Source organism: Lynx rufus, unplaced genomic scaffold (assembly GCF_022079265.1).
Source record: "Lynx rufus isolate CCGP_SWC_20201006 ecotype Redwood Valley unplaced genomic scaffold, mLynRuf1.p SCAF_6, whole genome shotgun sequence".
Taxonomy (NCBI): Eukaryota; Metazoa; Chordata; class Mammalia; order Carnivora; family Felidae; genus Lynx; species Lynx rufus.
Window position 1 is genome coordinate 20,497,134 of NW_025814878.1, and position 72,089 is coordinate 20,569,222.

At 43.2% G+C, this 72,089-nt stretch overlaps 2 protein-coding genes across 4 annotated transcripts; both read right to left on the bottom strand.

Moving 5' to 3' along the window:
• Positions 1-881: 881 nt before the first annotated feature.
• Positions 882-52,120, bottom strand: HECA (hdc homolog, cell cycle regulator). Of its 3 annotated transcripts, XM_047101717.1 has the most exons (5): positions 15,013-16,650; positions 13,847-14,887; positions 11,189-11,311; positions 7,653-7,807; positions 882-4,504 (listed from the first exon to the last, which is right to left on the bottom strand). In XM_047101717.1, the coding sequence occupies exons 2-5, from the start codon at positions 14,772-14,774 to the stop codon at positions 4,340-4,342; spliced, it is 1,371 nt and encodes a 456-aa protein (XP_046957673.1). In that variant the 5' UTR covers positions 14,775-14,887; positions 15,013-16,650; the 3' UTR covers positions 882-4,339. The 3 variants fall into 3 exon arrangements, with proteins under 3 accessions (XP_046957673.1, XP_046957670.1, XP_046957672.1); XM_047101714.1 differs by lacking the exons at positions 11,189-11,311; positions 15,013-16,650 and adding an exon at positions 51,702-52,120 and having other exon boundaries at positions 7,653-7,828; XM_047101716.1 differs by lacking the exons at positions 11,189-11,311; positions 15,013-16,650 and adding an exon at positions 51,702-52,119.
• Positions 38,420-39,034, bottom strand: LOC124528233 (60S ribosomal protein L11). The gene has a single exon (XM_047101718.1). It carries the CDS (start codon positions 39,005-39,007, stop codon positions 38,471-38,473), a length of 537 nt encoding a protein of 178 aa, XP_046957674.1. The 5' UTR covers positions 39,008-39,034; the 3' UTR covers positions 38,420-38,470.
• Positions 52,121-72,089: the final 19,969 nt, after the last annotated feature.

The window sequence follows — 72,089 nt, forward strand, 5'->3', positions numbered from 1 at the left end:
TTTAATGCTTTACTAGAGAAACAGCCTGAATAATTAGCAATCTGATTGCTAAAATTAAGTAAAAACAATATAAGATTTAAAGAAATGGCAACCACTACAAACAAGATTCTTCTTCCATTAACCTTAATTCTAATCAGTCACTGTTTAGCTGTTTCTTTCTACCACGGTGAGAACCGTATTTTTCTTACAATTGCTAAGGAATTTTGTTGACATAAATTACACCAGTAGAAACCACAATATCCTTGGGCCTTGGGCCCTTATGTAAAATTTATGCCTATGATGTCTGTAGTAAATAAATGGTAAGACAGGCCTTTGAATCCACCGGCAGACTGGACACAGTTTCCTCACCCACATTTCCACATCTTATCCCGTGTTCTAACGTTTTTGAGGATTCCAACCCATTGGCTGAAAATATTTGAAATGAAAGGGACAATGAGATTTAAAACATAAAAGACACCTGACCACAGTGCATAAACTCAGCAATAAGTTTAATTACGACTCAGTTTTCATTTCTTTACAATAAAGAAGCACATGATCAAGTCTTTTCATTATGAAAATTGGTATAGGCCTGGGAACCAAAGAAAAATCTGCAGAATAAGATTATCTACCTATTCAGTAGAATTCCCTCTAACCAGAACAAGAACTGTGGACTATCCATACGGAACCAACCTTGTGATTTTACTGCAGAGGTCAGCTACATGCGACACACTGCCATCACACAGCTTTCTAAGTTTGAAGTTTTCATCAGCCGCAGCAGTGATTGTGGGATGGCTACCTGAGCAGTGATCAAAATCCCAGGTCTTCCCTATGATCTCTTCTGATCAAACAACCCCAAGCTCAAAAACCTTGAATCCCAAATAAAGTGACACACCGAAGAGAGATACAGTGTTAGTTTCTGAAATTTTATTATTTTTAATACATACATGTCACAAACAGAAACCTTCAAACACCACACACAATTCCATAACCAAATGTTTCAGGTTTATCAACATTCTTTAACTATTTACACTTTCTTCCCCCAACAAAAGTGCAATCCAAGACATCTTGACAAGAAATGTTTACTGACAAGAATATATTTGTGAGCTGGTTTTAATGATGCCCATCCGTTATTTTTTCTTTCCATTACCTGGAATAATAACAAAGTCAACAGGACACAGAGATGAGCTGGGTTAGGCAGCATCCTATTAAAGGAACGAAAACACTGAACAGGAGCACTTATTCCTCAAGTCCTCCCCAAACCTCCAACTAAAAATGCTCAAGAGCTGCAACCAGCAGACCAAAGAGGAGAGCTGAGTGGAGGTCCTGATCCGGGCACAGCACAACAGACTGTACATTAAGCGTCAGTCTTACAGGACAAAACAGAAGACTGCAGCAAGTTAGGTCTCACGGTCTGAGAAGTTACATGTCAGCCTACCCGTTAGTTTTAGTATTTCAACACCGAATAATATTCTTTCCTGATGAGGTCATCTCCCCCCAAACAGATACGAAAATACTTTTTATTCTGAAAATAAGCTTCTTTTGCAAACACTGGAAAGTAAAGACCGGGGAGAGCTCTTTCTTAAGAGTGGAATAATTCATCCCACTCTGCAATTTCATGGCCAATGTCTATCTTTTAATCAAGCAGCTGATAAACTCAGTATATCTATCACTTGCTTCAGATGCAACCAGAAGGGAGTGGAGAACTGAGTCAGCCTGAAGAGGAAGTAATAAAACCATCAGAAAGAGTTTCTCACTAGAATGAAGCAGGTAACATTTTATTTGTTCCAGGTACAGAATGCTTAAAACTAAATGAATAAAAAAAAGAGTTAGAACAGATGAAAACTCACTTTGAAATTACTAATCACTTACAAGTGGTTCATTTTATTGAACACTACTTATCAGAAAAAAAGAAAATGGATCTCTGGTGTGACTAATGTCCTTTAATATCCGAACCACAACAAAAATGGTCATTTTTGACCTATTCCAATTTCCACCAGAGCAAAGTACTTTGACAAAGTGTGGCAAAAATACCAAGGTCAGCACATTTCCAAAATAAGATTTATTCTCCACATTGTTGCATACTCAATTATATTTTATTCTCAAATAAGCCAGATTCTCTACTTTAGAGGAGAACGTGATGCCTTAAAGGCAAAAGATACTCTCAGATGATACCTGTGCCTTGACTTTTAACATAACTGCAGCATCCACAGAATCCTAACTTTGTCATCCAAATAAAGGCCAAAAGCAAATTTTATCCAATTACAGGGAAAACTCCTCATCTTACTTTTCAGAGAGTAGAAAACAAATATAAGGAGAAAATACTGAATGCATCAGACACTACACTCACGGTAGTTTTAGACTACTAGGAGCTTGTGAATGTGTCAGTGTGTCAATTTTAAGATCCAGAACAACAATATAAGCAGGTTTCTCTACAAAATTTTAGGTGGATTAAAAAACAGCATTATAGACATTTATTTTACTATATGTTTTAAGTTCAGAACTGAAATCCAAATGCTACTCTTAGGATAAGAGAAACCAATTTTTATACTTGGGTACATGAGAGAACCAAGGGGGAACCAGTTAATTCACAATTACAGCTTTGTGTATTAAAGACAAATTTGCAAGGGCTATGTCCTATAGACCTTTTAAGTCGCATCAAATACTGTCAGACCAATATCGATTTGCCACTTCTTAAAGGCATTGGGCATTTCCCCCTACTGTGAAATTTTTCAGATCATCAAACACCAAACCAGATGCAGTAAACCAAATTACAATCATCCAAACTGAAAGATAAGAATATTAGTCAATATGCTGGTTCTTTAATGTTGTTATCTCAAACAAAACATCAAATATTTCATACAATAGAATGGAGACTTGCTTGCAATAATAGCTAAATGCTTCTGAGAGGAAAAACAGCTGTCTTTCTGAGAGGGAAAAAAAAAAAAAAAAGGTATAAACCAAATGAATAACACAAAATGCTCACATAACCCCAAATTTGGCTGCCCATGAAATGACTGTATTTTCAGCATTCTATTAGCCTACATGTGTAATACTTGAAATTATCAAATCATTTTTGAGGGATCATATTCCAATTACAATTCTATACAGGTATGAGGTGCCCGTCTATTTAAACCATCAAGCTCCCATTAACACACGTCCGTATTTTGGAAAGCCCAATGCTCTGACTAATCGAGTTACACAAATTACCATCTTTTTTCACTAACAGTGAAGTATCACAGAGAGCTTCAGAATGATCTCTTCTCAAACATACTGTTACAACAGGTAATGTTTTGAAAAATGAAACACATTTAAAAAGAAATATTAAAATTCTTTTCCTCATATCCTCAAAAGCAATTTTTTCCTTTCCTTCCTAGGGTCAAACCTATGATTTGGGAAACTCAGCATTAAATGGGTAAAATGTGGCCGTAACAGTTTTGTGGAAGGTAAGGCATGGTAACGGTGGCTCTGAAATTCACCAGTTAGGGTCCACGGCTGTGAGATTACCCCTAAGAAGGATCTGACATCAGATGACACCTCAACAGTGCAACCTACATAAATCGACACCCACCCAAATCATGTTATTCATGGATTCTCCTTCAGGGCTCATCTGACCAACCTCAAAGACACAATTCAAATGACAGGGTTCTTTCTGCCTGATCTTGCCCCCTCCCTAGAGTCACTGTGTATCACTTCCAAATTCACTTAGCATATTCTCTGTGACAGGTCACTTACCCACAAATATTTGCAACACCATTAGTTTTCACAGGTCTTATAATTCGGATATAATTTTCAGGAGGACAACTGCTAAGTCACAACAGTGACAGAAACAGCACTCGGGTCTACTTGCAAATAATGTGGTCAGTGCGCAGTGCAGAACACTAAACCAAGACAGACTAATCCACTATCAGCTCCCCAGGCACAGACTCACGTTCACACATCACGTGTTTTTCCCAAGGCCCCGGGAAGATCTCAGAAGTGGGTCTTGAGACGGTTAACAAGATCGGAACAGGAGTTTCCTTCCAACACCTACCATGCTTTTAGTTTATAACCACATAATCCCTTTGCTAATTTCACCCTATCCTCCCCACCACCTTCAAAGCTGCATGAGAGACGCTTAGTGATGGTGAACCGCTAGCCCAGACTCACAGGATTATCCGTTTGGGCTCCGGTCGTGACCACAGACTAACACTGAGGAGTCAAGAGAGGGCAAGGGGCCAACCCCATGTCAGTGGCACATGTACACAAAGGAACTCTCCTTTAAATTAGAAAAGAAAGTAATGTCACAGAATGTCTCCCTATAAAAGATATGTAATAAAGAAGTAAGGTCAATAAAATAGCTACTACTAAAGCAAAGCTTTCATCAATAAGCTTCGAGAACTTTGAAGGAGGAAAATGGCTTCACGAAATGGTAGTCCAGGTTCCCACAATGCGGACACTGCTGGACATTGCTGTACTCGGAGAAGTACTGCATCCCGATCCGTACGTCTATCACAGGCTTCCCGCAGTGCTTACAGTTCAGGCGGGCCTGGGGGGGAAACACAGACGCGTGAGCCACGATGCCCTTCTGTCTCACAGCACAGTCAATGTCACCCACACCGCGATACAACACTGCTAGGCCAGAGAAACGGATCGAGAGTTTAGCAAAGCGTCCCTTTCATTGCCAAAAGCAGGTTATGCAAAGCCTAAGACGCATGCTCAACTGCTCATCGTCAGTCCGACGCACTGACTCTTAACATTTCTCCCTGGATGTGCACACCGCTAGCATTTCCACCTACTGGTACGAAGCCAGCTCCAAACCTGTACTGCCGAACGTCTGCACTAAAGTTCCCGTAACAACAGGAAACCCCCTCCCCTGGATTGTACCGAGTGGCTGAAGCCAACTTCCCTCATTCAAAGCCTCATGAAGCTTCTGGGAACATGCTGAGTTTAGGTTAAAACTTCATATCATTTCTTTCTGCTCCTTACTGCCCTTGTTTCCTTTGATGTAAAAATAAAATGCCCCCTAAAATACTCAAGGAAAATTAACGATCCAGGAAGAAGTGCTATGTTTATCCTGAGGCTTCTGGGAAACCACCGCACAGCAGATCTTCATTCGTGCCTGGGCCTCTGACAGCACAAGACTAGAGTCTTTCAGCAAAAGGTCCAAGAACTTAAGTGAATAACCAGAAATGATAAATACAACAGACTCTCAATTTAGAGTCATTCTAAAAATGTAATAAAAAGTATGATCTCATTTTGCGCTCAACACACTCCTGTGAGGCGTGTGAATTTTAGATGAAGAAACTGAGGCACACAGTGAGAGAGCAACATGGCTAAGACCACAAAGTTAGGAAGCAGAAAGGCTGGGAACTGAACAAAGTAGCTTACTCCAGAGCCCACATGTTTAGTCGTGACATGGACGACTTTTCTGGAGTCTAAGATCAATTCTCTTTTAGCTGATTAATCTCTCTGAACAACAAAAGTGAAATTCTGGGCAAACCTCTCTCTTTAATCATTCTCTTTAATCTGCTGTTCCTTTCAAATAACTAACCATCGCTTATTTTTGGCTCAAAGCCTTATTAGAAGACTTTCCTTGATTCCTTAATACAGTCTAACACTTGTACCATCCCGGTGAATAAACAGTTGACCCTTGAACAACCCAGGTTGAACTACATGGGTCCTCTTATAAATAAGCAGATTTGTTTAAATAAATACAATACAGTATTATAAATGTATTTTCTCTCCCTTATTATTTTCTTTATAATATTATCTTTTCTCTACCTTATTCAATGTAAGAATACAGTATACAATACATATGATATACAAAATATGTGTTAATCAGCTACTTATTTATGTTATCGGTAAGGCTTCTGGTCAGTAGGAGACTATTAGTAGTTAAGCATTTGGGGAGTCAAAAGTTGTAAGTGGATTTTCGACTGCACAGGGGATCAGTGCCCTTAACCCCTATGTTGTTCAAGAGTGAACTGTAATTAATTGATATTTTTTTAAAGCCAAAGAGTAATCAAACATGTTTTCCATTTTACTAGGAGGCCATAAAATAAAAGTCTGAGCTTACAGTTTTAAGGAAGAAATACATAGTGGGTACCAATATTGGGTATGGCAGGATGCCATTCTGCTTTCCTCCCTAAAGATAAGGAAATAATCCCATTGCCTTTCAAGCGTCTAGTAGAAAGAACACCAGACTGGCTGTGACACATTTGTAAAGACCTGGGCAAAAAGGTCTATTCTGTGTATGGAAAACAAGGAGGCTAAACTAGATCTCCCAGGTCCTTCCCGGCACCAACATTCTATGAGGCACAGGCCCCAAATTCTTTTATTTCCTTATTTCTTTAAAAGAGAACCCTCTCTCATGTGTGTAAAGAGAGAGAAGCCGCCGCCTCCTGTTTCTCTCATCTCAAAAGCTGCCATCACGGCACGATGGATATTACAAAACGCTACAGTGCAGAACTCAAAGGCTAATGAGATCTCATTTCCAACGCTAATGGAATTTTAAAATGGAAATGTGGTCAATGTATCAGAATAGCATAAAAGTGGTCAGTCCTATCCGGAATCAAATGACAGGCTACGGATGGCCATCTAGGTCTCTCACGGCCGTGCTTCTCTTCTGAGAGCACTAGTAGAGACAAAATATAGCTGAAAAACCCACTCCGCCAACCTTTTAATTCAACCGACACAGGTTATCACAAGATACTCTCTTTATAAAATCAAACCATAATGCTAAAGATACAAAACTATGTAGTAACCAATAAAGTGTGTACTAGTTATTGACATTGAAAGCCAGACTTGGCCAAAGAGCCAAGGAAAATTCTCTCCTACCCATGAATATCAAGGAATTCTAAAACGAGGCTTTCTTTTCTCCAAGCACTTGGAAACAAACCAAGATACTTCCAAGAAATTTCTTTTGTCTGCTGTGTTTCCATGTACTTATTAATATGTTTTCAGAGGCTACCACTTCCCTTTTTCCTGGTGGCAGCTAAGTTTTGGAAAATGCTTCCTCTTACCAGTGCTTTATGGATTACATATCTTTCATGTTGACCTCCCAACACTGTACAAAGCAGGCAGTTCCTGGGTAACTTTACTATCCCATAGGAAGAAAGCAAAAGAAAATCCTCTCTATTAAAGAAGGGGCTTGAACCCATGAACTATGAGACCATGACCTGAGCTGAAGTCAGACAACTGAACTGACTGAGCCACCCAGGCACCCCTAAGTAATAGCTTTTTTTTTCTTACTAGAACCTAAGTATACGTTAATCATACAAACATAAGAAAATACAGCAAAAGAAAACTTAGGGAACCACTTAGCATCCCACCATCCAGAAACAACCTCTGGTTAACAGGCCAGCAGCTCCTTTTTTACAAATGGAAGCATACTTCCATACATATTATGCTATTTTATAAAGTACCTTTGTGACTTGAAATACTAAAACTCTTTCTTATGAATTAGACATTACTCTACATACCCCTTTGAGTGGCTGCCGAGTATTCCAGCAACAACTCCCTCACACTGGTGAATCAGCCATCATCCCTGGACTCTGGGGAAGTCTTAGAATTGTTCACTTATCTTCCTCCTCCTCTCCCAAGCTAACTACAGCACTGCCTCTAACTCCTCTACACCGACTACAGAAAAGAAGCTGGAGATCATCCACAGCTCGCTCTGTGGGGCCAATACCAACCTGACAGCACGGAGAGGCGGCCAGGATGTCGTAGGTGTACATGGTGCCCAGCTGGTGCCAGCTGCCGTCCCACCGCGACTTACACTTGATGCAGATGATCTTGTGAACCCCTTCCAGGCAGTCCACGCACACCGCGTACAGGTGCATGAGTCTCCCTGTGCACAGAAGACATAATGCTGAGAGTGGCCGTTAGAAGGGATAAAAAAAAGTGGGTTACCCATCAATTATAAACAAACATGTTATCATTCAAATAAAATAAGCAAAATAGGTCCTATTTATCACATATCCCCAAGATGTCCTTTTAGAATAATGATGAATACTAACTATTATCAATGGGACATATATTTGAAGTTCAGTTTTAATAAATATTGGCTCAATTCACTTTTCCAAAAAGAACTGACAGGTTTCCAATATGGACATCCAAACTCAAATGATCAAGCCACAAATGCTAAAAACTAGCCAGTGATGACAGAGGGCTTTCTGCTCGGAAGTCTGTGCGTGGCGTGGGGACTGAACCACAACACTAGTCTGCAGTCAAGGGCTTTCATCCACCGACAGGTCCCATCATAAAAAAAGGCAAAAGTCTGTCTTGATATACTGGTGGCCCAGAATTCTACCACAGCCACGATTACTACGTTAACTGTCTTTGTCTCCAAAACTGCTCAGCCATCACCATATTTAATTTAGGAACCAGAATTATAGCTTACTTGTAAGTGGTTATTTAAAAGGAGTTCAATGCTTTGTTATTTACTGGGCTCTTCAAAGACACAACTCCATTCTTCCATCACCTATTAACATCTAGTGCTTGAGAAAGAAGTCACCCTTGTTTACACAGAAGGGTTAGTTAGGATTCAAATCATTGGGAAAGACTGGGAATGTCCAGGATCAGCCCAGACAATGTGTAAGAGCAACACTGTTGCTCTCACAGGGAGCTCTGCTGTGCTGAAAGCTATGGTAAGAAGAACACGTCCCCCTCCAGCATGTGCTGCTCCCTGCCATCCGCCCACCCATGGCTCTTCACCTTTCAGAGGTTAGGGCCAGCCTGCTCCTTACCTGTTGGGGAGTCGGGGGTAATACAGTACTTACAGAGACACTTTTCATTGCATTTGCTTACAAGGCTCTCTCTTCCTCCGTGAGGGTAGGAACACGTCTACATGCACACACACACACACACACACACACACACACACACACACACACACACACTGTTCTCAGGACTATCTAATTTTCACCTTTCTCCACCCATTCCCTGATAGGTTCCCTTCAGACATGGTCCTGGGCTCTGCCATATACTCTTCCTTTACTTTCTCTTTTCTCCCTATTCAAGAGTTCTTCTAATCTTAAAATCTGAACCACCACTGTTATAAAAGAAGCTCCCCAAATGCTTATTTCTCAAGGTGCTTGCTACATAGACCTCTCCAGCGAAGAGTCCCAACACCCCTTCAAACCCAAAACACACCAATGTCCTCATCGTCTTTCCCCTAAGACAAGTCCCCTTCCCAACATTCTCCACTCCCGTCCATGACAGCATCATTTATCTGATCTAGAGCCAAAGTGAGCTAACAGGGATGCATTCTCATCCTCTATAGGCAAGCTGTCCCCCAAGCTCCAATTTTTCCTTTAAAATAATCTCCTGTAGATATATATTCCTACCTTTCAGTTCCCACTGTTAGCACCCAACAGTCTCTCATCTCCTGCCATCTAGACCAGAGATAGAAGTTCTATCTCCCTTAAAAAAAAAAAAAAAAAAAAGAAGTTCCACCTCCCTATAGATAGGTTCCACCCCTTTTGAACAATTTTTTCCCCAACCAATCATTTACTCTTAAAAAAAACAACTCTTGGGGCACCTGGGTGGCTCAGTTGGTTGAGCGTCTGACTTTGGCTCAAGTCATGATCTCACAGTTCGTGAGTTTGGGCCCCGCGTCGGGCTCTGTGCTGACAACTCAGAGCCTGGAGCCTGCTTCGCATTCTGTGTCTCCCTCTCTCTCTGCTCCTCCCCCGCTCGTGCTGTCTGTCTGTCTGTCTCTCTCTCTCTCTCAAAAAATAAACAAACATTAACAAAAATGTTTTTTTTAAACTCTTCAGTTCTTAAAGAACACAGCAAAGCTCTTGTTATGGCTCAAAAGGACACCCACAACCTATTGTCCACCTGACCTACTCACTGTCCACTGCAGAACCTCTACCCTAACCAACCTGTTCTCTCCAGTTCTGTCTCCCGACTTTTTAACCACCATTCCTTTGCTTGTTGCTCCCTGTCCTTATCAGCAAAGACCTTATGTGAGCAGACCCTCTGCTTATCAAAATCCAGCCCACCTTCTGACATCTGCCTTCATGCTGCCTCCTGTGACTGCGCAGGCCAAAGTGGCCCCTTCCGTACTGTAGGCAACTACAGGATGCCTAACGTACATCATATCCAGGTGTTATTAACTCCACAGGTGGTACTAGTGTCTTCAGTCTGGTAAAAGTTAATTACATTTTTATAAAAACATCTTACATCCTGGGGGCACCTGGGTGGCTCAGCTGGTTGGGCGTCCAACTTCAGCTCAGGTCATGAACTCACAGTTTGGCAGCTCGAGCCCTGCATCGGGCTCTGGTGGTGCGGGGCCTGCTTGGGATTCTCTCTCCCTCTCTTTGCCCCTTCCCCACCTGCACATACTCTCTCTCTCCTCTCTCTCTCTCTCTCTCAAAATAAATAAATAAACTTAAAAAAAAAAAAACATCGCATCCTAAGATTATAAATTGGTGAAAAGCAAGAACTGATAGTACCCAGCACATGTATGAAATTCATAAAACGGACTCGCTGATGAATGTGTTAAGCGAAAAGAACCCATCACAAATAGAAGAACACTCCTCTCATGTACACCAAACGCCTGTACTCTCATTCATCTTCAGAAAGAGTATTTCCAGCCTTAAAACGAAGTGAAAGTAGTTTCCACCTACTTCCCTCTAAAATTATCCCCGACCAGTATAAAGAATGAGAAACAAAACACAAACTCCATTTTCCAGGAAACTACGAGATAGATACCTGCAAACCTGAACCAAAATAAGAGCTCAGAAGCTGGATGAAGGCATTTTAAATGGTTTAGCTCTGGAAGCAGCCAGCATGCACAGGGGGGACTGGGATGAGGTGCTGAGAGGAAAACAGTGTGGGATAGACAAGTAGCCATTCTGTGCAACTTTTTCCACCAAATCAGCCCCCAAACCTCGGCTAGCCTTACAACTTATTTTGAAGAACACAACGTGACGGAAGTGATGAGACTCAGTTCCACACTTACGCCTCTGGAGAGAGACTGCAGCCCCCACGCTCACCCCCGCTGAATGCAGGAAAGAGCCCAGCCCAGCCCTACCGGAAGACAGAAGACTACACAGAACAAGGAGGAGGGTAGAGCCATTCAGTCCGGCTGAGGCTCCCCAGGCCAGCCAGTCTGCCAACTGTCAGACCCGTGTCAGGGGCCATCCTAATCAACCTCCCCACAGAACGGTGACAAATCAGAAATCATCACTGTTTTAAAACACTCAGTGTGGGAGTAATTTGCCTTTAACAAAGGTTAAAAGACATTCGGGATGAGGGGAAGCTCTGGAAAAGGAAGGGGGTGGGGCTCCCCCTGCAACTTCACTTCCTCTTCCTCGGATGAGAAAGTTAGGACAAGAAACTGCATCTGTGAAACAAGAACAAGATGCTATTAAAAAGAGCTCTTGGAAATTATAATTCATATTTACATAACAGAAAATCTTAAACTCAGTAAAAATACTGGAATATAAAGTCCAAGAAATCTTCCAGAAGGCAAGATAAAGAGATAAACAATAGGCTCAATGTGTATATAATAGAACAAAAAAAAGGGATCAATTTTAAGAGATCCAATATCTGACTAACAGTTGCACAGGTTTTTTTTTTCCCCCTTAAATGAAAGAAAAAATCTTCAGAGAAATAAATTAGAAGAAAATTCCCCCAAACTAAAGACTGTAAGTTTACACAGTCAAATGTTTCACAACGAACTGGGGGGGTGGGGGGGGTGGGGGGGGACAAGTGACGGTGAAACTTCAGAACACTAGGGATAAAGAGGAAATCTTAAAACCTTCAGGGGATAGAAGGGGAGAACAAAGGGACAGGAATAAGACTACTATTTGACTTCTCAACAGTGACACTGGAAGACAGGAGACAGTGAAGAAATGCCTTCAAAATCCTAAGGGGAGAATATTTATAACTTGGAAGACTTATACCCAGTCAGACAGCAATCAAGTATGAAGATAGAATCAAGATCTTATCAGACTTTCAAAGTCAGAAAATACCTATTCCCATGCTTCCTTTCTCAGAAAGCTCCTGGGGATGTTCCTTAACAAACTGGGGGAATAAACCAAGAAAAAAGAAAACACGGGATCTAGGAAACAGAAGATTAAAAAAAAAGTAAAAAGAAAGAAAAGCAATTAAAGAATTCCTGGAAGGGCAGCTATGTAGTACAGCCAGTAATGAGTGCACCAGGACAGACAGGAGCAGGGAGACGAAAGGCTCCGTGAAGGAGATTTCTGCAAAAAGAAATTTATAAAATGTATGATACGTATGTGCAAATGTTTCTGAAAACTTTGTGAGACCTGCTGGAAAGTGAGAACAACCAGCCATTGTTTCCAAAAAGATGAAGCCAATGAAACTGTGAAGCAACTATTAACTTGAAGAAAAACAAAAGATGTCTTAGAATATACTGTACTCTACACAGGAAATGCACCTACACTACTTACTCAACATTAAATATTTACATAATCTTAACAGTAAAAACATTAAGGATTTAACCAAGAATTGTAATAGATTATCCTGATAGAAAGCGGAAGATTTAAGAAAGCAGAGTCATCCACCTCAAAAGTAAGCCAACAGACAGTATCCAAAATTGGACATGAAGATAGCAGTTTCTAAATGATGATGGGAAAAACCTGAGAATCAGTTACAGTTGAAACGTGCTCGTCTCTGGGAACCGAAACAGCAGGCATTGATGGGAAGAAGGCAGGTGGGGCTACATCGTTTCTACTACAGGCTTTGTTAGCACACTTTTTTTGAAATTTATTTTTGTTTGTTAAGTTTGTTTATTTATTTTGAGAGAAAGAGCATGCACAGGAGGGGCAGAGAGAGTGGGGGGGAAAGGGAGAGAATCCCAAGCAGGCTCTGCACTGTCATAGGCGCCCCATTTTTTAGCATGCTTTTAAAGTTACAAATGTGTTACACATCATGTATCTCACTTTTATAGAAATTCAGTAATTTAGGGCGCCTGGGTGGCTCAATGGGGTAAGCGGCTGATCTTGATTTTGGCTCAGGTCATGATCTCACAGCTGTGAGATCAAGCCCCACGTTGGGCTCCATGCTGCCGGTGTGGAGCCTACTTGGGATTTACTCCCTCTCTCTGTCTCTGTCTCTGTCTCTCTCTCTCTCTTTCCCCCTCTCTTTGCTCCTCCCCACCTCACACATCTATGTGCATGCACTCTCTCTCAAAATAAATAAATAAAAACCTTTTTAAAAAATTCAATAATTTTACATGAATGGACAGGTTTCTCCCTGATACTGACCAACCCCCATCACTTAAGTGATGGCCGAACTATCCCTACATCCTTGAACAGTCATCCACAGCACTAAGTTCCCCCCACTCCACCACCAGGGTGATGTCTCAGCTTTCAATAACCCTCCACTTTCCTTTTGCTGCTATCAAGAAAGACTCACCTTCCATAAACTTCAAGATTGTTTCAACTAATCTAAAAACGCGTTGGTCCTCTCTGACCCCCACTTTCCCTTACCCCATCGTGTTTACAAGGATCAAACCGAATACACAACGTGCTGGGCACATTAACAAAGGTTTGAAAGGCAACTGTCTTACACCAAGTGACATAATTATGCAATTCCTACTCTCAATTCCCTCCCAGTTACAGAAAACTATACACCAGGAATCCTCTGTTCAAAATCACAGCAGAACCAAATACAAATTACCCCCCGGGGACAACAATACTTGGTACGGTGACGTCGGAGTAAAGGAAGAAAACCAGCCCCACTGCCACCACCTCAATGGGCAAAGCTGAAATACTCAAGCATTACCTAGCACCTGACTAAGACGAAAAGCAGCAACAGTTAAAATTAAGCCAGAACAGAGCCATCCCATCGTGTTAGCTTTTCAGCTTGTAACAAACCGAAAGCAGGCAAGGTGAATGAACACCTGTACCTTGAAGATGACACGGAACATCATATTCGATCTCATCGTGTCTCGACGGGCTCAAGAACAGAGTTCCGTCCACCAGCGGGAACTGTTCGAACACCGGGAGCGCCCGGTGGCACAGAGCACAGTTCACGACATTCCTGTGGCTGGCGCTGAGGGCCGCGAGAATGAACTTGCGCAGATCCTCGCCCTGGCCCATCTGGGCATCGTCTTCCATCCGCACGTGGAAAGTGTTCAACTTATGCCGGGGGATGTGAGTGAGCAGTTCGGACAAGTCCAGCCGCCGCAGGAACTGCACGGGCGCGTCGAAGTGGCCCCCCCTGTGCACGGATAACCCAGCCGGACTATACTCGAAGTGGGTGTTTCGGAACACGTGGCCCCCGGCCATGGCCTTCTTGTGAGGCTCCAGATGGATGGCATTCTTCAAGAATTCCCCGAGGTACCTGGAGGAGCGGGGGCCGCTGAAGTGGGCAGGGGAGAGGATGGAGTAGCCGGTGGGCGGGGACTGGCCAGGGGAGCCGCAGGGAGAGCGGGCCCCGTAGGCTGCGGCGCCGACTGCCTTCTCCTGGGAGTTCTGCCGGTCCATGGAGTGCCGCCGCGGGAGGTCATGGCTCAGGCCTTTCTGGGGCTTGTTCGGCGGCCTGCACTTTTTTGCTTCCTCCCCTGCTTCGCCGGGGGGCCTCCCCGTGTTCTTCTCCGACACGGACTTCTTCTTTTTCTCATCCTGCATCCGCTTCACCTGGTACCAGTCTGTGTCCTTCTTTAAGTGGCCCTGCCCGCAGCGGCAGGAGCAGAAGCGGAAGGCCAGGTCGTAGCCCTTCTTTGTCCACATGTTTTGGCGGCACTGCTTCTCGTTCCAGCTGCGGGCCCGGCCGATGCAGTTGAACTGGACGAGGATGCTGCTCTCCCACTCGTAGAAACACTGCAGGTGCATCCAGGTGCTGGAGGGGCAGTGCTCGTTGTTGCACACCACCTTCTGGTAGTCGTCCTTGTCCAGGTCCACCGGCCTGCCAAAGCTGCAGATCAGGGGCGTGGCACAAGGGGCTTCTGGGAAGAAACAGAGACAGAGAGAGACAGAGAGAGAGAGGAGGGGAGAGAGAGAGAGAGGTTCAGCACGCAGGAGCTGGAATCCCAGCTGGCACCTGGTCAGAGAGCAAAGCTACCATCCCCACCTTAGCCCATTCATGCCAACAGTGCAATTTTCTGGTGTCAAGATTTCCTCCGCTGGAATAACACCAGACAGGATTAGACAACACGTACTACTCTCTTCTGGTGTTTTGCTGGGCCGAGGGAATTTATTTTCAGATGTTTGTTATCTGCTGAAAAACACACCAGTAAGCTTCAGAAAGTCCAAATCCTTCACAGTGCAATTAGCCGTATGTCAATACTTACAACGGTATAGTGTAGTACGAGGTTTTCCTAAGATGTGAGTGTAATGACAGGCAGTTCCAAGGTTCTTTTAAAAAAGGAATCACTCTAATGAACTAGGAAATCATATGATGAAGCCACTTAGCCAACTAGTTCAGGTGATAGCTCCTAAAGGGCCCGCAAAGCCCTTTTTCACAAACTTTAGGTTATCCTGAATATCACAGAAAAGCTAGAAAACAGAATTACCTCTCCCCAATTCTCTCCTAGAATGGTCTGATACCTAAGGGGAGAATGTCTGGTCAAACTAATTGTTGGTCTACACAGAATTACACCACCAGGTCATGAAGGAGAAAACCGGAACTCTCCTCAAGCTATCAGGACAGAAAGCAGGAACACCGAGATATTTCTGCCCTATTTAACCACATACCCCACGGGCATCCAAAAGGCCAATCGGGTCCCCCTAAAAGGAGGGAAAACTTGGTGACACAGAGTAGGATCTATTTCTTAACAAGTAAATAGGATTTACAGTGACGAATTCCACTGGATTCTGGTTACTTCAACACCCTTAATATTTTCAAAAGGCCCTTTTGGAAAGCAGTAATACTCCTAGTCGGGAACCGCTGGGCTTGATCAGGAAGGTTCTACATGCCAAGCTTAGTTTAGACTTTATCTTTTTGTAGCTGAGAACGGTCAGTCAGAGTTCTGTTCTAGAAAGCTTACCCTGATGGCAGTGTGGGACATGAGTCCCTGGTGGCAGTGTGGGACATGAGTGAGAGCCTGACCTACAGCAGCAGCACAGTAAGATGGCACCTGCTGCTGGGATGAGCAAACTCTGATGGACAGCGAGCACAAGAGGGGCAGGTTTGGACAAAGACAACTTGAGGCTGGCCTGATTCTGGATCTGCTGAATTGGAAGCCTGTGTGCCACCGAGGTGGAGAAAGACAAGCCCAGAGCTCAAGTGACCTGGGGCCCGAATACAGATGTGCAGCTACACACCCAGAGGTGGAGGTTAAATCCCTGGACTGAGGAGTTAGCCCAAGAGGAATGTGAGGAGAGGAAATGAATCCTGAGAGGCAACATTAAAAGGCAGGAGAAGAGTCCTCCACAGAGCCTAGTAAGGAATGAACTGAGGATTCACTGAAAGACAAGTCAGGAGAGAATTCTATCATGGCAGCTGGAAAGTTACAAGAACAGAGGACTAAGAAATCCCCCAGAGATCACTGTTTCTCAACCTCTGCACTACTGACATTTTGGACTGGGTACTTCTTTGTTGTGGGCAGTGTCCTGTGCACTATAAGACATTTAGCAGCATTTCTGCTAGGTGCCAGGAACACCACCCTCCTCAACTGTGACGCCCCAAAATGTCTCCAGACACTGCCAGCTATCCCCTGGGTGGGCAGAGGGAAAAAAAACTGCCCCTCGTTGGAAACTACTGGGTAACTTAAAGACTGAAAAGTCCTCACCAGAATGGTCAGTAAGCCAGTCAGTGACATCTTAGCAAGAACAGTTCCAGTGGGATGACAGGGGACAGATCAGAGGTGGATGGTGAAGAGTAGATGGTGAGGTAAAATAGTAGTAGTACAGATGACCTTCCAGAAAACTCTTCCCAGAAGTACAACTGTAGAAGAAAGGGAAAAGAATGGGAAGAGGCCAGTAAGAGTAGGGACCTACACATGTATATCTACTCAGGGAACAAATGCCAAAAATTCAGGATAGCTTTAACAGTAGGAGAGGCAATGAGCTCTGCAACTGCATCACTCAAAGCCCTTCCCGACCTCACCCCCACCCACTGGATCACAAATACAGCACTCCACCAGCACAGGTGATGGCACCCATACAGCCTATGGCACTCGTGTGTTACAATCTTCCCCTTCAGCGTGGAACTCCGGGCATCGGTCAAAGGCCCTACCCAACTTGTCTACCTCCATTCCTTTGATCACTGTGGTTCCCCCATCTACCGCCTAGGAGCCCACAATCCTTAATCTTCATTTGTCCAAATCCTACCGGCCTAGCGTAGCAATTCACAGCATGGACTCTCAACCAGACTGCCCGAGCTAGAATCCCAGCAGTACCACTGCTGAGCTGCGTGCTCCCGGACAAGTCACTTCTGTCTTAATTTCCTGTACGGAATGCAGGTAACAGCTGAATGTACTTTATATGGTTGTTGTAAGGACAAAATATACCAACACACGAGTGGCACTTAGAGCAGGGCCTGGCACATAGAAAACCTTCTCCCTTTCCTCCCATCCTTCAAGGCCCACCTCTAGACACTGATTTCACCAGAACCACCCCCTCCCGACCACAGTCTGGTCTGAACCTTACTTGAGTCCCCACTGTGGTCCCACCAGGTGATAACTTCAGACAGGATGCCTCTTACCTCTGTGTTCCTGGCACCACTGGGCCTAGGCCTTGCACACATCCTGTGCTAATGAAGCTGCATTAAAATGACACTGGCAAAAGAAACCCAACCCGACAAGCAGAGAAGGAAGAGAGCAAGCCGAAATCCTACACAGAGAGAAAGGCCTAGTACTGAAGCACACTGAGATGAAGTAGAAAAATGGTCTGTAAACTGGGCAAAATTAACTGCAGTCCCCTGGGCTGTGACCTTTAGTGTCCTTTAAAATGTTAATTAGTCAATTAAACAAAGTTCAGTTGCTTTTATCTATCCTTCAGAGAAACAGCTTTGGAGAGAATGCCTCTGAAATGTAATAGCAGTAGCCAAAGTGATATTAACCCAGGACGAAAGAAATCAAAGAATGGCCTAACTATACCTTGGCATTCACAACATCCAAAGTTTTAAATCTTAAATGCCGAGACTGGCTTGATATTTCTCTTTAAAGTATTTCCACATTAAAGAAGGTAGATTAAGAGGAGAAAAGTCCTATTTACATCTTTGTCGAAAAGCCGCAGCAAATACATCATGGAAGCAATTTTGAGCCCTGCGTACGAACCGGGTCTATGGAGCTGGGAGAAGCAGCAACTCACGCGGAGCGCTCCGGCAGAAAGGTGTGTGTGGATCAGAGAAGGCCAGACAGCTCCCCTCTTCCCCGTCACTGCCCCACCCCGACCGCAGCCGAGCTCGCCCACAATCTCCCCTCCGCGGCTCTGCCACGAAGAGACCCCGCTCCAACCTGCCAGCGCGCTCGTTTACATCTCAGCCACTCCGATTTGGCCTTTGTGGCTGGGCCTCCAAAACAAAGACAAGGGCTTGAGACCAAACATTACACACCGCCAGCCCCACGGCAAGGCTCCAGGGACCAGGGTGAGTGCCAGGGGTGAGACTCGGGTCCTGCGCGAGGACTTGGGACAGGCTTCTCACATCTCACGCAGCCTTCCGATGAAGCCACGGAGGGCTGGCGTCTGCATGCAGACACGATTTCCTTCTAGGCTTGGTTCAGACTTGCCCTCTCCCTCCCACTGTCCACACTGGAAAGGCAGCTGGGAACGATGCGCGAGGGGGTTGGGTGACTAGCTGTTTGACGGGGGGCAGTTTCCTGCTTCCTCCTCTGTAAAGAGAACAAAGATGCTTGCCCTCATTCACGCTAAAACGTATGTGGAGGCTCTCTGCGCAGTTCTGCCACAACTCTTCCTGCTACCTCCACCGTCACTGGATACCTGTGCCTCTGGCTCCACAACTCAACGCAAACTGCTCCAATATATTGCCTACTTTTCCTACCTAATGTTTTGGACCCACAAAGGGGGTTCAGAACTAAGGAAATGAGGGGCGCCTGGGTGGCGCAGTCGGTTAAGCATCCGACTTCAGCCAGGTCACGATCTCGCGGTCCGTGAGTTCGAGCCCCGCGTCGGGCTCTGGGCTGATGGCTCAGAGCCTGGAGCCTGTTTCCGATTCTGTGTCTCCCTCTCTCTGCCCCTCCCCCGTTCATGCTCTGTCTCTCTCTGTCCCAAAAATAAATAAACGTTGAAAAAAAAAAAAAATTAAATAAATTAAAAAAAAAAAAAAAAAAGAACTAAGGAAATGAAATGAGGCCATGTCTCTTTCAATCTCCAAAGTTTTACAGGTAACTAAAACAGACAGGGAAAGATTTCAGAACTCTAACAAATAGCACAGTGTTCAAATCGCACCCATAACAAATGACAGTGTTATAGACATGCACTGGATTGCTTCCTGAAAGTGGTCTCTAAATTTACAAAATTCCTAGCTCTTAAGAATTGGAGTTCCTGGGGCACCTGGGTGGCTCAGTTGGTTGAGTATCCGACTTTCGCTCAGGTCATGATCTCACAGTTTGTGGATTTGAGCCCCACGTCGGGCTCTGTGCTGATATCTCTGAGCCTGGAGCCTGCTTCGGATTCTGTGTCCCCCTCTCTCTCTCTGCCCCTCCCCTGCTCATGCTCTATCAATAATAAATAAACGTTAAAAATTAAAAAAAAAAAAAAAAAAGGAGTTCCACAAAGGTGAAGGTATAAATATACTACAGACTGATCTGATACAACTAAATCTTTAATGGGAGAGAGGGAAGAAGGGACCCCACCCCCTGTTCAGTGAGGGCCCAAGCCAAGTACATTCCTCAGGACATCAGTCTAAAGCTGAGATAGTCTGATGGACAAGGAATACGGGGCACTGTTCCTTCATGCAGTCAACACTGCTTTTACACAATGTATATAAACCCTCCAGTGCATTTTTACTGCTTCATCATCAGATACTCAGGACTCGGCTGCAATTTCTCCCTGCCCAAGTGAAAATAATCAGGGATCACCTCATTCTGGGCAAAAATCTCAAGTAGTTTCAAGTCTCGACAATGAACTAGCTAGGTGACATCACTTGGGTAAAGTCTGTCACTCTTCCCAGCCTTCTCATCTGGTATCCCGTCTCCCACCCCCCACCCGAGGCAGGTCTCTGTGCTCCCACACCTATTAAAAAAGAAGGATCTGACGGTACTCATCTACGCTGGCTGCCCAACAAACCCAAACCCCTCGACACACCCATCCACGCTAACTGGAGCCCCATAAACCAGACAGACATTGCCATTGTCAGCTTTTTAACTGTAAAATTAAATGTTTCATCCCTCTTAAAATAGTTGCAAGCATCACAAACAGGTGGCAAGTTCAGCGGGGCAGCGGGGTGAGTGAGGAGGGTCTTCTGAAGTCACACAAGGCTCTCCAGGCAAAATCTAAGGTAGGGACTTGGTCACATGCATCCTTGTAAGCCCACTACTATGAAAATCATACTGTTCAATTAACGTCTTGGTGAAGGAAAGCACGGCCCAACCAGATTTAGTACTCTGTGGTGACAGAAGAGCTGAAGGACGGGGAAGGGGTGAGGGGTGAACCCTTGGGGCTCACTGTTCTCAACAGGCCTCCCAGACTCATCCCAGGACTCCAATTTCAGGGTACAGCCTGGCCCTCACCCTCACTTCTACAAACTTCCCATAATCTATTCTACCCTCTTTCAGTATGCAGTTACCAAATACAAACCGCAGGGTTTCTGAACCACTATTTTACTACACGTATCTTTTCCATACAATAATTCCTCTTCAGGGGAACACATCCCCTTGTTTTTGGAGCTAATTCCCCTCAGCGTATGAAGTTTCTGAAGTGAGGATCCTCATCTCCAGCTTCCTGAGAGGCCACAGAGATTGGTCAATGAGGACAGCGACTCTGGAGACAGCCAGCCTGGATCTGACTCTCAGCTCTGCAATTTAATAGTTTTAAGATCTTTGGCAAATCTCGTCACCTCCCTGGGCTCCTGTCTTCTTCCCTGTAGAATGGCACAAATAACAGTACCTATCTCAAAGGGGTGCCATGAGGATTAAGTGAGTGATTAAATCAGTTCACACGGTGCCCAGTACTTATTAACCAACATTTAAATTTAAGAAATTATTATTAGAAGCCCTATCACTTTACATTATGTGACGTAAAAACCAAAGGACTTTGAAAGCACTTAGCGCAAAGCTACAACCAGAAAGAGACCATCCTCCTTTCTCCTTCACATAAATAAGGGCAAGAAATGCACTTCTTCCCCACAACAAAGCAGGGTGGCATGCATAAAATAATTCACTAAATGTTTACTGGCAAGTCTTGAAGAAACAGATGCAAAATTTCCTTCTTCTAACCCTTTAAAGATGTTCTACTCCCTGTCAGACAAGTAAGTATCTTGCTAAATGTATTTTTTCTACCTAAGCAATCTTTTCCAAGCCTAGCTAACAGGGATTCATAAAGCATGGCTACATTTGATTCATGGGATGTGTCCCTGAACAACTCCCATAACTAAGGGAAAGGTTGTGGGGAATGCATCCTCAGAACACATAAATCTGCAGTCATTGTGTTCTATTTTTCTTTACTGTTGCTTTTTAATATCAGCATTATCTCTAATATTTCTCAGCTGTATCTCATAAATTGACATGGCCTATCATACTATGTTTTATCACATTTCTGTTCAAAAGTTACCAATTTTCAGGGTGTTTTTCAGCACAATATTAGCACACCTGGATATTTTCAAAGATAGACTTAAAGTATGATAATCACTTTAAAATGTAATATAATATCATTATATATCATGATATATATAAGTATATATAAATATCATTAATATAAATATCATTAAAATAATAAATATCATTAAAATCCTTCAAGAAGTTTATTTAAGTAGGCTCCATGCCCAATGTGGGGCTTAAACTCACAATCCTGAGACCAAGAGGCACATGCTCTACCAACTGAGCCAGCCAGGTACCCGAAAACAGTTCTATAAACAAAGAGTCCACATTAAAAAAAGAAACAAAAAAAGTTTACATAATATTGCCAAGGGTTAGTAGGTATTTCTGTTTGTAAGAAAAGGTGATGCCACTGGGTATCAAAGCATTTTTTTTATTTTTTATAACAGCAACTTTTTTTAAGTTCATTTATTTTGAGAGAGAGAGCACACACGCAGGAGGGGCAAAGAGAAAGAGAGAGAATTCGAAGCTGACAGCGCAGAGCCCGATGTGGAGCTTGAACTCTAAAACTGTGAGATCATGACCTGAGCCAAAAACCAAGAGTGGGAAGTTTAACTGACCCACTCAGGCACCCCAAAGCATTTGTATAATTCAGTTTAACTGCCAGCTTGAAAATGACATAGCTTGGTACATAATTTGGGGGAGTGGATCCACTGAAATTTTGCACATCATGTGAATCTTTTATTAATATTATTTGTCATTAGTTGGAATTTGCATAATTTAATTTGCATATAATGGGATCACACTGTACTAGGAAATAAATGAGCAGGCTGCCTTTCTTTTGCTTGGATCACAGAGGGAGCTGGACCACAGAGAAGTACACAGCATTACATGTACTGCCTACACTCACCCTGGAGGAAAGACAGGTTCACGAGCTCTTGGAACCAAATCACAGTATCATAAAATGGGAACACAACTCCAGGTTAAGTATGTATGTACATGCAGGAGCGTATTTGTATGTAACTGCAGAGAGACTGCCCAAGCGTTAAACTATCCCATTTCTTTTATTATTGAGGTATAATTTACAGGCAATGTTTCTATTAGTTGCAAGTGCAAAACACAGGGATTCCACAATTGTATACAACTCTCAATGCTCACCACCATGGTAAGTATAGTAACCACCTGTCACCATACAAAGTTATTACAATATTATTGACTATGCTATACTTTCCATTTCCACGACTTATTTATAACTGGAAGTTTGTGCCCCTTAATCCCCTTCACCAATTATACCCATTCCTTCACCGACCTCCCTTCTGGCAGCCAGTCTATTCTGGGTATTTAAGAGTCTATTTGGTCTTTAGATTCATTTAGTCATTCGTTTTTTAGATTCCACATATAAGTGAAATCATATGGCATTTATCTTTCTCGGACATATTTTACTTAGCATAATACCCTATAGGTCCATCCATGTTGTTGCAAATGGGAAGATCTTACCTTTTCTTATGACTACTATTCCACTGTATGTATATATGCATGCATATATATATATATATATGTGTATGTACATATATACATATGTATATATGTATATACATATATGGCATATATGTGTGTGTATATATATATATATATATGTATATATACACCACATCTTCTTTATCCATTCCTCTATGGACACTTCGGTTGCTTTCACAAGTTGGCTATTTATAAATAATGCTTCAATGAACATAGGGGTGCAGGTTACCTTTTTCAACTATTGTTTTCATTTCCTTTGGTAAATACCCAATAGTGGAATTAATGGACCATATGGTATTTCTATTCTTAATTTTCTGAGGAACCTCCATACTGTTTTGCACAGTGGTTGTACCAATTTACATTCCCACCAACAGTTTTCCACATCCTTGCCAACACGTGTATTTCTTGCTTTCCTGATTCTAGCCATTCTGACAAGCATGCAGTGATATTCTCATTTTATTGCGGTTTTGGTTTGCATTTCCATGATGATTAGTGATGTTGAGCATCTTTTCATGTGTCTGTTGGCAATCTGTATGTCTTCTTTGGAAAAAATGTCTATTCAGGTCCTCTGTGCATTTTTTAATCGGATTGTTTGGTTTTTTGGTGTTAACTTGTGTAAGTTCTTTATATATTTTGGATATTAACCCTTTATTAGATATATCATTTGCATATATCTTCTCCCAGTCAGAAGACTGCTTTTAAACAATCCCATTTCTAAAGACCCCAGAAAAGACCTCCTGTCATCCTTCAGTACTTTATTCCAATTTTAAGAATTTTCCTTGCTCTTCTGAAACACCACAGAACTTGATTATCTTGGTCAATGTGCTCTCCTTTGCCAGCACAAATATTCAAAACGTGGCCATAATCAAAACTCCTGAATTTTTTTATATGTGATACCCATTTACCACCTAAGTTATAGCATGGCATCCCCCAAATGATGGCCTATCTCTTCTCTCTTGGTGGGCCCAACATGGTGCCTGGAGACCAAAGGCCACAGTGGAACTGGCCCTTTCCCCTTACCTCTAGATTCTGATGTGGTTCAAGGCAGGCCACCCCAGAGCTTAAGATAATCAAGGCAAAACAGACTCAAGAAGAGCTTTTTACCTCCCCCCTTAAAAATTTAGACAGGGAGCCAGTACCAGGAGGAGAGGTATTACCAAAGATGACTACCCCCCCACACACACACACATAACAAAGATCTCTCTGCAGGGCAAACACTTGTTTACCAAACATCTGCTCTTCCCATCTTCCTGTAAATTGTCTTCCTCCCCTCTGAAGTCCCTGACTCCTATATCTACTCTCTTTTAACTCATAGTGGCATATAAACTTCAATTGCCTGTCAGAAAGCCTCTCATGTCTTCGTGTGGCTCTCATAAATATATAATTAAATTTGTTTTTCTCCTGTTAATCCGTCTTATGTCAATTTAATTATTAGGTCAGCCAAAGAATCTGGAAGGGAAGAAGGGAAAAGTTTTCCTCCCCTACAATTCCCAGTGGCCTCAGCTAAAAAGACAAATGGCTTTACCTCCTTCCTCGTCTGTCCACCAAGTCCAAAACAATATAGCTGCATGATTAACTGGCAACATGGGTCATCTGCAGACCAGGTACCCGTCAGAGAATACGACCCACAACTCATTGCTGCTCGGTATCTTCCAAAAGCTCAGCTGAGAGAAACAATTTTTAAGAAAGTTTTCATAGATGATCCCCTCACGTTCCTCTAGACCAGAGTTCCTGTGGTGTGTTTTGGCCTGCAGTGTGACTTCTTAAACCAGTACAGGATTGTTTGTTACAGAATATGAGCCCAAATGCCTTTAGGTGCATCTCCTACTCTCCAGGTCTTCCAGGACTGCACTCCAGCCCTACTTCTTCGTGCCAGGACTCTGGAGGCATTTGGGTACGAGACTCCTATACTAGATAAAAGCTATCCCTCAGTGAAGCCAGGTATCACAGAGTTCGTTACCTAGCCCACACTGTTTCCTTCTCTGGACAGACTGCTTTTAATGATGTGAGCGAGCCTAGTAAATTTTTTTTGTGTGTGTTATTTATAAAAGGATAATTGTCATGGCCATTGCTCAGTATTTTATACTGCTTTAGAAGTGGCTAAGTGACCGTTTTTCTTCTTCTTTAATCTGACAGACGCTGTGGAGTACAGCACTGCTTCTGTTCGCTTCCTCCTTCTGTGTGCAAAAAATATGGAAGCCAAATTTGTGACTTACCTCTTATAATGACTCAGGACATTGGTTATTTTTCCTAATAGTATCGTCCCTGGTACTAATATTCTCACTTATTACTTATCTTCTAGTATTACATGTATTTTTGAAAACCACCTTATTTTAGGAAGAAGAATATAAGTGATCAAAAAGAATAAACCCATTCGCCACCTGTTTCCTAACTTTCCAATCAGTTTTGCCTAACATATATTAAAATCTGTACCTGACAGGTGCCAAGGCGCCCCTTTCCCGCCTTACCTGCCAAGGTCAACCAGAGAAGGGTGCAAAGGGAGAGGGGAGGCCTGAGTGACCCACTGACCCCATGGGTCCCATAAAACATAGCACATTTCAGGAGGGCCATCCTCTCTGCCATGCCCTGGACTCCACTCCTCAGTGAAGCACCCTGTGGACAAGCACAAGTGCTCTCTGTCCTTGAACCACTCACCTCATCCACTGCACACCTCTTCTCTACTTTCCCTTGGCTCAGCTCCCGGAGCTTCAGACCCTGCTATCCATACTCAAGCCTCCACCCATTCCCATTTCATCATTTCTCTTCTCTCAGACACAGCCTGGGCTACTCCCGTCACTCTACTCTGCCAGCCAACCCAGGCCTCGGTCCACCTGGTCCACGTATGTCCCTCCCCCCACCTCCACCCACCTGCTCCCAGCCTCACTGGTGAAACTGAGACAGTGGTGAAATGGGCTCAGACAGCTCCCAACTCTACCCTGCCTAGTTTTCCGTCAAGGGGTCCCCTCCTTGGCTCTAACCACAAAAGCTAGACTTCTTGGGCACTGGCATCCTGTGGGCCCACTCTTGTCTCCACTTGGCTCTTCTCAAGAGCATTGTCTTTACATCCTCTGCACCCCTTCTCCTCCCTCACCTATCAAACCCGGGAATTCATGTCCTGCAAATATGAAAAGGAGAGTCCCAAATTTACCTCGGAAACTAGATCTATGGGGAGAGGCAGAAAAAGTGCAATGAACTGAGAAATGACAAGTGATAAAGATGTGGCTACATAATCTGAACCTAGTCCTGAAACACATCACCACTGACAACTAGAGGAGTCCAGCCAATTCCAATCTCATCCTCTTGGGATGGCTACTTAAGAAACATCAATGGGGGCGCCTGGGTGGCGCAGTCGGTTAAGCGTCCGACTTCAGCCAGGTCACGATCTCGCGGTCCGGGAGTTCGAGCCCCGCGTCAGGCTCTGGGCTGATGGCTCAGAGCCTGGAGCCTGTTTCCGATTCTGTGTCTCCCTCTCTCTCTGCCCCTCCCCCGTTCATGCTCTGTCTCTCTCTGTCCCAAAAATAAATAAACGTTGAAAAAAAAAAAAACTAAAAAAAAAAAAAAAAAAGAAACATCAATGGGGGCACCTGTGTGGCTTAGTCAGTTGAGCATCCGATTTTGGCTCAGGTCATGATCTTACAGTTGACGAGCCCACATGGGGCTCTGTGCTGACAGCTCAGAGCCTGGAGTCTGCTTCCGATTCTGTGTCTCCCTCTCTCTCTGCCTCTTCCCTGCTCATGCTCTGTCTCTCTCTGTCTCAAAAATAAAAAAGATAAACATTAAAAAAATTTTCTTTTTCTAATAAAAAAAAAAAAAGAAACATCAAGGTTGGCCACCTGGATGGCTCAGTTAAGCGTCTGACTTCAGCTCAGGTCATGATCTCACAGTCTGTGAGTTCGAGCCCCGTGTTGGGCTCTGTGCTGACTGCTGAGCCTGCTTTGGATTCTGTGTCTCCCTCTTTCTCTGCCCCTCCCCTGCTCACGCTCTGTCTCTCTCTCAAAAATAAACATTAAAAAAATAAAGTAAATTAAAAAAGAAACATCAATGTTAAAAAAAAAAGTGTCAATGTAACAACTTTATGGGGAGAATAATACATTATTGAGGTTATCTGGTCTCCATTAATGGCATTAGCAATTATAATGGCAACTTGTTTTAATAAGAAAAAGTCATATTCATTGGTAAACTAACCATAGATACATGCACTCTAATATACAAAAATTAAAAGAAAAACTAAGTTTATAACGGATGTCAATTAAAATAAGGTGCGGGTTGCCTGGCTGGTTTAGTCGGTAGAGCATACGACTCTCAATCTCAGGGTCGTGAGCTCAAACCCCTCATCGGGCATGGAGCCTACAAAAGACAGACAGACAGACAGATAGACAGGAAGGAAGAAAGAAAGCAGGTGCACACATTCATATATGTACATGAGTTTTTCTACGAATAACTGGATATAACCTTATCCGTGTAACTTTATACACATGTACCTGTCTACATGGAATATGATTTCCACAGTGGGGGGAAAAAAAAACCTTGCACTTTACTTTTACTTGCTCTAGTGAAAACCCCAAAATGTTCTTTCATTGGAGATTTGTGGTGTTCATATATACTTACAAAAAGAAAATTGTGAAACAAAAACTAGAAAAGACAAGGGCCTTCAACTTACTATTAAACCCAAACTAGTCCTCAAAAGAGAATTATGGTTTGGCTAACCAAGTCCTTTAACAATTCAGTTTTAACTTCATGATCATTGTAAACCCCGGTCATTTGGGGCCTTGTTTACAAATGCCAGTAAGCAACTGCTTACTCTCTGGGTTCCCCTTTCACGCGTCACTCTTTGAATGTTGGCCAGCTCAGCATCAGCTGCTGCAGGAACCTGTCATCATCATTTGGAATTCTGACCACATTCTCGAAGATCCTAATCAGCCCTTGCCTCCCTGCCTGGCACCAGTGCAAATTCTGGCAGCATCTTCTTCTTGCAGTGACACAGGATTTTGAGGCTTGCCAGTCTACAGGTCTACTTCATCTTTTTTCAGACACTGGAGTAAAAGATGATGAAAAATATGCAAAATGAGATCTGGAAACAGGAAATATTGATAACACTGTATGCATACAGGTGATGATATCAGTATTTCCAGTTTCCTTTTTTGTACTCCTGGAATGAATCAATAAGTACACGACAACCCTGAATTTCTTCCACCATCACAACTGATCAAGAAAATTGTAAAAGTCTGTCATCAGCCAATATTATGGATTCGAGGCCAGATTTTTAAATCACCATGTGCTGATAAGTAGTCTTAACGCAATTCACTAGGTCTGACACACCAAAATCCTCAGAATCATTAAACAAAGAAGTCAAGGAGCCTGGCTAGCTCAGGCAGTTGAGCATCCAACTCTTGATCTGGGAATGATCCCAGGGTCATGGGATGGAACCCTGAGTCAAGCTCTGCCCTGAGCATGGAGCCTGCTCAAAATTCTCTCTCTCTCCCTCTCCCCAGCTCATGCTCTCTCTCTCTCTCTCTCTAAAATAAAAGAATGAATGGATGAATGAATGAATGAAAGAGAAAAAAAGTCAAATAACATGTGACAACTTGATTATAGGTCACAAGAGATCTGGACATCTGCAAAATAAAAGTATAATAGTTATATTCTCAAAACGCTTTAAAAATTCAAACTATAAAGATAAACTTCACATAGGAAATATTTCAAAGTGATCTGGTCTCCAAATAAGTCAGTTTTTTTAAGCGGATTTACTATATATAATTGCCTAAAGAGCCTTCAAATTTTCCAAGATAGTAATCAACACACATTTGGACAAATGGATGGCTTTTTAAAATGTCATTTAATAAGGATCATGTTCTAGGAGATTTAATAAAAACACCAGGGTTTGTCTTAGGGTTAAACACTTACTACAGAAGAAAGAAAATACACTGGGGCGCCTGGGTGACTCAGTTGGTTAAGCGTCTGACTTTGGTTCAGGTCATGGTCTCGTGGTTTGTGAGTTCAAGCCCCGTGTCGGGCTCTGTGCTGACAGCTCAGAGCCTGAAGCCTGCTTCGGATTCTGTGTCTCCCTCTCTCTCTGTCCCTCCCCTGCACACACACTCTCTCTCTCTCTCTCTCTCTCTCTCTCTCTCTCTCTCTCTCAAGAATAAACATTAAAAAAAGAAGAAAGAAAATACATAGGGTCTCTAAAATCAGCTACTTACAACTACCTGCTAATCAATCCAAGTCAATTCAAATGTTTTTGGACACCTGTTATGTGGCCAGTGCAGAGTTGAACATAGGGGATGCAAGGGGTGAGTAAGATCATAAGCCATTCTTTAATATTTCTGACTACCTTATTTTTTTAAGTTTCTTTATTTATTTTGAGAGATAGAGGGAGAGCTCATGAGAGTAGGGGAGGGGCAGAGAGAAAGGGAGAGAGAGAGTCCCAAACAGGCTCCGTGGAGTCAGTGCAGGGGCTCACAAACCGTGAGATCATGACCTGAGCCGAGACCCAGAGTCAGACTCTTAACCAACTGAGCCACCCAGGCACCCCTATCTGACACTTTTTTTGTTGAAAACTGAATACTTTAAAACTGTAAGGTGGCAATTCTGAAAATCAGATTCCCTCTCCTCACAAGACTTGCTGTCACTGCTGTTGTTGCTATTGCTGTTTGTTTGTTTGTTTGTTTGTTTAGTGCTTTTCTTGGACTAATTGGATGAAGTCTGTATTTTGTCCTGTGCAGCCCCTGAGGTCTCTGCTCAGTTGCTTAGTGATAACGGAGCTAAACACTGGAGAGAGACTTCCCTAAATGCCTTGAACAAGTCTCCCACGCTTCAGCAAAGGGCTCTGTGTGTGTGCTGGCACATGTCTTCCATGCTTCAGCAGTTTACAACTGTTTTAAGCCTCTACTTTCTGCTGGTGCAGAACCTCAAGACCCGAGGTGAGAACAGGGTTTCAAGCGTTTCCTGGGCATGAGTGCAGTCCTGTCCATGGGCATCGTCTTCTAGAGCCCCAGAGATACAGCAGAGCTTTTCATAAGCCCCCTATGGACATCTCATTCCCAAGATTTTCTTACGGTTTTTTGGCCAGCTTCTTCTTTGCCCCAGTGGAGACCACCGCCACAGGCAGTTGTGATGTTAAACAATGGCTGCTGATTGTTTTCAACAGAAAAACCGAAGAGGGCTTTACCACGGAGTAACCTCTGAGCCCGGCCAAAGACAGACAAGCCCTGGGAATGAGGCTTTACCAGGGAGCTTCCGGAGGAGTCACACAGTGGCAAATCTCTGGCTCTAGGGCTTTTGGGGACTCCAAACCTGTCTTTCCCATCCAATGATCCTACGCTACTTGTTTAAAGCTACCACAGAGCCAGGGAGAGGGAGTGGGAACAGAGCGAGTTAAAAGACAACACTTTCCTTGAATACACACTCCTGGGATTACTGCAAGCCTATGGCTAATTTCCACAGTTCTGAAAAGGTTGATTTTAATCATTTTTGCCTTTGTTCTCACTGCTTTTACAGAGAAGTAGGTTTCTAGATGTCCTTATTCTGCCATTCCAACAGTGCTTCTTAATATAAACTTGTTTGTATGTATATTCTATTATAGAAAACTATGACAGAATAATCAACGAGAGACTTTCAAGCGGGAAAATACTTGGTCTTAGAATCAAATTCTGGGTAAGAAATGAATAGAAATAAAGAAAAAATGTAAAATTTTTATTATTTTTTAAATGGCTGACAAATGGTTATCAAGTTACTATGACATTGGGATTCTCTTTAAATACATTTAAGTGACGTTTATGATACACTGGAAATGGTATCTCTGCATCTAGTGAAACCTTTAAACAACTGGGTGCAACAACATTACATGTGCAAGAGGAACTCTGGGTTCTTCAATTCTTTTAGGGGTCACATAAGCAAAAATGCTTGGCTAGCACTTTGAAATCAGCCTTCTGAAAATTACACTGTGGTTACATCATCCACACACTCAGGAAACTCAGAAACTCCAACACTGAACAGCACGTCTTCAGAACATCAAGGAGCTCCACAGTTAGGCCCTAGTCTGGCCTTCCCACCTGATCACCCACCAGGCCCGAAAGCAAAGCCTGGGCTTCAGCCAGGGTCTCCCCCTGTGGCCGCAGTGCAGGAAGCAGGTCAGAGGAAAACAAGTGGACAAAGACTGAGTAGAAGGCTAACTGGAGCCCACCGTTACCCAGTACCACACCTCGAATTCACGGAAGGTTTGCGTGTCATTTCTTGATTAACTGGTAAGTATATTTTTAAGTGAAAACTAAGAAGCTTTATTAATTTACTTTCTTTGTCTCAAGTATTTTGAGACCTGTTCCTCTACTACATAAAAAAACACACTAAGTCCTATACATAAAGGGAAGTTACTACAAAACTATTTTGTCAACTTGTTTTAATTAGTATAGGAGCTACAAATAAGCTCACTTAAGCACATCTGTCTTAACCTCTGATTTAGTTTATCCTCCCTTATGTTATTTTAGTAGCTGAGACTGCTCCAGAGTAGCAAATCCAGTACATGGCGATTACATTCAATTAAACATGTTTTTATGTTTAAAGTAGGGTTTAAACACATGCTTTTACTCAGACAAGCCACTCTATACAAATAAACAAGGAAGTTTTACATTTAAAAAAAGAGAGAGAGAGCTCTCCAACTATATTTAACAACTCAGGCCTTTAACATTCCCTCAATCTATTGTTTATTCTCCTAGACCTACTCTTTTCTTTCAGTTAAAACCCACAGCCTACCTCGCCTCAAGTTCAAGCAAAATAGAAAGTTATAGGCTTTTATTTTACCTGTTTTTCATTTCTTTTCTGGCTCTAGCATTCTGTTATCAGTAAAAAAATCTATATCAATAATAACTCTAAAGTAGAAAATTCATTTTTCCTTTTTTTTTTTTTAATTTTTTTTTAACGTTTATTTATTTTTGAGACAGACAGAGACAGAGCATGAACAGGGGAGGGTCAGAGAGAGAAGAAGGCACAGAATCCGAAACAGGCTCCAGGCTCTGAGCCATCAGCACAGAGCCCAACGCGGGGCTCGAACTCACGGACCGCGAGATCATGACCTGAGCCGAAGTCGGATGCTTAACCGACTGAGCCACCCAAGCGCCCCCATTTTTCCTTTTCTAACAGAGGCCATGTCAAGATCCAAAAGGACAAAGACCCGAACGTGCATGGTTTAGGCTGAATATCAGAATGAAGATAATGGCTGCATAGCTTTCCCAGCATGTTTCTTAAAGATACCAAAGTTCTGGGACACTTGGGTGGCTAAACTGGTTCAGCATCCAACTTTAGCTCAGGTCATGATCACCCAGTCTGTGAGCTTGAGCCCCACATCGGACTCTGTGCTGACAGCTCAGAGCCTGGAGCCTGCTTCAGATTCTGTGTCTCCACTCTCTCTCTCTCTCTGCGCCTCCCCTGCTTGCGCTCTCTCTCTCTCTCTCAAAAATAAACATTTTTTAATAAAAAAAAAACAAACAAAAATAAACAAACAATACCAAAGTTCTACAGAACAGAAATAAGGTGATCTCTTCATTCAAATTCTGCAAACATTGCCTGAGCCCACATAGGATCCTTCAGTGATTTGCTGAAGGTCATTCAGCTAGTACATGGCCTTCCCTCTTCCACTCATACCCATACTGCAGACAAATCAATGAAGAGCATAAAGCCACTTTATAACAAGAGGCAGTGACCAACAAGCTTTGTGTAACCGGATCATAGTAAGTCTTTCTACAATTTGGAATAGCATCTTATACAAAATTATAGAATGACTTACTATGATCTGATTACCCAAAAGCTTATTCAAAGTGTTCAATACCCATATTAATCCTCAGTACCTTTTATACGTACCTTAAAACTACGTATAAAAAACCCCCAAGTTAAAGAAGTAAGTGCTGGGGCACCTAGGTGGCTCAGTCAGTTAAGCATCTAACTCTGATTTCACCTCAGGTCATGATCTCAGTTTGTGAGTTCAAGCCCCACATGGGGCTCTGTGCTGACAGCGTGGAGCTTGCTTGGAATTTTGTCTCCCTTTCTGCCCCTCATCAGCTTACTCTCTTTCCCTCTCAAAAATAAATAATAATAAACATTAAAAAAAGATTAGTGTTGGGGGCACCTGGATGGCTCAGTTGGTTAAGCATCCAACTTCAGCTCAGGTCACCATCTCACAGTTTGTCAGTTCGAGCCCCGCATCAGGCTCTGTGCTGACAGCTTGGAGCCTGGAGCCTGCTTTGGATTCTGTCTCCCCCTCTCTCTGCCCTTCCCCCACTCATACTCTGTCTCTCTCTTGCTCTTTCAAAAATAAACATTAAAAAAAAAAAAACCCTAGTGTACTTAAATCAGTAAAATCGCAGCACACCATAGCTAAACTCATCTCCCTACCCTATTTCCATACTCTACACTAAACTAAATCCTGGTGGTGCCTGGGTGGCTCAGTCAGTTAGGCACCAACTTCAGCCCAGGTCATGATCTCACGGTCCGTGGGTTCGAGCCCCACATCAGGCTCTGTGCTGACTGACAGCTCAGAGCCTGAAGCCTGCTTCAGAGTCTGTGTCTCCCTCCCTGCCTGCCCCTGCCCCTCCCACTCTGTCTCTCTCCATCTCTCAAAAATGAATAACCGTTAAAAAAAATTTTTTTTAATAAAATAAAATAAATCCTTACACTTCTTGTTCTCCATGTAACTTTTCTGCCCGGTTAAGCTTCCCTAAGAAATACTTTCTGCTCTCTTGCCTTCCCTTCAAAATAAACCTGGGAAAATGCTTTAGAGGGATCCCTCCCAACCAGGCAAGTCACTCTGCCGGGATCCAAGGAGAAAACACAAAGCTTTTGCCTGGGGCCACACTGATCTATTTCTGAAATGCTGCATCAGCAACCAACAAGCAAGTTACAGAATCTGTTGCAACAAGGAAAGACTTGTCAAAGGAGAGAGCATGTTTAAATCTTATACACACCTCAGTAAAAATAAAAGCTAGACTCAAGAATCAGTCACGTCTGCATCCTGGTTCAGCAGTTCACTATGTATCCACACTCAACCAACACAACCTGCTGTAATATGACTGGTTTTCAAGACACTATTTCATAAGATTCTTTACTGCTAAGAAAACTCAAAGTTATAGACCCCCAATGATATATTAAGCCAGTGATGCCTTTGTAACTAGACATTCATTCCTTTTCCAATTACTTTGGTGGAACACATATAATTTTATAGCATGGCACTCTCAAAGACTCAAAACTATTCATTTCTAAACTAGAGGGAAAAAATAATAGACCGTTTATAAAGCTACCAAAAATATCTAGAAATTTCTTTTTACTATAGGAGAATTTAAATAGTAAATATAATTCCATTTATATTTTATAATATATATTATATATCTACATATAAATATATACAAGTATATATATGATTACATACTAATTGAATTCTAAGTGCTTCCAAATCTGTCAAGAGAAAACAATTTCCAATTAATTCTTTAAAAATTCTTCCAAGATATCTTTTTATCACTTACCTCATGGAACATTAAAAAATAAGTTGTAAGGAAAACTGATTTAGTCCAAAGTCAAAAATTTCAAATCTGAGCATCTAGAGGATGAAGCTTACAAAGTGTTTTTAATCAACCAAACCCCAAGAAAAACAATCATACAATATAAACATATTGATATATTTACATTCACACATTAACACTTACACATACCAAGCATCATATGCCTATAGAAGTTATTTTGATGAAATCCATAACATAGTTTGGTATATCCAAAATTCTTCACTATGGTTTAAAATGCAAAATCCAGGGGCACCTGGGTGGCTCAGTCGGTTGAGCGTCCGACTTCAGCTCAGGTCATGATCTCACCGTCCGTGAGTTCGAGCCCCGCGTCAGGCTCTGTGCTGACAGCTCGGAGCCTGGAGCCTGCTTCAGATTCTGTGTCTCCCTCTCTCTCTCCCCCAACCTACTCGCATTGTCTCTGTCTCTCTCAAAAATAAATAAACATTAAAAAAAAAATTTTTTTTTAATGCAAAATCCAGAAGGGAGGTAAGGAAACAAATGAAAGTCCTATGTAAGCCTTTCAAATGTTTTTACAACAACACTTACCCACTCCCCCACTCCATAGGACCCTAGAGGCAGGTAAAGGGTAAAATGCAGAAAGGCCCACAGCGAATGAGGCCTGATTACAGATACACGCACACATGTGAATCATGCAGACAACAGCCAAAAGCAAGGCTCTGTTATGAAAAAATGGTTAAAATCACAGTGGAATCTGCTGCTATAATGAAATGTGGGGCCAGCATGATTCACAGATCACAACACAATAATCCCCAAATCAGCTCTAGTCATTCTGCTGAAACAACCCTCCGCAAGGCTTACCCCAGTCCTCACGGCAGGGTCAGAAAGCCCTTGCAGAAACTCTTAAGAACGCCCTCCAGGAAGCAGACCTGCCCAGACAACAGTAAACAAGCTCTGAAGATTCTCTTGGAAAATCTACACAGCACAACTTCTGGACCCAAACATGGAAGAAACTAAAGGCTCCCCCAATAAGGATTTTGGAAGAATAACATTCGTAGCAAACTCCACACAGGAAAGCCAAGGGCTGCCTTGGGATTTTCACCAAATCAGAGTGTGCATTCAACTAGGCGGGAGCAGCCACATCAAGTAACTTAGAACCAAACACTCAACCAGAAAACACTAAAACCCCTAATCATGACCCAATAATTTGTTTTTTCAAAAAGCTCTACACTTGGTCTGCAAAGAGTTGGTCACAAACAATGTATCATATCATCTTTATTTTCTACAGATAAGAACATTTGAGATGAGAAAAGTTCACTTGGTCCTGCGAAATGCCAGATCACAAATTATGACCTGTCTCTCAAACCTCACACTCTGTAGAACAAGCATTGAGTTTGGGAACCTCTTCCAAATCACAGACATCTGAGAAGCACAAGGGCTAACTGGATCAGCACGATGCATGGGGGTGCAAATAAATTTTGGTTCAACTGAGTGCTGTATCTTCATTTCATTAATATGCAAATGTAATTTCAATCCAAGTGTCACAAAGAGAAAAATGAGAACTTTCATGACTCAGCATTTCAGTTTGTTATGACAAAGAAATAAGGGGATAGGGTGCTTGGGTGGCTCAGTCAGTTAAGCTCCCAACTTCAGCTCAGGTCATGATCTCACAGTCTGTGGGTTCAAGCCCCGCGTCGGGCTCTGTGCTGACACCTCGGAGCCTAGAGCCTCTTCGGATTCTGTGTCTCCTCCTCTCTCTACCTCTCCCCCGCTCACACTGTCTCTCTCTCAAAAATAAATGAACATTAAAAAAATAATTAAAAAAAAAAACCAAACGAAGAAGTTATGGGCAATTTAGCGCAAGGAGAACTCAAGTTGCAGCTTTATTCTTGAGAAGAGGTAGTAAGTAAATAATGCACCTTTACCTACAAGTTTCAAAGTCCTGTGGAGCAGGGATAGAAACCGCATTTCAGAAATGCGCCAGAAGCGACAGGTGTTGAGCACCACAGCTCAGCTGTCAGTTGGACAGTAGTGATCAGGGAAGTGGAGGGTCAGGGAGGGCAGCAGGAACCGCGACCGATTCTGTGAAACAGAGCCTCAAAAATTAAACACAAAAAAGGAAACAGAACCTCACTAACGTAAGAGTACTACTGTGCATGGATACCCAAATGAACTCAGTCATTACCCTTCCACCACGCCCACAATGTTTTTCCCACAAGTACAAGTCACAGGTGGGACTTCCTCACTCAATACCTTTCTCTTGAGTTCTCTATGTGGATGTTCTGTGATCGTACAAAACCGTAACATTTCTAACCAGCAAGAACACCTGAAATAAGGCAAAAAGATAATAAACCAAGGAAAATGTACCTCAAAAAAGTATCCTGAGGGGCGCTGGGGTGGCTCAGGCAGCTAAGCAACCAACTCTTCATTTCAGCTCAGGTCATGACTTCCCGGTTCCTGGGATCAAGCCCCAAGTCGGGCTGTCAACCGTGGAGCCTGCCTGGGGTTCTCTCTCTCCCTCTCTCTCTCTGCCCCTCCCCTGTGCACACTCTCTTACTCAAAATAAATAAACATTTTAAAAAAAAGTATCCTTAATATACAGAAACTTTCTGCACATCAGTAAGAACACAAATATGCCATTAGTGAAATGAATGAAAAAACAACAAATGAGCTACGTATACATATAAAGGCACTCGCTCACTGATAATCCAACAAATGGGGCGTCTGGGTGGCTCAGTCAGGCATCCAACTTGCTTTCAAGCTCAGGTCATGATCTCAGGGTGCATGAGATCGAGCTCTGAGTTGGGTTCCGCAGAGCCTGCCTTGGATTCTCTCTGTCCCTCTCTCTCTGCCCCTCCCCTGCTCACAGGCACTCTCTCTCTAAACAAATAAATATACATTAAAAAAAATAACAATGAGCTGTAATTTTTCAACGATCTGGTTGGCAAAGATGAAAATGGTTACCAAAGTCCATGTTGAGGAATGTGAAGAAAGGAACACCCTATGCAGGGCCAGTGTCAGCGGAAACTGCTAAACTCTTTCTAGACAGCAGTTAGGCAATTTGTATCAAAACCTTAAAAACCACATGCCTTGTGGGGCACCTGGGTGGCTCAATCGGATGAGCATCCGAGTTCCGCTCAGGTCATGATCTCACGGCTCGTGAGTTTAAGCCCCGCGTCAGGCTCTGTGCTGACAGCTCGGAGCCTAGAGCCTGCTTCCGATTCCTTGTCTCCCTCTCTCTGCCCCTCCCCTGCTCACGCTCTCTCCCTCTCTCTCAAAAATAAATAAACATTAAAAAATTAAAAACAAAACAAAACAAAACAAAACATGCCTTGTGACCAGTGATCCCACATCTTAGGACTTTAGCCTAAACATAATCACATCCTAGTTATGAGCTGTGATCCACTGAGAACAGGAAGTGTGAGTTCAAGTGTTCACAACCTCCACAATTCCAACACCAGGAAATCCTTCTGTCATAATGAGAAGGAATCAGATCCCCATGAATGGAAAATGTATGAGCTAAGTGCTTCCTTGGTCAAGTGCTTTGTTTCACAGATTTAATTTCAGTTCAAGTACCCAAATGATAAGCATAAGGCATTTTAAAAGTAATATAAACAGCCCTATTGCTTCCTTGATGTTTTTATACTGAGTTTAAGTCCTCTACTTAAAAACTTGTTCATTATTTATGCACATGTACGTGCGTCCAATATCACATAGGATCACACTGTGGCACTGGGGTCAGGCACATCTCTCTAACCCAAACACGCCTTTTCTTTTTTTTTTTTTTTTTTTTTTTTTTTTTTTTACATTTCACTGAAAAGTTTTTATTGGCCTTTTGGATAGAAACGGGAATTTATTTGCCAGGAAGGATGATCCCATCATACTTCTGTTGGAACCAGCGCATGGCCTCCTCTTTGCTGATTCTGTGTTTGGCCCCAATGCAGCCTGTCCTGCGCTTCTTGTCTGCGATGCTGAAACCTGGCCTACCCAGCACCACATAGAAGTCCAGGCCATAGATACCAATGCTTGGGTCATATTTGATCCCCAGATCGATGTGCTCCTGGATCCCAAAACCAAAGTTTCCAGTATCGGAGAAGTTATTTTTTCTTAACTCATACTCTCGCACCTTTAGACCTTTCTCCAGGATTTCTTCTGCCTTGGCCCCACGGACCGTGCAGTGGACAGCAATCTTTTCATTTCTCCTGATACCAAAGGATCTAACGGTGTATCTAGCTTTGGAGAACACAGGGGTCTGGCCTGTGAGCTGCTCCAGCACCTTGGCTGCCCTGGTCAGTCTGTCTCCACTCTCCCCCACACAGATGTTGAGGCAGAGCTTGCGGATGCGAAGTTCCCGCATGGGGTTCTCCTTTTCACCTTGATCCTGCGCCATGGTAGAGGACAGGAAGAGCCACGCCTTTTCGGCAGAAAGGGAAAGAGGCCATCTCTGGAGCTTAGTGTCCTCATCCTCAAAAGCAGACTCGTGACTGCTGGGTGTTGAGCCTGGCTCCCAGAAAGCACTCAATAAAGGGCAGTTGTGGTGTCATCGTTGTTCCTATACCTAGAAGCGGCTGCTTCTCCTTTCTGTGGATTTTATGGGTTCTGCAGCCCCAACACACCTACCACCCAAGGAATCTCACCTAACTTGCTCTGTACTGCAAGACATCATCTGCACATCTACAACTAAATGCCTTATATAGTGGAACTGTATCATTACAGAGCTAACAGTACTGCAATACGTAAGCACTGCCCGATAAAAAGAGATCCGAGGGGTTGGAAACCATTTGGAATAGTTCTTGGAGCTGGCCCGTACATTAGATGCATGCATTTCTGTCTCTCCCACAAAAGACACTTCCCGTTTCCCAACGCCAGCCTCCCTCCGTGGCTTCTGGCAGCAGCACTGGGCCTGTTTAGTAACAACCATCTCAAACCATCTTAGGCTCAGCCTCTCAGATTACCAACTGCACATGCTGCCAATCAAAAATAGTCAGAACTTGATTCTGTACATTCCCCAGTCTGCATTTCTACCCAGACCCCGAGCTTTGTCAGGCATGTGTAACAAATAATGTGTCGCTTTAATAAGAAGTTGTAACATAATAGAGTTCCACTAAATATTATACTGAAATGATCACATTTAAGAGTGCTCATTTAGAAATCTAAAATAGAGTTTGTGATTCAGTTTCAGTATTAGCGTCAAAAGACTCGCCTGAGGTACTTTTATAACTTGAAAGGACGTGATCTGAAGTATCAAACTTATACTCATCTCTAGGGAAAAACATACATTTTAAGTTTGGCAAACAGCTCCCTTACTATGAACAATCTGATACCCTGCTAACCTTTGCCTAAACTTATCCTTTTTATCAGTTTTATAAAGGCATATGCCTTAATACCATCTATTTCTAATAAATTTCTAACAAAATAAAACATAGAAACCCTGAATTATGACACTGTCTTTCGCTATCAGACTACCTACAATTGCTATTACGGGGGGTAATGTGCTCTGAACTGCAAAATATTTTGAAGAGATCCAGAATGTGCCACTGTGGCCTAAAAACTGCTTTCAGCTGCAAGCATTTGAGTTCCTGAAATCGCTTATCTGCCTAAAAGCAGAGCCTCTCAAAGAACTCAATCGACTTATGTCCCCTCCCTAGGAGCAATCAGGGAAGACTGACTCTTATCACCAGAGAGATGTCTCCACACCACACCTAAGCAGACATTGTCACAAAACTATCACATCGCCCATCTATTCTCTAAGGGCCCATTTATCTTTCCAGAAAGTTATTTGTTTTTCTATAGGTGCTCTTTTTCTCTTCCCTTCTCTCATTTGTTTTCCCATGAATGTCCTTCTCCCCTCCCCTTCACCAATGAAGATGGTATATAAGCCACAAATTCTAACCCCCAATTTTGAGTGGCATATTTTCCTGTGATTAAATCTGCCTTTTCTCTTGTTTATGTATCTTTTGTCATCTTAATTTGCAGGCCCCAATTATTACACCTAAGATGGAGGAAATGCTTTTCCTACTCACAATTTAAATCTACAAAATACAGGGGCGCCTGGGTGGCTCAGTCGGTTAAGCGGCCGACTTCAGCTCAGGTCATGATCTCACGGTCCATGAGTTCAAGTCCCGTGTCAGGCTCTGTGTTGACAGCTCAGAGCCTGGAGCCTGTTTCAGATTCTGTGTCTCCCTCTCTCTGACCCTCCCCAATTCATGCTCTGTCTCTCTCTGTCTCAAAAATAAATAAACGTTAAAAAAAAATTTTTTTTAATAAATAAATCTACAAAATACATCCTGTAAGTGCATGAGAATCATGCTAACTTTCTTATTAATTGCAGTCAAAAGCAATTATATAATTAACATTTAACACTTCCTCTTTAAGTCTTCCTGTTTTCTCGCTTTTCTTTAAACTTCCTATTAATCTTTGTTTCTAACTCTTAGATTGTTTTCAAGTATTATTCTCGTAAGTATAATTTGGCAGAAATAAAGTTTCCCTTTTCTACTTCTGACAAATCAGAACGTATAATAATTGAGCATTAGAAACACTACTCTTAAAAAAAAAAGAAAAAAAAACTACTCTTTGCCATTTGATAAAAACCTCTCCAGTACAATCAAACTAAAACATCCTGTTGATTAAATAAAGCAAGTTGCTATCTCACCAACCACTGAGAACTGGAAGCTTTCTGAAATATACAGAATTAAGGCACCCGCACACATACACGTACACACACGTACACACACACACACGTACGTACATACACACACACACACACACACGCGCGCGCGCGCGCGCAGGGTTACTTTGTGCAAAACAATGAAAGCCAACCACAACCAGAGGTTGTTTTAAAACTGATCCAATGATGATAAAAATAAAATGACAAACCAAGAAAATTAGTCTAACCTGGCTCTGAGATACACACTTTTCACCAAGGTATGAAAAACAGACAACTCTCCCTGCAGGGAAAAACCCTTTCTGCTCCGATGGCCACAACCACTCCCTTGGCAGTCAGTTGTTTCTCTTAAATTAACCTCAATTAGCTAACCTTGCATGGCTCAGAAAGCACCTGGATGCTGGTGCCCACAATGAAGACTCTCCACACAGCAGCCTTGGGTACCATAACACCATCACCCGTGTGCCCACTGCTTTACTAAAAAGCCACAACCAAGGGTCCATGGCAAGTTGGGCCAACAATCCTTGACCAGCCGTATCAAAAGAAAAATTGCTGGGGTGTCCGGGTGATTCAGTTGGTCGAGTGTCCAACTCTTGAATTCGGCTCAGGTCATGAGCTCATGGTTCGTGGGTTCAAGCCCCACGTAGGGCTCTGTGCTGACCATGCGGAGCCTGCTTGGGATTCTCTCTCTCTCAAAAATAATAAACATTTAAAAAATTTTTAAATAAGAAAAATTGCTAAAATAGCATTCTGCTGAAATTACAACTGAATAGGGATAGGTTTAGTAGTAGGCAGGGATAGATAAGGGAGCCGTGACCACATGCTTCAAGACTCCCTGTAGAGGCCCTGGGCCCTCCTGGGCCCTCCTACTCCTCAGAGTGGCCACCAGCATCCCCCACCCCCACCCCCGCCCCTTCCACAGATTCAAGTGGGAGGCTATATAGCTGCAGGTGGGTTGGGGGTAAAGAAAGGACAAACACATTACAGACCTGCCCATGCTAGGTGCCATGAATAGATTCTCACAAACTGTTATCCAGTTCCTGATAAGGTCCCAATAAAAAGTCGGAGACAAAAATCTTTGGCGGAAACCCAGTTGGGACTCCTCTCACTCCCTCTCACTCTCTGAGAACTTTGTACTTTTGCTCAATAAACTCTATCACCGTGCTCGCTCTCTGCTGTATGAGATTCATTCTTCGACTCCATAAGACAAGGAAGGACCAGCGTCTCTCCCACCCAGCTATAACACAACTTTACAAGCCTGTCAACAACCTACGATGACAAACCAAGCTACTCCCTTGTGCGGGTTCAACTGACCATGTGCCTACTTACAAACCTCAGGGATGGTCCTCCACTGGCTACAAAACATCCAGATTTAACCATCTGGCCCCATTCCCTTTCCAGCTTCCTGTCCTACTACCACACCTCAAACCAGTCACAAACTCCTGGCAGCAATCTTTCCCATCTCCCTCTGCTTGAAACATCTTTCCTCTGCTTTCAGAACTACATGCTTCTCTTCCTCCAAGACTTGGTTCAAATGTCCCCTCCTCCAGGAAATAAATCATTTTCTCCACTGGGCATCCACAGCACATTATCATGCTCCTAGTGTTTACAGGTCTCTGTCCCAGCTTCACCATTAGCCTGTAGGGATGTAGAATCTGATGTCTTCAACTACAATTCAACATTAAACTTCCAGTCATAGAAGAGACAACAGGCACATAATAAATGTTGAGGAAATGGCCGAGTGCACAGATGAACAAAACCAACGAGCAAACAAATGAACACACCAACTAATGAACCTTCTAGTTGTGGCCTGGAGAGAGGAGACATTAATATTAATATGTCAGTAACATTAAGCCCTGGCTAATCCCCAAAGGACACCCTGAGCTCCTTACCTCCTTTCAGCTACTCTTAAACCCCACACATGTTCATTTCACTTCTCTGTATCTTCAAATACAATCCGCATCCTTAATCCACATTTTTACCACCTCAGAAGCTCCAGCTCTCTGTTTCACAGTTGCCCTTGTGTAGTCCATGTAATAACCAACTTGCACTTGTTTCTATAAAGGCTCCCAAACAGACCATAAACCCTTTGGGCACAATTCTTTTGTCCTTGCAATCCCAGGGCCTCACATTGTCCTTGTAATCCCAGAGCCTAACACAGTGCCTGACAAATAGTACTCAATACATGAGACAAATAAATAAATGAAGAAAGGAAGATGTAACCATATTCACATCTTGCTTGTTACTTTTTTTTCCTGTTTTGCTAAATCACCTGATTTTTCCACGTAAACTATAATAATCAGAAAGAGAAGATGAGGGAAGAAAATATCATTTATAATCAAATCAGTACTTGAATAAAAACCTGTATCATACAAGTCTTTTGCTATATTAACATTCACAGACACTTCACCACCATCTTATTGTCTCTCAGTGTCTGTTCTCAATGCATAATAGTTTTGTTTTTTTTTTCTTAGAGAGACAGCGCATAAGCAGGGGAGAGTGGCAGAGAGAAAGGGACAGAGACAGAGAGAGAATCTTAAGCAGGCTCCACGCTCAGCACAGAGCCCAACAGAGGGGGCTGGATCCTGGGATCACGACCCGAGCTGAAATCAAGAGTCAGACGCTCAACCGACTGAGCCACCCAGGTGCCCCTCAATGCATAATAGTTTAAAAAGCTTTCTAACTGAATAAAGTTGGACAAATCACAAAACATATAACGCTATTACTGCCAGTACCCATATCAGCCAGGCTCTGAGCCAAGATCTTTAATGCACTGTTTTTCTTAATCTTTATAAACACTCCAAAAGGTTGCATTTGGAAAATGGGAGTCTGAGAAAGGTTAGATCGCAAAGTCACTTAGCTGGTCAACTGGACCACCTACACTTGCACCCAGGTCTGTTCAGACCACATGCTTTTTGACTAAAATTTTAAAAATTCTAGGCCTGGGGCACCTGGGTGGCTCAGTGGGTTACACATCTGACTCTTGATTTCGGCTAAGGTCACGATCTCACGGTTTGTGAGTTTGAGCCCCACGCCGCCCCCCCAACCAGGCTCCATGCTGGTGGTACAGAGGCTGCTTGGGATTCTCTCTCCCTCTCTCTCTCTGCCCCTCCCATGCTCTCTATCTCTCTCTCAAAATAAATAAACTGTGAGTGAATGAATGAATGAATGAATGAATGAAATTCTAGGCCTTATTTCTTAAAATTAGAATAAATGATGCAGACAGAATTTCAAAAGCCTATGCCTTCATCTTCACTATTACCAACTGCTCAAGTATCATTCACCATTATTAGATATCTTGCTGAATCCTTGTTAGCCACCAAACCACTAAAGAGCACAGAAGTCCCCAACCGAAACATATGCAGCCTTGGAAAGTCCCCTTAAGTGTGACAGCATCTGCTCCAGGCTCTTGATCCTACCGGGGCCCTCTTACTGCTGAGAATTAAGCAGCAATTCTCCAGCATGCCATTAAAACTACAAGAACTCAGGACGGTGAGGCTGTGGGGGAAGGGCACTCTGACCAGAGCAGGGTCAAATTCCCACAACTTTTCTATAGGACAATCTGTCAGCATACGTTAATGTAAATATTTTTTAAAAAAGCCTATCATTTGACACAGTAAGTCCACAGGGAAGAATGTATCCTAAGTAACTGGATAACACCCACAGATGTATAAATAAAAACCTAAAGGTCAAACAATAGTAGAATGATCAAATTATCCAAGGTACGGACACATGATGGCATATTATACAGTCACTGAAACATTAAAATGGTGATGAACCTGTGTATTTACTACTCTGCTAAATTTCCACAAAATACTGCCTCTGTAAAAAGCTGGTTACAAAATAGATTATCCTCTTTTTTAAAAAATTATACATGTACTTTTGAAAATCTATAAGAGAAAATATTAAAAGCATACAAGTACAATGGTGATCTAAGTGGTAAGATTATGTGTTTGAATAGAAAGTCAAAGAGCTTCGCCCAGCTTTATTTTTTTTAAGTTTATTTATTTGAGGGAGAGAGAAAGAAAGATTGAGCAGGTAAGGGAGGGGCAGGAAGAAGGAGAGAGAGAGAATCCCAAGCAGGCTCCACGCTGTCCACACAAAGCCCAATGCAGGGCTCAATCCCACGAACTGAACCATGAGATCACCTGAGCCAATACCAAAAGTCAGACACTTAACCAACTGAGCCACCCAGGCACCCATCTGCAGTGGCCATTTTATTCTCTTTCCACAGTGGCCATTTTATTACTGATAAAATAACGAAATAGCAAAATATTTTTAATTAAATCTATCCCTTAAAAATGCCAAAGAGCTCGTGATCAAAATCAATCAGATTTTTTTTTTCCCCTAGAGTTTTCCTTTTGATGCCTTCAAGTTTTTTTTTAAATTGTTCATAGATAAGCGTGGAGTAAATTCAGAGGAGGATTAAGCTGCAAGAGACTTCCCAGTTTTATCTCCTGTTTTTCAATTCTTTACAGAATGATACATATTCTTGGACTTGGATTACATGATACATATTCTTGGACTTGGATGACACTGAAGGTTCAGTTTTTAGAATTCAAGCTCAGGTCCTTTCAGAAGTAAATAAAGAAAAGATGGTACCCAAAACCTCCATTAACTGATCACAGTACTCACGGTGCCTGGGGTGGCTCAGTCATTAAACGTCAGACTTCACCTCAGGTCATGATCTCACAGTTTGTGAGTTCTGTGAGTTCCAGCCCTGCATTGGGCTCTGTGCTGACAGCTCAGAGCCTGGAGCCTGCTTCAGAATGTGTGTCTTCCTCTCTCTGCCCTCCCTCCCTTGCTCACACTCTGTCTCTCTTTCTTTCTCTCTCTCAAAAATAAGTAAACATTAAAAAAAATTTTTTTTAAAGTTCTTACTATAATATACAAAGTGCACAAGATGAATCTTTGATGGATGAGGCAATATTTTCTATCAATCCCCATTACAAAGGTGGATCTCAAAAGACAAGATCCAAAAGTAGCAGATTTTTTTTCATTTTTATTCGCTTTTGAGAGACAGAGCATGTGCACAAGGGGGGAAGGGGCAAAGACAGAGGGAGACACAGAATTGGAGGCAGGCACCAGGCTCTGAGCTGTCAGCACAGAATCCGACGCAGGGCTCAAACTCATGAACTGTGAGATCACGACGTGAGCCAAAGTCAAACCCTTAACTGACTGAGCCACCCGGATGCCCCAAGTAGTAGGTGTTTTTAAACACCTGACAAAATTAACTTCTAAATAAGAAAATGTCTTCCAAGATGATAATCGTACCCTACATACCTTAGGCCTGCAATAAATATTTCTTGATTTGAAAATAAACAGGGGGCGCTTGGGTGGCTCGGTCGGTTAAGCGTCTGACTTCGGCTCAGGTCATGATCTCACAGTTTGTGAGCTCGAGCCCCGCGTCGGGCTCTGTGCTGACAGCTCAGAGCCTGGAGACTGTTTCAGATTCTGTGTCTCCCTCTCTCTCTGCCCCTCCCCTGTTCATGCTCTCTCTCTGTCTCAAAAATAAATAAACATGAAAAGGAAAGGAAAGGAAAGGAAAGGAAAGGAAAGGAAAGGAAAGGAAAGGAAAGGAAAGGAAAGAAAAGAAACAGCAAACACTCTTCATTTTTCTTCTGATGAATACAATTTAAATATAGTAAAAATTCAAATAAACACCTAAAAAGAGAAACTACTTATAATAAACTACAAGCCTGAAGTTATACAAAATGTGTTCACTGACCTAAGTATGCAGAAAAACACAAATCTTGTTTATAGGGAACAGGTAGAGTTCCAAAAACCCACTTGTAAAGATGTATGAAATTCAGGGCACATTTCCCGCCAAAACCCTGTTACACTGGTAGTGAATTCCCGGCCTGATCCGTAAAGGGTAGTGAGAACTATTTATCCCATGCCTGTGTTTTACGTGGATAGCACTAGTGGTGTATGGGAAGAAACAGGTAATGCTAGAGGAATAAAAAGGGCTCTTCGTCACTCGTCACTCGGAGCAGAAGGCTCTCAGCTGAGTGCCTCTCCAGAGAGGCTCTCCAGCCAAGAGATAGATGCCACTCCCCAGGTCATACTGTCTCTTTCAGGAGACAGTCCAAGTCCTAAAGACCAGTCAGTGGAGGAAGCGGAGTTTAAAGGCCCTGCCCCCGTGCCTCAAGGTAAGATAACTCTGCAGGGCATCCCAGCTCCAGAGTTCCCTGTTGTAACTGCAGGGCAGTTCAACTCCTTGCTTTACTCAATCCTGCTTCCCTCGCTGCCCAGCTAGAGCATTCCCAGTAAAACTCCTACACATAAAATCTGTTTCAAAGACTGTTTCCAGAATCTAAGGCAAATAACTAACAGTAAGCTCGCATTATAAGTCAAGCACTGTGCGTATACATACTTATACAGTATATAAGTTATATGTATGTAATATATGTGATCTTGCGGTATTATGTATGGGTAGGTACTACAATCCCATTTTAAATAAGCAGAAACTGAGTCTCGGAGACGTCAAATGACTTGCCCAAGATTCTATCTATGCCTTCCAAATGCACAGCCAATCAATATGGAAACAAACTCTCGTATACTTATACTGTAAGTGTTGCTGAATGGAATGGATTAAGGCAGATTCAGCTACCCAGAGGTTCTGGTGGCAGTCAGGAATGAGTGGCGTGGTGACCCATGGTCATACATAAAACAGGAATTAATAAAAGGACTTGGGATCCAGGCCCATTGAAAACTACATACTATGATCAAGGGTCCATATATTTTAGGCCCTCAGCAAAAAAGCAGTGGCCTAATGGAACCAGAATTCCAAAATGAAACTACATCGTAATAATCTACCGCATGATTCCTAGACCCTAAAAATAATGATTGGCAAACCTAGTCCACCTACAATCAAAATGCTACAATATGTACACCGATGTTTACTATGTAGGAGGAGCATGGCATTTCATCTTTTACTCCAATTCCTGCAAGAAGCTTCCTAAGCCAGTATCTAGAAATGCACTAATAAACTTATGAGGGGTACGAAGTCTTTACAATTAATACTCGTCTTACCCAAGACGCACAACTGCACCCAGTGCAACTTCTTCCCCTAAAACCATTCCATAGCTTCCCGAGCTTTCCCTGACAGTCTTCTTTTATACATTAAGCAGCTATTTACACGTACTGACAAAGAGTGAACAACTAAGAACTAGTATTACCATGCCCTGGTGGCCATTCCTGACCAAGAATCACAAGACACAAAACAATTCTATCAACTCCAAACAAGTACAAACGACAACTACTGTTAACTTCATTAAATTTGCGTTTGCATTTGTAGATCACAACTGACTTGAGCAATGAGAACACACTGTTTAAAAGTTTAAGAGAATTCAGATTCAGCACATCCTCAAAATAATCACTTAATTTGTAATATTCATAACTGCAAAATCTAATGTCACAAGTTAAAAAAATCAAAATATACTTAGAAATACTATAATAGTGCAATCAATGTCATTCTAAAATTCAAAAATAATTGGGCCTTAGCAGCTGATTCTTGAGAGTTTGCATATCTGTTGCCCCTTCCTTTAAAACTCACCAATGCCACTTCTCCTACCCCAACATTAGAAAGCATAGCTTTAAATGGCAAACACACACACACACACGCATATTTGTAATTTCCTTATTTATCAATTTTGCACACAAGAGGCCTTAGCACCCATGTTCAGTTACCAACTGCAGTGACAAGTTCTTCAAATTGAAATGGATCACGGAGACTTCACACCATGGCACAACCAAATATGGAATCCTAAAATACAGCTTGCTGATCAAAGTCTGTATCTTCTCTAACCCTGACAATGGCAATGTTTGGCCCAGTTCTTACCTTTTTCTCCATTCACCTCATAAAACAAGTTCCAAATCAGAAATACACAGTTCCACACAGATAGACACAGAACTGCTAAATATACCTGAGTTTGACACTGCAGAGGAGAGTAATAATAGTGACACCATAACCAGCTTCAAGTTTACAGAGGAGGAGGTATCACCAGCCTAAGAAAAAGTATTTCCTCGCACGGCTGTAAAGTGGTTTAATCTTTTGGAGAAAAAGATAAACAGCTGGGAATGCAAGCTGGTGCAGCCACTCTGGAAAACAGTATGCAGGTTCCTCAAAAAACTAAAAATGGAACTACCCTACGACCCAGCAAATGCACTACTAGGTATTTATCCAAGGGATACAGGTGTGCTATTTCGAAGGGACACATGCACCCCCATGTTTATAGCAGCACTATCAACAATAGCCAAAGTATGGAAAGAGCCCAAATGTCCATCGATGGATGAATGGATAAAGAAGATGTGGTATATATATACAATGGAGTATTACTCGGCAATCAAAAAGAATGAAATCTTGCCATTTGCAACTATGTGGATGGAACTGGAGGGTATTATGCTAAGTGGAATTAGTCTGTCAGAGAAAGACAAAAATCATATGACTTCACTCATATGAGGACTTTAAGAGACAAAACAGATGAATATAAGGGAAGGGAGGCAAAAATAATATAAAATCAGGGAGGGGGACAAAACATAAGACACTCTGAAATATGGAGAACAAACAGAGGATTAGTGGAGGGGTTGTGGGAGGGGGGATGGGCTAAATGGGTAAGGGGCACTAAGGAATCTACTCCTGAAATCACTGTTGCACTATATGATAACTAATTTGGATGTAAATTAAAAAACAATAAAATTAAAAAAAAAAATAAGTAAACAGCCATCGTGAAGCTTCATACAGACAAAAAATAAAAAGGTACACCAGAACTGGAATGCGAGCTCCATGAGGACTAGGATGTCCTCTCTTGATTACCACTGTACCCTTTCATACTTACCACAGTACTTGTAACACTGTGTTTAATATTTTTTGAAGGAATGAATGATAGCTATCATCACTCATTGATCACTTTTCTTAAACTTTACTAAGCATGTTAAAAGCTTAACAAGCCTTTAAAAGAAGAACTGCAAACCGGCGAAGAAAGTAACACTCTGAGCCTCAGAATAACTCTATGGGGGGGGCAATGGAATATATACAATTTTTTTTTTCAATTTTACAGGTGAGGAAATCAAGTGTCAGAAAGACTGACCTTCCCAATAAGACAGAGCTCTAAAAGGCTAAACCACCAGTCTGTCTTCCTTCCCCTATGCCACATCAATACCAAAATGAAGTTCAGAGCTAGGAAAACAAAAGAACATGGATGGAGAAGACAGTCTGGCCAAAAACTGTATTATCAAACATTCAAAACTAGGCTGTCTGTTCCTGGAAAAAAAGAAAACTTTCCTACATCACTATTGCGGAGATACAGCCAATGGGGCCTATGGTTCTGTTCTTAATTGGCTACACTTCAATCTCCTACGTTCAGAGCACTGTGGGGCTCTTCTGAGTGCAGGTGCCTCTTTAAAAAAAGTGACTGATCTGCATGAAGAATGGCTTCAAAAGCTGAAAAGCTACAAGTTAAAAGTCAGAAATAAAGCTCCTAATATCCCTTCGTTAAAATATACCTCTATTCCCTTCCCTGAAAAACTGCCTGACCAGAGGAATTCAAAGAACTGTCCAAGTAAGAAAAAAGTGTTTGGCCGGCACCCGATAACGAAAATCGTGTCTCTCTAGTGCCAACGTCAATCTGTCACATCTTCAGTATTCCCTTAGTGCCCTTCAAAAGGTGCATTAAGGTACTGCCTAAGATTAGCAGGCTTCCTTCTAAAACTGTGAAACAGAATCATACAGACGATGATTTTTTTTTTTTTAACTCCGGTCTGAGAACGGAAGTCAAGTTCAGATTCTCTTCCTTCCTCAAGCGAGTAAGAGAATTAAAGAGCGCGCGCGCGCACAAGCACGCACACACACACGCCCTATAGTAAAAATGTCTCGGGGCCTCTTCACCTGTGGCAGTCGCCGCAGCAAGCCTCGATTTGCTGGGATTTGAGGCTCTTCCCCACGCGGGGAAAAGGCGGGTGGGTGAGGGGGGCACAGGGGAGAATGAACTGGTGCCTAAGTTTCCAAGCGGATCATTCTTTTCAACTTGGGCAGCTCTTTCCTCCCCCCACCCCCCAACCCGCCGCTCCCCCACGGGCCGCAGCACACAGTCGGCTCCGCCAGAACCGGCAGGGCCCGAGGGGAGCACTGCCGCCGCCGCCACCGCCGAGCCCCGGGGCACCCCCTCGGCGTCGGAGGCGCAGGCGGCCCCGGGTTCTCGGCCCGGGAGCGGCGCAGACCCCGGGCACGGGCCGCAGATCAGTCGTCGCCGCCGGGCGTGGGGACCGGGAAGGGACAGCCGCCGCGGGGCGGAGGGGCGGGGTGAGCACTTCCTGACTCTCGCATTGTCCACGCACCGCCCGCGCCGCCCCGGGCCCCGCCACCGCGCCTTCCCCGTCGGGGAGGAAGTTGGCGTTCGCCCCGCTAGCCCCGTCTTACCGTTCTTGGCGTCGCCCGCGGCAGCAGCCCCCGAGGCGGCCGCGGCGTTGGCGGCGCCAGTCCCCGCGCCTCCGGTGCCCGCCGCGCCCCCGGTGCCCGGCGCGCCCGCCGCCACCGCTCCGCAGCCGGCCGCCGCCGCCAGGCCCCCCCCGGCCGCCGCGCCCGCCGCGCCCGCCGCTGCCAGGGCCCCGGCTCCATTTTCCTGCTCGTCCCCGCTGCTGTTGGCGCGCTTGTTTTTGCGGCCGCCTTTGCTGTTTTTGGGGTTGGGCATCTCGCGAGCGTCCAGGTGCCCGGCGTCAAGGAAGGCGGCTCCCCGCCGCACGGCCGCTCCCGGCCCGCGCGGCGCCGGCTCCGGGAGGAAGAGAATGGAGGGCGCGGGCCGGCGGCTCCTTCGGCGCCCGTCTAGCCGCGCGGCCCGCGCCGCGCCATCCCGGCCGCCGCGCCCTCCCCGGCTTCCTGGAGCCGGCGCGCGGCCACCCGAGGCTCGCAGCCGCGCGAGCGCGGCGGGCTCGGGACCCGAGCGAGACGCTCCCGAGCCGGAGGGAAAAGGCGGGTCTCCGGCTTGTTTTGATTCGGCTTCGCTGACACGCTCTGGCCCCGCCCCCGCCCGTGACGACACTGGGGATTCGGCCTGGCCGCGCCCACCAGGTGACCTCAAGGCGGACCGGCCCGCCCGCGTGACGTCACGCCCCGCGCGAGCCAGCCACGTTCGAGTGACGTCATTCTGGCGCCCTCACCGCGGGCCTGCGAAGCTATTGGCCGTGCGCGAAGCCACCTTCCTGAAGTGGCCTCCTACACCAATCCGGTGGCATCTGGCGTAGTTATTCGGTGGCCTCCCGACCTTCATGTAATTGAGGCTTAGAACAATATGGTCCTGAAAAATAGGCGGCTGACTAGAAGAAGGGAAAACAAAGGATTTTGGACTAATAATCCATCAAAAGACCTTACCCTTCAAGAACAGTTTTAGGGTCAGTAATTACAGAAATAGGATCGAGGTCCCAGACAATGGGGATGAACAGCAGGGTCCCTGAATGAGAAGCCGGCACAGTGTAGTGGTGAAAGTAATTCATACAAACAGGACCCACCATCCAGGGATAAAACTAGATGTTGCCTGTGACCACTAGGCAGGACCTGCTTGGGAGGAAACCCAATCCCTGTGGGCTGAGCTGTCCCAAAAGAGAGATAGCTGCGTTGGAAGCCGGCTAAGATTAAAACGTGACGCCTCTGAAGAGAGGCAGTGACCTGAGAGCAGGAGACCCCTGGGAAGAGTTCTACATGGTTTCTCTTTTCTGCAACTTTATTCCGCCTTTTCACAGACCAGCTCCTTCCCATATCTCAGGTTCCAGATCAAAGACACTTCCTTCAGGATGTTATAGTAGAGCTCCTACCTGCCTTCCGGGAGGAGCTGTGAGAAGTATCACTGATAATTTTTCTCATCCATCTCTCATTTTGTTGACGACGTATACGTTTACTTGTTTCCTAGCTATCTCCTTCTCATTCTCGGGAAAGCTCCACAGGTAGTAGGTTTTATCCGTCTTGGGCACCTCAGGGAGCAGCTAGCATATATTTGTTGAATGTATAAATTAGGTTATTTTCCCCACGATCTATGGAAGAAAACTATTTTAGTTGACAATTTACAGTTTTCCCCTCCTCTAGTGTAAACTTTAATTAACCCAGCTCTTCAGTAAAGGCTCAGTGGCTGTGTTATAAAGCATAAAGGGACAGACAGGGATGTGCAGAGAAGAGAACTCTCCCTCTCAGGCTCACCTAATGGAGAGATTCTGACTGGGAGCTCCCAGGTTCTTAGGAGAGTCCATAGCAGAGCTTGGAGCTATAGGGAGGAGCACTGGATACTCAGGGGTAATTGCTGGTTGGACTTTTCAGTAGGAAAATGATGAACCTTTTAATTCCCCAATACATATGGATAGTTACATTAGATAAATAAATATTTTGTGCCTATATTTTCACATCTATTTCTCCCCCACCCTGACATCTTCTAAGCACTAGAGGAACAGAAATTGAGTCTATCTTTCTAGCTAACTCGGCAGAGTCTAGCAAAAAACCTGACCCACAGTAAGTGGTGAAGAAAATCTGTTGAGTGGAGGTTGCGTAATGCACTTTTCTCTGGCTACATTTTTCTGAACCTTGAAGTCTCAACCTAAACCATCCATTCTCTAGGAAGTCTACTCTGACAGCCCAAAGTGAGATTCGCCCCCAAGTGCTCCCTGTTACCTTCCCTACCAAAACGCCATGCACACACATATTGAAGATGCCTGTTTACTTGTCTCTTGCCTAGGCCCCCACTGGACTACCAGCTATGTGATGGCGGAAACTGTGTCTTAGTTTCTGCCTCACTGAATCCTTGTTGCCTAGCTCAGTGCATGGTATAGAGTAAGTATATGAGAAGTGCATGAATAAATGAATGGACAAATGCTTTGAAGGTATATGAAGCAGGATTTGGTCACCACTTGGCCCCGGGAAGTCAAACAATAACGAAAACTGGAGGAAATGCTGACAGTGTGTAATTAGAGACTTCACAGGGAGAATAGAGGAGCTGGGGATGAAGATAATGAGGTAATGTGGCCTATTCAGATTTAGCTTAATTTCATTACTGAGATCCCTCACTAGAGATGGCTGAGACGTCTCACCTTGCCTTGGGCCTTTCTTTCTTTTTCTTCTTTTTTTTTTTTTTTTTGAGTGGTGAGAATGAAGAGGTTTTGTTTTTTTTTTTTTAACATTTATTTATTATTGAGACACAGAGACAGAGCATGAGCATGGGAGGGGCAGAGAGAGAGGGAGACACAGAATTGGAAGCAGGCTCCAGGCTCTGGGCTGTTAGCACAGAGCCCCACGCAGGGCTCGAACTCACGGACCGCAAGATCATGACCTGAGCCGAAGCCGGACGCTCAACCAACTGAGCCACCCAGGCGCCCCGAGAATGAAGAAATTTTATATTAGAATACCGGAAAATGGAGATAACTATTTTCTTGAATAAGCACATTGCTGTCATGCCATATTGGATCAGAGTAAGTATGCCTGTACCCTGCAGACAGATGTTCATTCCAGCTGCCTCCCACCTCTAGATGAGACTTAAGAATTGGAAGCTTTCCCACAAAAAATGTCATAATTAACTCAAAGCCCACAGCCATCCAACCGGTTGCTTTTCTTATTCATTGTGTGAGCCACCTCCTCCTCATTCAAACTAAAACAAAATCAAAAGGAGGAAGGAGAAGCTGGGCCACTTCTTCCATTCTTAACCATGCTCATCTGTTTTTAGCCTTAGTCAAATTTGATGCAGAGGCAACGGTAAAGGACTCCATTTCCTACTTCCAAACAACATGTGGGATTTCCTTGGAATCCTAGCCCTTTATCTTTCCCTTTTTACATGATTTTTGAAGAAGAGAGAAAGGGAGAAAGCCTGTCCAAAGAGCAAAAGATGGATGGTGGGTGACCCAAAGCCCTCCCCTCAGATGCTTCCAGAAGAAAATGTGAAGAGTTCTAGGAAACCATGGAAGCCTCTATGCTCTGTACATCCACACTTGGCTTCTGTTTAATTTCCATGATCAACCCATGTGTTCTGAAGTAAACTTTCAAAAAAAGTATACCTATACCCAAGGTTTCCTTCCCCCAAACTTTATCACCCACTCCAAACCACATCTTTGCAAAATTGAATAAAACACAGCAACAATCCAGGTCATCAGAGGTAAACAATCGATAGCCTTGAGAAAAGGGACAAGCTAATCTTCAGGACTGGATCAGAATAAATGGTCATTGTTTCAGCGTTCTTGTTCTGTTTGCATTTTTGCTTGACCTGTGTGTCTGTCTTCTGAACTCTTGGGGTCAACTAAGTCCTTTGGGCTAGAATTGGGCTGATCTGCTAAAGTCATTTCAAGTAAATATACCTTGAGCAATGCCTATTATCTCTATGGACAAGGGTTTTTTGTTTTTGTTTTTGTTTTTTTTTTTTCTAGAAATAGCCTCTCCTATGCCCAGAGGTTTACTTTGAGGAATAGTAATAGTTGTGATTACCAAGACTTTTAACAAAATGCAATACTAATGCAAATAATGACATGAATTATTAAATGCCATAGATCTGCTCTCCTATTAAACTGTTCCCAATTATCAATATTAACATTTTTCTCAACTGTGTACCCTCATAATCTGTTTCCAGGCCTTTATTTTGACTTTTATGTTATTTCCATAACCTACAAAAGCAGTCATATAAAAGAATAGAATTATCTCAGTGCCCCCTGAACTTGCTACCTACCACAGCCTCGGTGCCTTCTTTGCTCATACTGTTGTTCCAACTCAGCATCAACACTGTCATGAACCCCAATAACCTAAATAGGACTCTCCTTTCAAGAGACACATCCATAATCTTTCCCGGGACAGACATCCCTGGACTCCTACCATTCAAGACTCGTTTACTTCACACCTCTGTGCGCTCACCACCTGGCTTCCAAACTGTGGCTCATAGTCTCTTTGCACGCTATGAGATCAGTTCGGAGGGTTCCTACCAGCATGTTTTGAAAACTGAAACAGAAGAGAAAATATCAATGCATTGCATATCTATATGCAATATGCATATCTATATGCATATCTATATGCAATATTAAGTGTTGTTTTGTAAAACATACATACTATCTTTGTAAAATTTTGTTTACACGCGCACACACACACACAGAGTCTTGTCGTATAGTCCATTTCTTACTGAGGTGGCAAGCCAAAAAATCTGGAAGCCACTGACTATACCATACCACAAAGTATTGGATTTGTATGAGCTGTCTTTCCATGGTTTTCTCACCTCAGGAAGAGCATTTTCTCCCTCCAAGTATATATTAAATTCTGCAAAGGAAGGCATCATATCTTTTATCTTTTCTACGTCTTCCAATGAAGCTACCATTACAAGTGTTTTTGACTGCATGTTCCATACATATGTAAAAACAAACGAAACTTGCGAGACCTGGGTGGTTCAGTTGGTTGAGCATCAGACTTCCACTCAGGTCATGATCTCACGGTTCATGGGTTCATGCCCCACATCGGAATTCAGCACAAAGAGTGCTTCGGATCCTCTGTTCCCTTCTCTCTACACCTCCTTGCTTGCGCTTTTCCCAAAATAATAAATATTAAAAAAAAATCAAAAACCTGAAATTCTATTGGGGGAGGGGTGGGCACCACAACAACAAACACAGAGGAAACAAATACAAATTAATCAACCGTTAACCTGAAAATTAAAAAAATTTTAAAAGATGGGTAGGCTGCCTTTTGTTTTGTTTTGTTTCCTCTGATTTTGGAGGGGGAATGGTGCCCTCAGATCCCCAGAAGGTAGAGGGGTAACGGAGGCTAAATTGTCAAAGAAGTCTTCACAGGAAAGCATGAAGATTAGTCTTTTAAAAGGGCTTGAAATCAGGAGCAACCTGCTGGCTCAGTTAGAAGAGTGTGCAACTCTTGATCTCAGGGGGTTGAGTTCGAGCCCCACGTTGGGTATAGGCATTACTAAAAATAAACTTTAAAAATAAATAAAAAATAAAAGGAGATGAAAGCAAGAATGAGTACAGAATCTACAGAGGGAAGAGAGGAGGCCGTAGGGACTCTGGTGTTTGTTTGGCCAAGTTGGGAAACTGATCACAATGGACACACAGCTGTTTGTAGTCCAGGCCTTGATAACTGATACAGAAGTTAGAACGCACCATCCTGCTCTCCCTTCCGTGCTTTCTTTTTTCTGATAGTATTTAATTACTATGGCACATATTGTTTACTTTTATTACTGTATGGTATATTTCATTTTTATGTTTATTTACTTTGTGTACTTTCTGTTTTTCCTCTCTGGAATGGAGGTTTCAAGAAAGTGAAGGTTTCTCTGTTGAATCCTCAGCGCCCAAATCAGCACCTAGCACAAAATAAGACTTTAACACATAGTTGTGGAATTAAAGAACATGTAAAAGAACATCTAAAAGAAATAACCCAAACCAGATCTGACCTCAAAAAAAAAAAAAAAAAAAAAGAAAGAAAACAAAACAAAAGAGCCATCTAAGCCCACATTGCTATGCTCTTAGTAGACATAACATCCTTCCCAGCTGGCTAGCATATTTAAACCAAAACTGGGGGCTCTGTTTGAGGCCAGCTTTTATAGCAGGGGGCCATGGCATAGCAATATCTTCCTCAGCAATTGCAATGACCAGGCAACTATCAATTTCTATACCTTGTATTTCTTTTTTTTTTTTTTTTTAATTTTTTTTTTCAACGTTTATTTATTTTTGGGACAGAGAGAGACAGAGCATGAACGGGGGAGGGGCAGAGAGAGAAGGAGACACAGAATCGGAAACAGGCTCCAGGCTCTGAGCCATCAGCCCAGAGCCCGACGCGGGGCTCGAACTCACAGACCGCGAGATCGTGACCTGGCTGAAGTCGGACGCTTAACCGACTGCGCCACCCAGGCGCCCCTATACCTTGTATTTCTGACATCTCCTCTAGACGTAGCACTGAAAATTCAAAGACTTGTATCACCTAGATTTCATCTTCCGGATCCCCTGTGTTTCTTCCCAGTGAAATCAGTATTTTTCTAGGCTGCCATTCTAAAGCACGATTTAACCACGGTGCTTTAGTCCTTCTTTCGGCTGTCTGCAAGGTTTGCCTTAGATAATGCAACACTGGCCTTCTCTAAATGCCTCTTTTAATTCTACACTAGTTATCTATTGCTGCCTAAACAAATTACCCTATGGTCTAGCAGCTCAGAACAGCACACAAGTATTATCTCACAATTTCTGTGTCAGGAATGTAGGCATGGCTTAGCTGGGTCCTCAGGCTCAGGATCTCTCTTAAGACTGCAGTCATGTTGAAACTCAACTGGGGAAGGACCCATTTCTCAACCCCGTCCTGAGGTTGTTGGCAGCATTCAGTTCCTAAGGGTAGCTGGCCAGAGGCCTCCCTCAGTTCCTTATCATATGAGCCTCTGCATAGAGCAGCTGGCTTCATCCAAGTGAGCAAGTGAGGCAGGAAGAGAAGGGCAAGCAAGACAGAAGCCAGTCTTTTTTGTAACCTAATCTCAGAAGCAAAAAGCAAGTCACCCGGTTCGGCCCAAGCTCAACAGGAGGAGATTTTACAAGGGCTTAAATACCAGGGGATAAGATCGCTGAAATCCATCTTAGAAGCTGCCTACCACAAGTAAGTTAATATATTGCTTCTAATCCAAATTCTAATTCCGAAGGGCTTCAAATTTAGCTTATAAGACAGGGTGGATTGTGGTAATCATTTCATAATATATACATGTATCAAAATACAGGTGTTTGTACATTGTAAATATATACAATTTTTATTTGCCAATAAGACAAGGAGAGTGAGAAAAGGTATGAACTTATTCTGGTTCTTCCTTTCTAAATTACTGTTTTGACTAATTAATCTTTGGTGATCTTGGATGATTCAATTTCATGAATCTAAAATAACTTTTGCAAAATGATCTTTGTTTAAACTGTTTCAGGGGCGCCTGGGTGGCTTGGTCGGTTAAGCGTCCGACTTCGGCTCAGGTCACGATCTCAAGGCCCATGAGTTCGAGCCCCGCGTCGGGCTCTGTGCTGACCACTCAGAGCCTGCAGCCTGTTTCAGATTCTGTGTCTCCCTCTCTCTCTGCCCCTCCCCTGTTCATGCTCTGTCTCTCTCTGTCTCAAAAATAAATAAACGTTAAAAATAAATAAATAAATAAATAAATAAATAAATAAATAAACTGTTTCAGTCCTCTGTATTGAAAACACTGTTGATGTTTAGAAAGAACCCAACAGTATAGTGCATTCTTGGACTGAGGGCCTGCTTCAAGGATACCTATTTTTTTAAGAGCTAAGGCTACGCTATGCCTCTTTGTTGAGTTAATTTTGATTGAGCTTGAATAGAATTCTTTCAAGATCCCTCCTCCTCCTTTATCTCCACTTACAACAAGTTCTACCCAGAGTGCCCTAAAGAACACGAGTTATATAAGACATGCTTCTATTACTGCGGTTGAATAAGTCTAGGAAACACTGTATATTTTATTAGTCATGAGACACATTACTATACTAAAGACCCTAAAAAGTCCAGCGGTAAAGAAACCTACTTACTCTCAGCTTAAAATTTCCCAAGCTTATACAACCCATAAATCCTCTTACGTGTAACACCCATTAACATCTTGTGAAACTAGAGTTATGCTAAATACTTTTTTGGGAAATAACGCCTTAGAGCAAAAAGTACCTACTTCTATCTTTAGCATTCAGGTGAGTTAATGCAGGGGCAAAAATTCAAGGGAAAAGATAGACATTGGATCCTTCTTGTAAGCAACCAATTCTTTAGAAAATATCTTGCAAAATACCTACAATCTCCAATACTTATAATGATATATATAAAGTCCTTAAGTACTAATGTAAAACAGTTGAACATTCACCATACTGCTTCCATTTTCAGAAACATCAATGTTTTATTGTTCCGTTGAAGAACAAAAATTAATATCAACAACTAAGGACTACTTGTTTTTTGTTGACAGAAAGACATCATTACCCATACTTTAACCAGAAGCAACCTCCAACTTCTGTTCATAATCGTTGATGTAATAAATACTATAGAACCTAGAAATATATTGTTTTGTACCCTCTAAATATGATGTGGTTCTTTCCTTTACCATCACGTGAATAATCATTTTCGCCTTCGGCCTAGTAATTTTGATTGATCTTCAATAGAATTCTCTCTCAAGATTTCCCTTCCTTCTGCAGAATATTCATACTGACCCCTTGAATGCAATATGGTACTGCACAGATTAAAGATGGCCACAAGTTCATGACTCCTCTTTCCAAGAAGAGGTGGAGTCTATTTTCCCTCCCTTTGAACCTGATCTAGGCTTGGGACTTGCTTTGATCAACTAGAAATACAGCAAGAGTCATGGGTCACGTTGCTCTGGTTCCCATCCTGTTAGCTTTTGCTCTTACTCTCTTAAAGCCAGCCACCATGCTGTGGAGGGCCTTGAGCTAGACCATGGAAGGATGACCGGCCGTACAGAGACGGTGACAAAGCCTCTCCCCTTGATCAAGCTTGAGTCAGGCTCCTCTGGGTCCTCTGTTTGAAGAGGCCCTAACCCTGGGCTCTGTCCTGGGTCTGTTCACTCCACTTTTAGCAAAAATCCTGCTGAGTCAGTCTGTTGAAAATATCACCCTCAATACCTTATCACCCTGACCTGCCTTTGGCAAGAATCGTATCAAGTCAGTTTGGCCAAGATCTTCCTAACCCTGATATTTCCTGACATTTCCTCTTGGTGAGTTTTCATCCACTGACCCCCAACCCTGCTCCTTGGCTATACATTCCTGCCTTTCCTTATTGTATTCAGAGTTGAGCCTAATCTCTATCCTTTACTATAAATTCCATTGGAGTGTTCCCCCTGGATAAAGTCTGTCTTGCCATCCTTAACAAGCATGGTAAATAAATTTCTCTAACAAAGGATCCTCGTCACCTGGAAGATGAGAAGTGTCAGCCTAAAATTGTCAGGAGGCAATAATTAAGCCAGAGCATTTATTTGGGATCAAATAATTGCAATTCAAGGTGCACAGATTTGGGTGGCAAACCAAATAGTTTGGAGCAAAACTATTTTTTTTTTAATTTTTTTTCAACATTTATTTATTTTTGGGACAGAGAGAGACAGAGCATGAACGGGGGAGGGGCAGAGAGAGAGGGAGACACAGAATCGGAAACAGGCTCCAGGCTCTGAGCCATCAGCCCAGAGCCCGACGCGGGGCTCGAACTCACGGACCGCGTGATCGTGACCTGGCTGAAGTCGGACGCTTAACCGACTGCGCCACCCAGGCGCCCCGGAGCAAAACTATTTTTGGAAGCGAAAGTCAGGAATTTTTAAAGCAAAAAGGGAATGCTTGTATACATCTTTTTTTTTTTTTTAATGCTTATTTATTTTGAGAGGGGAGGCAGGGGAGAGGAAGGGGCAGAGGGAGAGAGAATCTCAAGCAGGCTCTACGCTGTCAGTGCAGAGGCTGATGGAGGGCTCCATCTCACAAATGGGGTGATAGTGACCTGAGCCAAAACCAACTGACTGACCCCATAGGCACCGCTACAAAGAATTTTGGATTGGTGTTCACAGCAAAAAGCTCATCTTCACTGAATATAATCCGTTGCTAAGGCTCTCACTAAGCAAAGTCTGTTACTGTAGCAAGTTGCAGATGTTCTGACTGGGCCCTTGGATTATTTGCGGTTCAGCCCAGTTCAGAAGTTCATTGTTCCACCAGTGAGGACATGCATGAGGTCCACCCCCTTAATAGCCTCCTAGCTCCATTTTAAAATCCCTTGATGTAAGTGACTCCATTCAATTTGATAATTCACAGGAATCATCTTTAATGTTTCAGCCTCAGCCAAGCTCCTAGCTCAGTGGTTCTTAGTCTGGGCTATTTTATCCACAGGGACATTTTTGGTTGTCACTACTGGCATCTAATAGGTAGAGGCCAAGAACGCTGCTAAAATCCTACAACGTGCAGGACAGCCTCCACAACAAATAATTATCTAGCCCCGAATGTAGTGAGAAGGTTGAGATATCCTATTCTCGTTGAATGCAGCCGTATGGGTTATCATGTCTTCACCGCGTCAAGTAGATCACCCAGATGAGCCCAGTCAATGCACAGAATTGTGAGAAATACATGGCTGCCATTTTAAGGAACTATTGGGACAGTTTCAACGGTATGTTATTGTTCAACCACTGAGGGGGCCCGGAGGGAGGGACCGTGTGGTCTAAATCCTCCTACCGTAGCCAATTTTAGGCTACCAAGGTGAGCCACTGACCTCAATGCTGGAAGGTGGATGCAGTCGGCTCTGTGAGCCAGTGGCACTTGTTCACACTGTGATAGAAAACTGAGGCAACATCCTGTGTACAATGTCTCTTTTTTTTTCTGTGTACAGCATCCTTTTATGTCTGAATTCCAGCCATGGGCATTTCCTGTGTTCACTTGCCTGCACAGTCAGGTCTCTCTACTCGTATACGGTGGTCACATTTCTGTTGGAAGCTTCCCCTTTAAACGCCAACCCATTGGTTCTGTCGTCTTTCTGGCTTGTACCATTTTTTGCGCCACGAAAATTGTCGAATTGGGTTTAGCCAAGAGGCTGCCACAGAGGATCACAGGGTGGACCCCACTCCAACACAATCCCACCGCATTCTCAAATTTGTGGTTACTGAGGTGAATGGTCTGATTTAGGAGAAAACGTTGGCCTCATTTCTTTGTGAAATGAGAAGGGGGCTGGTGAAGGGGGTGAAGGGGGCTAGGCAAAGTGGAACATGTGTAGCAAGGGGACCACGCATGTCAGGTTTGGGCCCACACTGGAGCACACTTCTGTTCGGAAAATACCTTTGGCTTCCGGATAGAGGCAATTTCTTCTAGCACATAAGCCCCAAATATTCTTTGTTATATGCTAGAGCAGCCATTTCTGAGGCTTTAGGGAGGACGCTGGATTCAGGTTCTATTAAAACTTATTATCGTTTTGTGGTCAGGAGAGATTATTCATGCAGCCCAACTTCCTGGGCTTCGGTTTGGGCTTACAAGTTGTATGATCTTGGGCAACATATTTGTGAAATAGGGGTAATAATCGTATCTATTTCAGAGTTAAGATAGCGTCTGGGTAGTGCCTAGTACATGGTAAGCTCTCAATAAGCAGTCGGTATTATTATATTCGCAGGAGCATTTGAAGTTTGTAATCGGGGTTGCTGTTTAACTTCATAAATGCTGTCTAACAGTTCCCCGTCTGCACTGTAAACAAGTTTGTTGTTTTTTTCTACAAGCAGGGCTGGTTCTAGGTCAAGGATAAACTGCTTTCAGCACACTTTTGTCTCACCCAAGAACAAACCACACCCTACTTCCTGTTGCGTGCAAATACGGGTACCTTTAAAGGGACAGTCAAACCCACGCAGGATGCTACAGATTGCCACAGGGCGCACTCTGGCGTACGCAGCTGGAAGCCCGGACGATGCTTTGCCCGAGAATTTGAAGTTGATTTGTGTGGACAGAAGTTATTGCAGTTACTAAATTTAAAAATGATACGATGGGGGCGCCTGGGTGGCTCAGTCGCTTAAGCCTCCAGCTTCAGCTCAAGTCATGATCTTACAGTCCCTGGGTTTGAGCCCCGCATCAGGGCTGTGCCCTCCGCTGTGCTGACAGCTCAGAGCCTGGAACCTGCTTCGGATCCTGTGTCTTCCTCTCTCTCTCTCTCTCCCTTCCCCACGCGCATTGTCTCTCTCTCCCTCCCCCTCTTTCTCTCTCTCTCTCGAAAATAAATAATAAACATTAAAAACTTAAATAAAAACTGAAAAGATAAAAATGATGCAATGAAAACAGTATTTTTGACAGAATAATCTAATAATCTTTGATTTTAAAGAACAGCAGGAGCGCCTGGGTGGCTCAGTCGGTTGAGCCTCTCACTTGGGCTCAGGTCATGATCTTGCACTTGGTGAGTTTGAGCCCCACGGTGGGGTCTGTGCTGACAGCTCAGAGCCTGGAGCCTGTTTCAGATTCTGTCTCCTTCTCTCTCTGCCCCTCTGCCTCTCATGCTCTCACTCTCCCTCTCAAAAATAAACATTAAAAAAAATTTTAAAGAAAAGCAACCTCATCATCACCTTATTCCGTGTAGATGGATACCATAAATTTCAACTCACAAATAAGTTGTGAGCATCTTCTAATTCTAAGGAAACCCCATCAGGGTAAAAGAAAACCCAATACTTATTATGTTGGTTTGTTTGCTTTAAAAAAAAAACACACAAAATTAAGTTACTATTCCTCAAGACTTGTCAGAGAACCTGGGGGGCTCAGTTGGTTTGAGCATCTGACGCTTGATTTGGGGTCAGGTCATGATCTCACGGTTTGTGAGATCAAGACTTGTGTCTGGCTCTGTGATGATAACACAGAGCCTGTGTGGGATTCTCCTTCTCGCCATCTCTCTCTGCCTCTCCTCCTCCTTCTTCTCTCTCTCTCTCTCTCTCTCTCTCAAAATAAATAAATAAATAAGTAAACTAAAAAAAAAAAAAAAAGAAGCCTTGGAAGTTCCAGGTAAAACTGAGCATTTTGTCATTAAACAATGTTATCCAGTGGTCTGGAAGTCTCTTACGCCAGCTCTGGATTAGGTCAACAATCCTGAGTTCATCGGTTTCCTAAGACGTTTTTAGGTTCCAGGCTGAGATAAAAGAAGGGCCAGACAGGGGGCCTGCTCGACATTCTGTCTCTCAGCCTCTCTCTCTGCCCCTCCCCCCATTTCTCTCTCTCAAATAAATAAATAAACTTTAAAAAAAAAAGAACAAGAAAAAAAATAAATTAAAAAAACAACGAAGGGCCAAACATTTTCTGCCAAACATTCTGGATGACTGTTTCCTCACGTAGTATCCAGACAAGTCGATTTAACTCAACATGTATTTCTGTAGTAGCAATTTTGTGCAATGCTCTGTAATAGATGAACAGCAAACATCTCTCTTTCTCCTTAGTTTATAGGCCACAAAAATGTCATGACCACAGCATCAACAGGTTGAAAAGAAGGAACTTTTTATTCAATCTGTCTTTTCCTCCTTGATTCACATAAGGAACATCTTCCACCTTCTGGTCTGTATGTAGGTAACAATTGGATTCACAATGCTTTCCTTTAAATTGTCATTGTTCAGGGGCGCCCTGGGTGGCTCAGTGGGTTAAGTGTCCGACTCAGGCTCAGGTCATGATCTCACCGTTCGTGAGTTCGAGCCCCACATCAGGCTCTGAGCCTGGAGCCTGCTTCAGATTCTGTGTCTCCCTCTCTCTCCTCCCCTCCCCTGCTCACATTCTGTCTCTCTCTCAAAAATAAATAAACATTAAAAAAAACTAAAATAGATAAATAGTCATTGTTCAAATTACCAGATGAGCCTTATAATGACAACTTTGTTTGATTTATTCTCAAAAATATTTACTGAGCATATAATGAAGTTCTATGCCAGATCCAAATGCAAAGCAATGGAAAACGATCCCCATCCACTCCCAAAGAGCTCACAGCCTGGTGAGAGAAAGATGCAGATATGTCTTTATGTTCATGATTTTCTTCCACAGGACTTACAGAGAACAAAGAAATGTGCAATACAAGAAAATAAAGCATATCAGAAGCAATGAGAAAGATAAGGCAGAAGGAAAGCAATGATGGGATCATACAATAGAGGTAGGCTAATGTCCAGAATAAATACAATGAAGGCTTACACGTATTTGCCAAAGATCCACCAGGAGTTTGGCTCTAAGCTTTTTAGCAATCTCTGTGAAAAGAGAAATATGATCAGTTACACAATCTACAGCTCCCACAAGCTACCAGCAGACCAACTGCTCTGGAAAAACATAAATGGTGCTGATATAAGTCCCAAACAAGCCCTCAAGATCCTGCAAATGCAATGCTATGCAGTACACGGAAGAATATCCTCAATAATAGCCTTATACCCAATGGAGTGGAGCTATTTCTTACAGCACATCAAAGTCCAGGCTGATGGCTTAGCATCAAAGTTCAGTTTAGTAAAAGTAATTTTATAGGAGTTCACTTAAGCAGAAAATCATTATAACATGATAGGTGCAGTAATAGAAATATGCACAAAGTGCTGTGGAGAGCAGAGGGGACACAAGTGCAATCGCATTATTCAAGGTTGGAGCAGACATCATCATCAAGGAAAGATTCTGGAAGCTTCTATTCAATTTCCAAAGGAAATCCACAGGTTTTGCTGCAAGAGCCTAACTTTCTTAGAACATCAATTTTTTTTTTTAATTTTCTTTTTAATGTTCCTTCATTTTTGAGAGAGACAGAGTGCAAGCAGGGGAGGGCAGAGACAGGGGAGACACAGAATCCAAAGCAGGCTCCAGGCTCCGAGCCGTCAGCACAGAGCCTGACGCGGGGCTCGAACTCCCAGATCATGAGATCATGACCTGAGCTGAAGTCAGACACTTACCCGACTGAGCCACCCAGGCACCCCTTAGAACATCAATTTTTATTATGGATGGAATATTGTGTTATTGTTTTATAATGTTTTTTAAAGTTTCTTTATTTTGAGAGAGAGAGAGAGTGTATGTGCACATGAGCAGGGGAGGGGCACAGAGAGAGGGAGAGGGAGAGGGAGAATCCCAAGCAGGCTCTATGCTGTCAGCGTGAGATCGTGAAAATCAAGAATCAGACCCTCAACCGACTGAGCCACCCAGGTACCCTGGATAGAACATTGTTTTTTCTTTCTTTTTTTTTTTTTTTAAGTTTTTTCTTTTTATGTATTTTGAGAGAGAGATAGCAAGAGGGGGAGTGGAAGAGACAGAGGGAGACAGTCTCAAGCTGATAGCAAGGAGCCCAATGTGAGGCTCAAACTCACAACTGTGAGATCATGACCTGAGGCCAAGTCAAGAGTCTGACACCTAACCGACTGAGCCATCCGGGAGCCCCAGAACATTGTTTTAAAAGGGCTTTGTTGGGACACCTGGGTGGCTCAGTCAGTTAAGTTTCCAACTTCGGTTCATGAATTCGAGCCCCACGTTGGACTCTGCACTGACACTGTGGAGTTGCTTGGGATTCTCTCTCCCTCTCTCTCTCTCTGTGCCCCTTCCCTACCTGCGCAGGTGCACACGTGCTCTCTCTGTCTCTCTCAAAATAAATAAATAAACTTAAAAAAAACAACGGGGCTCTCTCATCACAGCAAAATTCACGTTAAGAAGTCAAAACATACCTTTAATGGAAAAATTCTCATTTTCTTTGTAATTTACATATCTTGGATCACCCTTATTATTAAATACAGTGAATAATAAATTAAGAAAGTAGACCGTACCTACCTGAAGGCTGGGTGCTCAAAGAATCAGTGAAAGTTTAGAGTTACGTCAAGTTTTAAGTAGGCTCCCTCAGAAATCCAAGACCACAGAACAAAAGGAATTTTGAGGGGGATTAGTTCTGGTTCCATGTTAAACTGCATTTCTAATAAATGACATGGTCAAGAGTTGTATTTCTCCTGAACATTAGAAAAAGAGTGAACAGAGACGGAAATTCCCAACATAAAATAAGCCACATATTTGACATCAAAGAAAAAGTCTTGGATTTCCAATCCATCCAATAAAAGGAGGTGACAAGATTTGTCTTGAAGGGAAAGAAAGGCAGGAAGAATGCAAAATGCTTCTATGGTTGATTTAAGGAAGATAGTATTTTTCCTCAGGGTTCAAGTATGAGAGAAGTAGCATTTTCTGGCTTCTTGATACTGTGACTTAGCTTCCTCATCAACAGGTACAGAGCAGGCTCCATGGACCATGCAGGTGAGTGGCAGACAAAGTCTCCTCCGTAGCACGATGGTTGGGACTGACACCAAATAACGAAGGATAATGATAAATCTCCACAGACAAAAATGCTCAAAACGAGAAGGACTGGCACAGATGCGAAATCAGGGGCGATCCTCTTTGACCACCACTGGTCAGAGAGCACGCGGAAACATTGGTCTTGACTTCTCTATCTCTGAGCATATATGATTGGTCGCTGAGATTACAAAATGGGTATTTAAAATCTTTCCCCGGCAGTGCTTTAGATACTAGGCTTGATAACATTTTTGTGTGTGACAGAAATAAAATTTGAGTGTTTAAAACCCATCTGCCATCCTGTAAAGGGTATGGATCTTTCAGTTTAAGGATCTCGTTTGCTGAGCACAAATGAAGTCATCTTCAGAATTAGACTCCTGAAGACTGAAGTGATGGGTGAGGAGGAGTTGAGGTGAGGTTCATCGCTGTGTATCAGAGTATGATAGGAAAAGACAGGGTAGAAGAGGCAGAGAGGGAAAAGATAGGACCTCAGGTCCCAGGGTGGGGAAAAACACCTATTTGGGAACAATGCTGGGAGTGTCAGACCACAGCAAGCCCCCTCAGGCATAAGGTTCCTCTGAAGAATGTGACAGCCCCCACCTACTCCCTCTCAGATTTCCCCTCAGGAATTTTACAAAAGACCTAAATGTGCCCACACACCACCCCTCCTACGATGGAAACGAGCCTATCAAAAATGGACAACCCAGCACCTAGAACCATCTAGCCAATAAGGGCAGAACCTGAGAAGGAACAAGGGGGAAGGGAGAGGGGAGGGCTGATCAGAACCTTGTAAAACGAGGACCCTTGCCTAGAGTCGTGGGTATTCACCCTCGAATGTCCCCTCTCTGTAAAGAGAGCTTTCCTATTATTCTTCCTTTCTGATCTTATACTCTAATAAACTTTGGCCTGCTGCTTATTTTGTGTCTACCTCTTCATTCTTTGAGGCAGCGAGACAACGAATCCCGAGTATTGTGGTGGAAAAAATCCTGCAACAAGAGAGTGGAGAGTAAGTGCACAGGGGACCGAGAAGGGGAGAAGGCTGGGGGTGCCTGGGTGACTCAACCCGTTAAGCATCCAGACTCTTGGTTTTGCCTCGGGTCATGATCTCCTGTCCTTGGGGTCGAGCCCTGCATTGGTCTCTGTGCTGACGGTGAGGAGCCTGCTTTGGATTCTCTCTCTCTCCCTTTCTCTCTCTGCCCCTCCACCACATGCGCGTGTTCTCTCTCTCAAAACAAATAAACATAAAAAAATAGATTACAAATGAAATACAGTAGGAATGGAACACTATAGCAGTTTTAATGGGTTTTCCACAGTAATACACAGCTGTGAAAAGCACTTTTACCTATTCGTCCTAGGATGGCCAAATCCAACCTCCAAATTGGACATTATATGAAAGGGAAGGAGGAGGAAAGACCGGGAGGAGGAGACTCAGGAACTGGGTGGGTGGGGGGAGGGTGCCATTTGAAGAAGATATCTGGGAGAGGAGACCCACCTCATAAAATAAAATGTCTTGGGCTGTAAATACCTTCCACCCACCCCCGTCTCCACATACTCTCTTTCACACACACACACACACACACACACACACAAAACCACATGGAAAAGACCAACCTGTCAACACTGGTTTATGGGATGGATTTTCTTTGGTGGAATCAACAGTAGTGTTCAATCCTACTTCCCGGCTGGAGAGGAGCGAGAACAGAGGCTGCCATGAGAGAACAGGCACATTCATCCGCTCTGTTTTCCCAACTTTGTGAGGAAGCAGTACAAGTAATTAAGAGGCTGAAGGTATCTTTGTCTCCACCTCATTTTGCTCACATTATCTGTTGAGTTTCGAGACCCTGTGGATTCTGCCTCCACAGTCTCTCAGAAGTAGACCCCCTCCATCTTATTCCACGACTGGCTGCTTTCCCTGCACGACCTTCCCCATTTGCTGGCAGAACCCAATCTCTCCCACCCCTCAACGTGTGTCACATTTTACTGCACCTTCCCAGCTGAGCCCATTCTAACTTATGTTTGAATGTTTTACAAAGCTGCTATATCCCTGAGAGTGTCAGCAGCTGGGAAGGGGGGGGGGTGGGCAACTTTCTCCTCAACTCTGCAGATGTGACAAGGCCCTATGCACAAAGTGTCTAGGAAATCTTGGTAAAAGCAAAGAGAGAAGAAAAAACGGCAGGAAAAGGGAACCAGAAGAAACTAGAAAGGGAAGGGAAGAGATTAGGAAGGGGAGGGGAGGGGAGGGAAGGGAAAGGAAAAGAAGGAAGTAGAAGAAATCCTCTAGCATTTTTAATTGGGTATATAATAGATCTGCAGTACAAGTATAATTTTATTGACTTTTTTTTTCTTTTTTTCGCAACCAGATCCTTATTTTACTTGGAATGGGTATCTTAGCTGTACCATCTAAGAACTTCAATCACATAGCATTTATACAGATTCAAATTCCAGTGTTTAGCCCCATATTTTTCTCTTACTCAAATACCTCTCCTATTTTAGTTTTCTTTAGAGGCAATGTTCTGTATCCTTAAGATAATAGAAAAGTGGACTAAATAGTTCGGAGATTATTCAAAATAATTTTATTTTACTGTGTACTTCATTTATCCTTCCTGAGTATCTGAGGGGGTTCAATGGAGGCTAGCATATCATGCATTTCTAAGATAATGATTTTTCTCATTTCTGTGGCTCCGAAAAATCTGACAAGACCCTCTGCAGCTGCTCTGGTTCTAGCCTGGAGTGCGACCATGGCCGGGTGCAAGGACAACGGCAATCTATTAATATCCCCCAGGCCAGCTGTTATCCCCACATGTGCAGCGCCCAGGCACTGGGGAAGAAGACTCAATTTTGTCTGCAGCCTCCCCTTTTTGGGAAGGAATAAGCTTTGCTATCGGCTTTGGAAGAGCTTATAAAGAGTTAAGGAAATAAATTGTGTTTTATGCAATACATTTCTCACGCAAAGCACCAATGACGGACCCCTTTTATCTATCCTCATGTCTTAAGTAGATACAAAGAACAGGACTTCAGGCTCCGTAGGTTGTTGGTGAACCGATCTATGTGATTTCACTAGAGTCTGCAATGAAAATCAATCTGCCGTGAAAGTGCCCTGTAATTGGGTATAATGGACATAATGAATAGGTAAGACATAAACACATTGAAGAACACATTGGCAAAGTAAGACAGAAGAGAGACCAGGGAATACATGTGAAAGGAATTCAGGACAACAAAGCTGGGTGATATTTTAATTTTTAAAAGTACTAATATAGTTGTCTAAGGAACCTGTTAAAAAGAAAATCACAGGCCCAAAATGGCACCACTTAGGCCCAGTCTAAACCAGGGCGTAATACCTAATTGCAGTTTCAACCTGCCCCTGAAACGTAGTCTTAACTAGTCACTCAGGAATTTTTTGATCAACACCAATGAGATAATCTGTCACATGGGTCCTCTCCGTCCCCCAGAGGAAGATAGGGTAAGCCAACTAATAAGACCCCCTGTCCTTTCCCTTAAGGTAGCCTTACCTGGAAGGGTCTTTGTTTCACTTTTGCTAATAATGTTTTGCTCCTCTCTCCTTCCTATAAAAAATCTTGCATTTTGTACAACTCCTTAGAGCTCCCTTCTGCTTGCTAGATAGGATGCTGCCCAAACCATCAAATGCTTAATAAAGCCAATTAAATCTTCAGATTTGCTCAGTTGAAGTTTTGTTCTTTAACAAACCCCAATATAGCTTGAGAAGGCTCAGCTTACAAATAGGCCATACTCTTCATTATCTCACTTTGAAGTTAGTGCCTTTATCCATAAATACTTGATCGTCTAAAATCAGAAAGGTGGCAGAAACCAGTTTTCTGTGTCAGATTTACTTCCAAGTCATATAATCTTATGTTGGGAAGAGACCTTGTAATCAATCCAGCCTCCTCCTGAGCCCTGGAGCCCCAGAATGGCTTCCAAAACATCTTGAGCAGATGAGCATTTAGGCTTAGCTTGAATTCTTTCTCATGACCCTGAGCTAAGCCCTCTGGAAGGCCTTCTACATTATTGGACATTTTTAGTTCCCAGACAGTTCTCAGGTGAATATTTCACCTCTATAATTTCT

Coding starts and splice junctions, on each gene's coding strand:
- LOC124528233 (XM_047101718.1), bottom strand. CDS start 39,007: ATGGCGCAGGATCAAGGTGAAAAGGAGAACCCCATGCGGGAACTTCGC.
- HECA (XM_047101714.1), bottom strand. CDS start 51,972: ATGCCCAACCCCAAAAACAGCAAAGGCGGCCGCAAAAACAAGCGCGCC. Junction 14,888..51,701: donor CGCGGGCGACGCCAAGAACG/GTAAGACGGGGC, acceptor GTTTCTTCCCAG/AAGCCCCTTGTGCCACGCCC. Junction 7,829..13,846: donor TGTTCCGTGTCATCTTCAAG/GTACAGGTGTTC, acceptor GGCCACTCTCAG/CATTATGTCTTCTGTGCACA.